General features: G+C 45.3%; 3 protein-coding genes, 1 long non-coding RNA gene and 1 pseudogene across 7 annotated transcripts in view; 2 read left to right on the top strand and 3 right to left on the bottom strand.

The window, feature by feature from the left end:
- Positions 1-618, top strand: part of LOC140581624 (uncharacterized) — a 1,172-nt gene extending 554 nt beyond the window's left edge. Inside the window, exons 1-2 of the long non-coding RNA XR_011984727.1 lie at positions 1-101; positions 410-618. The exon at positions 1-101 is cut by the window's left edge and continues 554 nt beyond it. This is a non-coding gene — a long non-coding RNA (uncharacterized lncRNA). The remainder of the gene's footprint in view (positions 102-409) is intronic.
- An 8,209-nt stretch (positions 619-8,827) lies between these two features.
- LOC111855916 (SH3 and cysteine-rich domain-containing protein 2) lies at positions 8,828-26,565 on the top strand. Of its 4 annotated transcripts, XR_011984761.1 has the most exons (12): positions 8,828-8,956; positions 16,226-16,583; positions 18,146-18,240; positions 19,891-19,975; positions 20,502-20,617; positions 20,752-20,854; positions 21,300-21,355; positions 21,457-21,536; positions 22,991-23,042; positions 23,323-23,460; positions 23,764-24,801; positions 24,941-26,565. XR_011984761.1 is itself a non-coding variant. In XM_072705018.1 (11 exons), the coding sequence occupies exons 1-11, from the start codon at positions 8,864-8,866 to the stop codon at positions 23,860-23,862; spliced, it is 1,275 nt and encodes a 424-aa protein (XP_072561119.1). In that variant the 5' UTR covers positions 8,828-8,863; the 3' UTR covers positions 23,863-26,565. The 4 variants fall into 4 exon arrangements, 3 of the variants coding, with proteins under 3 accessions (XP_072561119.1, XP_072561118.1, XP_072561117.1); XM_072705018.1 differs by having other exon boundaries at positions 23,764-26,565; XM_072705017.1 differs by lacking the exons at positions 23,764-24,801; positions 24,941-26,565 and having other exon boundaries at positions 20,752-20,830; positions 23,323-23,748.
- Positions 26,566-36,504: 9,939 nt separating this feature from the next.
- On the bottom strand, positions 36,505-41,019 carry 42sp43 (P43 5S RNA-binding protein). The gene is made up of 9 exons (XM_023835667.2): positions 40,796-41,019; positions 40,590-40,690; positions 40,419-40,515; positions 40,077-40,165; positions 38,619-38,692; positions 38,388-38,468; positions 37,729-37,958; positions 37,162-37,215; positions 36,505-36,951 (listed from the first exon to the last, which is right to left on the bottom strand). The coding sequence occupies exons 1-9, from the start codon at positions 40,928-40,930 to the stop codon at positions 36,706-36,708; spliced, it is 1,107 nt and encodes a 368-aa protein (XP_023691435.1). The 5' UTR covers positions 40,931-41,019; the 3' UTR covers positions 36,505-36,705.
- A 4,250-nt stretch (positions 41,020-45,269) lies between these two features.
- On the bottom strand, positions 45,270-47,254 carry LOC111856017 (alpha-2,8-sialyltransferase 8E-like; annotated as a pseudogene).
- A 301-nt stretch (positions 47,255-47,555) lies between these two features.
- On the bottom strand, positions 47,556-54,188 carry LOC111855951 (alpha-2,8-sialyltransferase 8E-like). The gene is made up of 7 exons (XM_023835483.2): positions 54,070-54,188; positions 52,408-52,482; positions 51,531-51,608; positions 50,370-50,511; positions 50,158-50,270; positions 48,973-49,065; positions 47,556-48,622 (listed from the first exon to the last, which is right to left on the bottom strand). Exons 1-7 carry the CDS (start codon positions 54,165-54,167, stop codon positions 48,118-48,120), a joined length of 1,104 nt encoding a protein of 367 aa, XP_023691251.2. The 5' UTR covers positions 54,168-54,188; the 3' UTR covers positions 47,556-48,117.
- Between the last annotated feature and the right edge of the window lie 460 nt (positions 54,189-54,648).

Below are 54,648 nucleotides of genomic sequence, written 5' to 3'. Positions count from 1 at the left end.
TGACGGTCCCAGACAATTGCGCATGCGCGAAGTGGGTCTGCGTCTTCATCTTCAGGCTAGAAGATTCTCTGACAGTGGACCGTTTTGGACGGAATCTGGCGGTAACTAGAACTTTCCTAAATACATTTTGAGTGTGCCTGACTCTGGCCCACATATTAATACGTATTGTGTGTATGGTCAGACGTTTAACCGCCAACCGAACGTTCTGTGTGTGCGCGCGTGCATGTGGGCAGAAGTTAATTTAACCGCGAAGCGCTGTGTCCGTGTGTGTGACTTAACTATATTTTGTGGACAAATTTGTACCCAAAAGTGAGATAAACCTGTCAAAAACTCCCTTTGGGGACGTCCTCATTTGTAAAACAGGTTTAAAAATAAACTAAACAAAGTTTTTGTTTTTTTTGTTTTCCAGACGTGGTGTTCAGCTCATTTGATACTACAACAACAAAAATAAATGAACACATGGCCAAATATTTAAAATATGCACCAGAGAGGATGGGTGGCGGTGGCAGAAAAATGGAAAAATAACTAGCCATGTTCAATGTGGCCCAGTGTTTGGGCTGTTCTAGTTCAACAAGTGTTTGTGTAAAATGTTTTACGTAATAAAGCATGTTTCTTTAATCAGTGAAATGTCTTTATTAATCTTCTTCCTGGTCTTTCTTTTACCAATTGGCTTTGTCCTAGCTGACTCTGCATGTCCACTAACTCGTTTATGTATCCATTTCAAGGTGTTTGTTCTGTTGAAAACATCAGTACTTTAGTGAAAACAGTTTAACAAAATAAACTGTTGAAAAGCAGGACTTTAGTGACGTTGAAATTTTAACGTTGATTGGATTTGCAAAATCTAAACTAAAATCAATATTGATTCAATGTTGGCAAATTCACCTATGTTGACAAACGTGACGTTGGAATGACGTTGCTATTTCAACGTTGATTAGATTTGCAAAATCTAAACAAAATCCAACGGTTATCCAACACTGACACCTGACGTTGATTCAACGCTGACTCCACGTTAAAATGCCAGCTGGGTAGGCTAATGGACGGCGGCTTTTCGGCACTATACGGATGTTATTTTCGATACGTAAATTAGTAGCATGGCTAAAATATTAATGAGATGCGTATTAATTGTGATGCCCAGAAGGTAGAAATCTGTATAAATTTGACGTATCTTTATGCTTGTTAAATTCGGTTAGCTGAGCATCACGTTCTTGTTTTGGTAAATTATGGATCAATACGTACTAATGTCGCGGTGAAGAAAGGGACAGCTTAATTAGCATCTACACCATCTCTTAAAAGAGGAGACATTGTGGTTCAACTGGGTAAAAAGACGTCGGTGGTGAATCTTTTGCTTATTAATGTCCGACATGTTTGTTTTGGTAAATATAGTTTTCATTGTATTTCAGTTAATGATATTTTAAATTAGTTTGCATTTTCCTTTCAGTTTTATTTTACGATAAAAACCTTACCCTGGTCCCAACAAGCTCAACGCGCAGGAACAAACACATTGGTACGATCAATCAATAAACAATACGGCCAGATTCTAGCCTAAACATTTTCTCAAACACTTATTTCCCAAAAACTATCACCTGTATCACCAAGTTTACATTACGTCTACATCTCTAAACAACAGCTCACCCCATTCCTGCCCCAGTGTTGGCGGTGTTACGCGTTTAAACATTATAGTAATGCTGCCAAACACCTGAAGGCGGCGCTATAATGTATCAGCCAGCGAGATTGTGGCATTGAGCCATTTGGGATGTGAATGGTACAGGGAGTCGGCCTAATAGACTCAGAGATTCAAAGTCGAACAGGGTCCTCCCCAGTGAGAAAGCACTTAGCTTAACTTGACTTTCTCTAGTGCAAAACAGATGTGTAACTACAGGAGCTTGAATGAAGAGTGGCAGAAAAGTACTGGAAGGCCATTACTGCTGCCAAACCCCCCCACAACACACACACACACACACACACACACACACACACACACACACACCCTCTGGGTGAAATCTCATTCGGCTTCTCACATCAAATCAAAACCGTAACAGGATGACCTTTATCAATATGACACGACTAAAAACATGCCAAAAAACCCTTTTCGGAGGAAAGGCCTGGAAGACAAAATGTTAATAATGTGTGGGTATACATCTGACTGAATACTTATCAAGTGGAAGACAGTCGGCATGAGACAGGCCTCTTGCTATTCTCCCTTATCCCCGACTTTCCTGCAGTACGACTGACAGTCCTGACAGACCTCAGTTGACAGCGTCTGGCTCTCCCCGAACCACCGGCGCACAGGATTGTTGTAACTAGCTTGTGACAAGGAAGTGACGCGCTGGTGGTTTCCTAAGTCAGAAGATGCCGTCCTGGACAATTGCCCATCATGCCCTTGCTCATGCTGCCATGCTATTCGATTACGTTTCTGAAGCCTGCGTGCGGACGCAGGTTGTGATAGCACTGTCACCTCAGTGTCACGTGTGTGAAAATGTGCCCCGATGCTCCTACACGCCCCACACCAGGACATCTAGCCCAAACGGGGTTGGCTCGTCTGTCGTGGGTCCTCGTGCTCGCGATGCTCTGACTCGCTCGCCTTTCAGCACACCCAGAAGGTGCTGGGCGCGGTGGGGTTATGGCTTTGAGTGCACTGATCTCCTCTTGGGGATCATATGCTACTGTAGCGGGGGGGGGGGGGGGGGGGTGATGCTCAGCGGAAGGGTGCCGAATCCTTCATCTGGGCTGGAGTCCAGGCATCAGCAAGGAGGGAGGGAGAGAGAGAGAAAGACAGAGAAAGAGAACCTAAGATACAGAGAGAGAGAGACAGCAAGAGAGACAGATTGAGTGAGAGAGAAAGAAACAGAGAGAAGGACAGAGAGAGACAGAGAGAAAGAAACAGAGAGAGAGAGAAAGAGAGACACACACAAAAGGGGAGCGAGTGAGCGGGGTGCCGCCTACCCAGGGCTCCTTACCCTCCCGACAGACACATGCTCAGAACGCAACGTGCCCTTTGTCAACAGCGGCTGCCATGACATAAACACAAACAACACAACAATCAGGTAAAACGAAATGGCAGCAACATAAACGCAAACACAACAACAATCAGGTAAAATGAAATGGCAGCAACATAAACACAAACACAACAATCAGGTAAAACAAAATGGCAGCAACATAAACACAAACACAACAATCAGGTAAAACAAAATGGCAGCAACAAACGCAAACACAACAACAATCAGGTAAAACATAATGGCAGCAACATAAACACAAACAACAAAATCAGGTAAAACGAAATGGCAGCGGGCTTCCACCAGCCCAAGGGCAGACTAGAGGGGAGCAGCAGATTGAGGCTGTGCCCTATAAAGCTGGACCAGGGAGAAAGGCCACGCGAGCCTTTAGATCCTCACACACCTGGGTAACACCAGCACTTCGTCCTCAGCATTTAAGGTGCCCATAAGCCCCCCCCTATGTGGTCCCAGCTAAAACAAGCCGCAAACATTCTGTGGTTCCATTGCCATTCTCCAGTTTCTCATAAATATTTCGCAGTGACACACCTTCCAGAGCCCGTTACTTGCCCTGCCAGATGGGGGCGCTTACTTTCAGTGACATTTGGGTATGAAAAAGTGCCTACCTCTGCAACACCCTCTAAGAGCAGAGTGGCCTGGGTTGGGATTGGAGGCGAGGTCACAGCCCCTCCAGGTCTCACTCACACCCGTATGTGCGTACGCGTACATCACCACACAGGGAGAAAGTGGGCCAATGGATCCCACAAGGGGACTAAATCTGCAACAAAGTAGGAGAAAAAAGACCAAATAAGCCCTCCTCCCTCAAATTTAACTCAACTCTGGCCATCTGGGATAAATTTCCCCATAGCCATATGTGCGAATGAGTACAGACGTTATATCTGTGACATCCCTAACTTTCTGCTATGTTCAGCTCCCCATTCCTGGTGGGGGTTGTGGTGACACAAGGGCATAGCTTTGGGTATGGATGGTAGAAGGACAGGGGTCTGCAGTAGATTCAGTCCCTACAAATTATAAATCCTTTATTTGCCATTTGCACAAGTACAGGGACATTGGAATTTTTCTCTTTGCTTACCACATCTCGCTCTCCATAGCCTGGGGGGGGGGGGGCGGGGGGGTCACAGCCCAGGGTCAGCCGACGTGCAGCACCCCTGCAGCTGGGGGTTAAGGGCCCCACTCAAGGGCCCCCACTCAAGGGCCTTACGAACATGTGATCGCTCTGCCAAGGCCAGGGCTCAAACTGGTGACCTTCCGTTCATGGGCAGAGGCTGAACCACTCATGTTGAAACTGAACCTATGCCCTTGTGGTGTCACCATGCTGAACAGGTCACACCAGACCTGTCTTTCCATGCCCAAAGACACTGATCTGGAAAATTGGGACCGCCCCCCCAGGCTGACATACGGCCCGGTCTCAGGACCCTAATCCCCAGAAGACTGGAAACCGCCGGAGAGCCAGTGGGCTCAGGCCTATTGGGGATGGGAACTAGTGTTGTGCTGATGTGTCACCTGCTGCATGACAGCACTCGGGTCTTAATCTGAGGCGTGTGGAACCTGTCTCTCCGGCATTTGCCCTCGTTAAAAAAAATAAATAAAATCTGCCAAATGGACAATGAAGGCCGTCCGGCTCTGCTCCCGCAAACTGGGTCTGGCCACCATCTGTCACGCGCACTAGGCTGACAGCTGAGGGCAAGGGCAGCTAGACCCTTACAGGAGTAAAACACGGTTTGCAAGCTGTTTGCCGAGTTCAGGAGCCAGCAGAGAAACTTCTGCTGACGTGAGGGGTTTCATCGAAATGTCCCCGCTGTATTTCTGGGACTTTTTAGGGATGATCTGTGAGGTTAATCTAACAAATGACACCATAGCCCTTGACGAGTGGGGCGTGGCCCACGCATGGAGGCCAGACCCGCCAGATGCCACTGCAATAGACAGGGACACCCCCGCCCCCATTCACTTCAATGGCCGAGTCGCCGGCCAATCAGCACAGAGGCTCCAGGTCCCTCTTAATTCATGCGAAAGCCCACGAGGCGGACGTGTACGTAACGGGAGGGTTCAACCAGGAAACCAGGCGTGAAACAGAGCAGGGCCCAGACCAATTTGTACGGCCTCGTTTTATATATGTATAAATTAAGAAACACCCAGAGAAGTCACAGCGGAGCGATTGTGGTTCGGGGAAAAGAGAGGAAAGTGGGACTTAAGATAACGTAATGCGGAACGGATTTTCAGTGATCCAGCAGCCTATTTTCTGCTCTTGACTGCATAATTCCTGTTACGTATTTGATTGCAGCCTGACTGACAGGACACACATAACCTAATCTCGGCCTGCACACCAACCCATCGAACCACACGCTCCTAAACGGCTGACTTGCCTTGCATTTGCATGTTTCATGGCTTTTCATGGGGGGGGGGGGGGGGGAGGGAAGAATCCTTCTCTAGCCTGATGCCCCTTTGTTTCCAGAACGTTCTTATGTTGCACTTCTGCTCTTGCTTTGTTAGTAGCTCTTAAGCTCCTGCTTTGATTCTGCTTACATCTGTACCTGGCCATTCACTGGAAGCTCAGCATGGCATGCCCATCGGCTCCTTGACCGCATGTACGTCTGCAATGTGCCATTCGCCTCACTTGTACGTCGCTTTGCACAAAAGCGTCTACTATGCGTGTAAAATGTAAATGCGGATCATTGGAACGAGGGAGGAAAATGGCTGGCGGGTCACTGCATTTCAATTCAACAAATAACCAAAACGTTTCTGCGTCATCGTTCTTGATTTGAAAGAAATTTGGCATGTAAATTTCGCATGCTTCCCAGAAATTAATATGCTTAGTTTTTAAAAATAATTCCCTTTGAAATATTCCTTTGAGACAGTCCCCTTTCTTCACCACAAAAAAAGATAATTCAAAGTGTCGAATAATTTTTTATTTTACTATTATAGCTGCATGGGTCAGCTGTAGTCCTGAGAGTACTTCAGTAGAGTACTGTGGGGAGCATAAAAGACTCGCATCAGCATCAAATTCTGCCCCCCACCCCCCCAAACGGCCCCCCTTGGCAGCCCCGCCACCAGTGCACCTGGCGGCATACAACTGACAATGCAAAAAGACACCTCGCAGCAAAGCATTTAGACTGCTTTGCCATCCAAGTTCATGCACAACTTTCTGCTGAGTCGCATTTCGCTTTAGGCGTGGCTAATTCTGCATCGGTCGGCTGTTTTCAGGACTGTGTCCAGATGCCTCAAAAGCTTTGCACAATAGTGAAAACTACATCACTAGGCAGGGCAGCCAATCAACTTAGTGAGCGCACAATCCTGATTTTGACAAGTTCGATGTGTCCTTGGGTCAACAAGGGAAAGGCTTGCATTTCACTTCTTTAACCAAAGGTGGAAATTTCAGGTCCAGAAAGTAAAAATCCAGACCAAGATTTTGTTTCAACCAAGCAGTTCACTAAAAGGAGTCACGGGCACGGAGTACTCTATCGGTTGGTTGAAACAAAATCTTGGCCTGGATTTTTACTTTCTGGATCTGAAATTTCCACCTTTGTCTTTAACCAATCAATTTCTTCGTTGTGTGACATCACTGCATTCATCATGACCAGTGTTTTCTGTTGGGATGTGCACAGATTTCTGAAGTACCTGTTTTATTGTATATGTCTTTTGTTAGGGGACATGACATAGATGAACATAGAAACAAACATGGGAATGTGCTGACCTGCAAAGGCAGAGCAATTTAAGAGTGCATCTTTATTTCATGATGAAAATTACAACAGCAGCAGCAGCAACAGCAAAAATAGTAACAAAAAAAACAAAGGCATGAACCAACCACAAGCTGAGGCTTCACCCACTAAGCCACACAGCACTACTGACTGAACACCTGGAAGCCTTGAGTTTGAAAATGAGGGGAAAAAAAAACAGACCAATGTGATGACGTCATATGTTGAAGACTGTGATTGGTTAAAGAAGTGAAACACAAGTCCCTCCCTTGTGGACCCAGGAACACATCAAACTTGGCAAAATCAGGACGCCCCTCAGGGAACAGTGCCTGCAAGACAACCACACGGTCCTAAACAGTATGTTGGGGAGGCTGAATCCAGTATTGCCTTGTGATTAAAATCCTCCTACACGCTGTGCACCCATGCCAGTTACACTCTGCAGAACATCCAGTCACAATCAGCAATGCATTATTCCGCGCCGTTTGATACACACTACATGCGATTTCATACATTATTTCATGCTATTTGGCGCTTCGCCCCAGTGGCCGGCTGAGAGGCAATGCGCCATTTCGCTAACCGCTAACACCCAGGATCAACACTGGCAGTGAAGCGATTTCGCCATTTGAACTCCACACCCTACCAGCATGACTTGGGCCGGAGGGGGGGCCCAGCCCCGCAGCCAGGGGGGGGGGTCCACATCCCGCTTTGAGTCCCCTTTTGTCCACAGGTGTCACTGGGCTTTCATGCTTCCCCTTTGAACACTTCAAAGTGCTTTCACACATCAACTTAGGCCCATGTTGGTTAAATAGTGAGATGGGAGCTTTTTAACACTCGGCACCCTGGCGGATTCAGGGCCCCCAGCACTATATAAGGGCCACTGGAGATTTTGGCCCCCAACCCAGACCAATACAATTGTGTTCGTAATATTTTTAAGGCCCCTGTGTTCAGGGGCCCTTGGAATAATCCTAATTTCCCCCACCTCTACCTTTATGGCACCCCTGGGACTCCAAAATATTACATTGGGGGCCCATTCTGCAAAATCTACTGAGGACGACCAAGTAACTTGCTACCAAGTAACTATTCATCAACTATCCAGTATAGGCAGGGGCATAGGAACACGTGGCCCCCAATATTTAATTTGGCTTCATTTAGCGCCCCCCCCCCCCCCCTCCCCTTCCCTTTGAGTTTGCCTATAGACCTTCTCTGTACATATGGATACCAGAACTGTGACTGCTTAGAACTGTGAATACTTTACAGCATTTACATTTCTAGGGCATTATATCATACATAAGTGGTTGGAGGATGCAAGGCTGGTTGAGAATTCAGATCCAAATACTCATGACGGAAACACCCCGCACATTACATGGTATACACCACTCTTGCATGTAACCGCACAGTTTTACAAAATTAACCACATACTAAAAAAAAAAAACACTTAAACACGCGGAAGAGTGTAAGAATCCCAGGTATAACACGTGATGCAGAAGCAATACATTTACCTGTAACCGGTTTTCACCGTCCGCCACACTCGCACGGCTGAAGAGGAGGCGCTCCAATCAGGCACCGGTGACGCACGCAGAGACGCCGAGCCCCCCCGCCGGACGCGGGTATTTTGCTGCAGGTTCTTAGCACTGGCAGCGCTGCACCCTGGCAGACTATCTGTGAATGAAAAGACGGCGCATTTCTAACTAAGAAACAAAACTCCTGCAACTCATCGTGTCTGTTACCCAGACCGGAGCTCCTCTGAATGCGCCATCACCAGGATTCCAGCATTTTATTACATTTTGCTTTCCCAAACTTTGCTGTCATCGCTGTCCGGTTTACAGTAGCTTGCATGTGGTGCCAACGCTGAGCAGATTGGCAGCATAAAAGAGAGAGATGTAGTTAGAACTGGTTTTTAGTGGAACAGGCTTTTGCACTCATCACGCTGGTAAAATCTAAAACGAGCTTATTCGGTGCAACTGATGTAATATTACTAAAGAACATTTATTTCAATGCGCACAGTAAAAATAATGGAGATGATCGACTCGCTGTGCGAATTTCACTGACGTCTGCAGAAGAGTGGATATTTTTGCGAGTCGGGGAACGGATATAACCACAGCATCTTATCTGTCCGCTGGCCCTGATCTTACTCCAAAGTGCGGTCTTTCTGCTGAACCGATGATGACGGAAAATAGCGAGAAGGAGAATGAACCACAGAACCGGGTCCTTCAGCGGTCACCGAGCACAGCGTCCATGCAGCCGGTGTCCAAGGTAAGCGCAGTTCCACAACCATGAGCTTCAGGTTAGTTGAACATCGACCGAACCAGAAATGCGTATTTACTCATAACATTAAGCACCACATAACGGACTCAGCAATTGCTACAGCTGATTAATGCAGTCCACTACACAGGTACCATTTCTGCAAAAGGGAACACTAAATGTCTGCTTTTTAGAAGAAAAAAACAGCGAGAGCTCTATTTTAACAACCCTAATATATACCTATAACATCAAGTAGCCTACTTAGTGCCGTCTTTTTCCATTTTCATTTCTTAAAGGTAACTAATCGTATGAAGCTCTTGCCAGCCTAATGAATGAAACGAATTAAAGCGCTTAAAGAAAGGCTTATTGGTTTTTTTACAGTCTGATAATAATATTCTTTACATTATAATCAAGTGCTACCAAAAATCCCCCTATATTTTTTTTTCCGTGAAGTTAACAACCGTTACCATTTCTGTGGGTTTCAGGTAATAATCTCAGCGTCAGGTTCCTGCATTTAAATGTCAGAATTAAAATGAGCAAACAGTTTATTACTAGGCCATCAAATATTGTGTAAATTAGCAACCTAAGTCATGTGGGTCACTGTTTGTAATTGATTGTGGTAGTGAAGGGGACGTAACCCAACGTCACACAACCTTGTTGCGGGAAACTAATTACCGCAATTACTTCAACAAAAGGCTTTCGACATTCTGAAAGAGATGCACATTGACCTATCTGAGAAGGTCTGATGTAGCTGGGATTGCATTCGCACCTAAAACATTTGTCAGATGTGGAATTATCTTCTGCAAGAGAAGCAAAGAACTGTCACGACAGAGCAGTTATCTCCCTGAGTCATAATTAAACACACAGTTCCGCAGAAGAATTTAGTTTACATAACGTGACTCATTATGGTGCTTTTTTTTTTGGGAAAGTTAGCTGGTGCAATCAAGTGCTGCGCGCAGTGTTGACTTCTGAACAGCAGGGAGCAGGTGGAAAAGCGGCTTTATCTGCTTTCATGCCCGTGATCTTAACACGTCTACTACCTTTGCTCTGCAGACACAGGATGTTTTGCGCCGGCAATGTAATAAAGAGACGTAGTTAGCCATTGCAAAAGGCCCCCTTTGTAGTATTAGGAATTACAGTAGAATCTAGCTGATGATCTGTTCAGTACGTTGATAGCTGAGTAAAAGCACGTGATGCGTTTGGCTCGATTATTAAAATTTGGGCCTATAGGCTATTATTAATTGCTTTTCCTGACTTTTAAACATACAGTTGGAAGACTGAATACCGGCGTACACAATCTGACGTGTGTATAGCAATGGCGGAATGGCTTTTCAATAGGGAACCTTGACTCTATCCGTTTCTTACGTGGTACCTTTCTGCTTCAGTCATTAAATGGGTGATGAAAATTTCTCTGCGCACAATAGTGCTTTACTTTTAGGCAATTGAGAGCAACGAATGTGACACTATTGTGTTTCTTTGTGAAGGGGACAGCAGATCGAGCTCAAAAGTGAGCAATTTTGTTTTCAATTGGTGCCCTTCCGGGATCTGCTTAGTGTCAAGGTGAACCTTTTTTTCAGTGTTAATTAATGGAAATTGCGTTGTCTCTCCTTCCCGAAAGAAAAAAAAAACGCGTGAGGATCCACGATTAGCGCAAAAAAAAAGTATTTTAACCTTTTGGTTTAGCTCAACTCCTAATTCCCTCGCATAATGAAGAAATAAACGGACCATTTAAAACCCATTAAGCCCAGGTCCTGAGTCATTAAAATAATTCACCTAGATCAACCCAGTTAGAATCTGCCAAGGAACGCTGAGCTAATTTAACAGATGACCAGCATGTGCTCTGTCATATGGTTTGGAAGAATTTCGCTCTATTCCTGATTTATAAGTGAATGGGTCAGGTACCATTTGAACAAGACACAACTTCAGTGGTGCGCATCAGTTTCCAGCTGTGCGACCCTGAACCCTTTTTTAAAATCTGCCCTGGCTAAGCTGAGCCCTCTAAGTAAAACAGAAATAAATTAAACCGGCTTGCAGATGTGGCCTCCCAAGAGTAGGGCTGAGAGGATGAAACGGTTTATTTATAAGAGTATTTATGGTTGTCCTTGCTGGGTGTTGGAGATACCATTAGCATACAGCTTTGCTGGACTGGAAAACACAAAAGCTTCGGTTGCAATGCGAGATGGTCCCTGAACAGTCTGGAGCGAGTCGGTTCCGAGCTGAGGTGTCACCCTGTACCTGGGTTGCGTGAACTGAACTGCCACGTTTGGAGGATACGATGCCATCCCCAGTGTCTTCGTTTTTGTTATGTAAACAGCTGTTACCTAGTCATTTACAGCAGAAACCACACAGAGGTGCAGACTGCACAGAAAGACCAAGGGAGATGTATAAACATATACAAGACGTCCTAATGGACTTAAAGAGAAAGTACAAGAGCGGAGTGTGAGTATCTGCTCACAGACTCTCAGCGTTCCCCGGTCTTGGTGCATTAAGTGTCCCGGATCTTCACGGTCAGCTGTGACCGCTGGCCGCCATGATCACTCTGCTGGGATTACAGCAAATGCAGGTCTGCATGGTTAGTTTCTCTGTCTGTTCTGAATTCGTTCCAAATTTCTGAGTTTGGCCAAGTTAAGATAACTGTGAAGAATGTAGGATTCGAAAGGTTTTCTGTTATTAGTACTGGTACCAATAATATGCAAAATGAGACATTTTCTTGCATGTTTCCTGCAGTTAACATGCAAGAACAGCACAGGACACAGGACCTAGGTAAAATAAAAGTATTAATATGAATATGTAAATATAGATATCAATATATGATAAACACATATATGAATACAGACTGTGAGAATTGGGGATTCTATGGAGAAGACAGAATTCCAAAACAGTGGTGATGTTGGATGAAGAGTCACACTATGGTACTGCAATAGTAGTCTATAGGTTGTTGTAGGCCTATGAGATTTGTGATCAGTGATTGGTCAGTGACAGACAGCACGGCCAGCCAACCGCAAGTTACCATAACAGCAGAGAGGCGTGGCCAACAAGAGGCTACATTCATTTAAAGAGTGGTCGTCTTTCATTAGCAGTCAGCACTTTTTCGTCACTGTGCCCTTAAACAGGCCTCGTGCCATCCTTTGATATAAAGCAGTGCATCTTGACAGACCGAGCCGGCGACCCAAGATTAATCATCTCCTCCGTTTCATGAGCCTCATTTTTCCACCATTACAGACAGACCCTTCTCAACAGACGTCGACGGACGTAATTCACCTAACCGCAAAGTCATACTGGCATAAATCAGTCTCCCTACATATGCTGCTACTGTTACCATTGAGCCAGTCTAACCACCACTTTACTCAACATGCCATGGGTCACTTTGCAAAAGATAGATTCACGCCTTTTGGTAGATGTCACCCCTTCATTTGCTACATTTGTTTAAATACAAGTTCCTGGGCATGTTTAGACCGTAGACTGAGTCGGTAGTGGGGGGGGACACCTCATGACTTTATAATTCGGACGAATGAGGCCCTTTGAGAGCCAGGCTACGGTGTTGTCATCGGTCATGTTTATTACAGAGAGACGCACGCTTGTGGACATCACGGCAGTAATAATGGTCCTCGCGCAGAGGATGTGAGGAGCCGGAAAAGACGACTCCAGACGTCAACACGCACCGGTTCCGGAGAGCTTTCCGGAAGAAATTACCTTAATCCTGACCTGCTCGTCAACCCTAATCTGTCAACCTGTTGACAATGGAAGGGATGAGTATGGGGGGGGGGGGGGGCAGTGGCAGGAGACTGAAAGTGAGAATGAGACAGGAATTTGGGGGGGGGGGGCACTCATTGGTGACTAGATCAGAAATGCCAGCCCCTGGAGGATGGGCTCCCGCTTTGAGTCTGGATCCTCCCAAGGTTTCTTCCATCTAGGGAGTTTTTCCTTGCCACTATCGCCTCTGGATTGCTCACTGGGGGCTTTGCGCAGGGATAATGTTAAATGCGTTGAGACAATGTAATGTTGAGAAAAAGTGCTATACAAATAAAACTGATTGATTGATTTGAATGTGTGCATGTGTGCGTGACACACGAGACACCCTCCCCAAAGCAGATTTGGTAACACGTCCTGTGAAGCCCATGCATATAAGAATCTATGAACACATCCGTAACACATTGATACATGCATAAAGCATTATAAACATGGCTATCAGTAATTCTAAAAAGGCATACCACATTATAGCTTTGTTTTTTATGCATTATGACTGTTCTATGAAGCTCTCATCTATAATGCACTATAGATACCTTTATAATGCATTATAATGGTTGGTATAAGCATTATGGATGCTTTGTGCTGCCTTATGATGTTATCTATAGTGCATTATAGATGAGAGCTTCATAGGGCAGTCATAATGCATGGCTATAACGTTTTATGCCTTTTTATAAATAGTTATAGCCGTGTTTATAACACATTATGAATGCATTATAATGCACTACGAAGGTGTCCATCATGAAGTACAAGGACTGCTTTAAGTAAAGTGTCACCGCAGATCCCTCACTCCCACTAGAGATAAACCACATTGCTTATTTTGCTTCTTGGCCATCCTGAGTCAGGGAAATTGTCCCTCAGGCAGGCCCTAGAGCCTTCTCGTGAAATGCAGGCGGTGCAGATGGACACACACACCACAGCTGCTCGGGTTCTGGAGCAGCACACCCAGCTGGAACCCGTTTGGACTCACCAGCTCTCCTCAAACCGTCAGGCACCCACCGCTGCTTCGAATCACTAATTAACGTGCAGCAACATCTGCTTTTTTGACCCTCTTTTCGAACTGCCACTTCTCCCTTCTTCAGAGGAACCGTACCTGACTGGTCTCCAGTCCACCGCTCTGTGTCTGGGTCATAGACAATTTTACATAAGATGCAAATGCAACTTGAACATATTAAGGCCAACACAATTAAATTATATTGTAAAGTTATATTTGAAAATGTGACTTGTATTAGTCATATCAATTTGTAATAATCATACATTGCAAATATATTATTATTATTTTTTTAAATTTATTTATCTAGATGAATGACTGCTTAGGCTCTCTCAAATTGCACCCCCTGGGGAAAAAAAGCCCAGAGTTGCCTATGGCAAAGCAGACATCCTGTGTACCCAAGGACAAGGCAGTCATGAACATGTGACCTTCCACTGTCTCCCCTTATTACCCACGTCGCAGTGGGGGAGGGGTGTAGGGGCTTGAATTGCAAGCATGGCAGGTATATTTTGGTCCATGTTCCTTGGGGCCCAGGTGATCAACTCAGGTGCTGACATCCTACAGAATTAAGACTGTTTTCCAGAACAGGCACCTGTGCATGCAGCACCTTGGGAACGATTGCGATGGTTGGGACTGGCAGGCTCCGGGGCCGTCAGCAGTACATAGTGGGTCACTGTATTGGGTCGCTGCTGGACTCTCTGGCTCAGGAAATTGGGAAGAGTTAATGAGGCTTAGCCTCACTGGCCTTCTCACAAATGGTTACAGTGTAATTTAATTTGTCCTGATGACGGTGTACATTCCGGTTGTGCAAACAAAGTCCTTACTGCGATTTCCTCTGACTAAGACTTCACGGTGCCGCCCTCCAATTTCACTGATGAATGAACGAGACCATTGAGTTCTCGGAGATCTCAGGTCGTTAATGCTCACTAAGCACTTACTGTACAATTGGAGCATGAAGATAAGTAATTAGTTACATTTACCATCTGAGTAAATATACAACAGGCAACAAGCCCAAGTGAATCAATGAAACAGAATCGTAAACAAAACAATAGTATCTATCCATCAATCTGTCTTCTGTACTGCTTATCAGACGTAGACTGTATACCCAGAAGCACAGAGCACAAGGCAGGGCGCATTCTGGATGAAACGTAATATAACAATATAACAAATACGTTGAGAGTGTGGTAAGAATTTCTTAAGCATCTTCAGTGGCAAAGAAACGCAGATTAAGCCTCCTGGGGACTTTATTTCAAGCCGCCTTCCAGGTTCACGTCAGACCCTGGTAATTCATTCGCTTGTTGTTTATTCACAGAAAATGCTTTTAAAATTTCTGTTTAGAATAGCAAGGGAGTGTTTGGTTGTCCTAGGATGCAGGAAGCTCAAGTTTTAAACCAAGCAAAATAATAAAAATAAACCTTCTGAAAATAATGTATTCCTCTCCCTTCCGCCAAGCAGAGTGCAGTGATCTGTTACCAGAATTCCCATTGGTTAGTAAAACGGGACTTTCCAACAGTGATGGGATCCTCCCACCTCCACAGAGCAAGAGTCACAAAGACTGCTTATTTCGCTAAGACCCCATGCCTAAAGGTTTTTGGGCTTTCTGGGTTGCCACCAGGACTAGACTCCATTGCCAGGAGCCAAGGTCACCTCTACTCACAGAGACGTCGGCAAACAGCACGAGCACCATTTAAGTTCTTGTGCGAAAAGGGCTTATCAGATTGAATCAGGTTTAGTAAAAGCAGAGGGTTAAATGTCTATTTCCATCCTCATTTCGCTTTTCATATGTTATGTCCTGTTTCTATATCTAGGCTGTCTAGCTGGAAACTGATTTGGTTTATATCTGCAAGCTTTTCATTTTAGTGCTTAAAGCTCAGTAAATTTACATCTATTCACTGATGTCCAGCGACTTCACAGGTCCGCATGGCAGACTGCAGCGTTACCCAGGATGCACAGGGCACGTGGTGGGGGGGGGGACATGCCAGCCCTTCACAGGGCACCCACTTTGGGAATTTACAGGTCGCATTTCACGCCCTTAATGCTGGGGGTGTGACACAGTAGCGATCGTCTCTATGCCGCCCCACTAAATCTGCTTACTGACATAAAATTCTCTTATGTGTTAGCATTTAACGAAAGGCCATTAATAAGTCTAATTTAAGTCCTCAGGTAGTTGAAGGAAAAAACTTTTGTCTGAAGTAATTTTGATAGCATGGCTTACGGCTGTCCCCATTTATACAACTGGATATTTTGATGGGAATATTAAGGTTATGGATCTTAGGAGAACAGAAACAAGTCCACTCTTGGGGCTTGGATACTATACAGCTTCCTGCCCTAATTAATACAGTACCTGACTCAGCCATTGTTTAAACAAGTTATAGGCAATATATGCCGCACAAATGCTACGGTCAAATGCTTCATTCTCTGGGGCAAAGACTGATCTATTATTCTCCAAACTGCAGTTATTGCTGGCTGCCAGCAGGGGGCACCATCTTTTTTTCTAATGCACTTTAACTCACCATGCTTCTGTGGTTCTGTCTCCTTGGCAGCTCCAGCGTCTGAAGCGCTCGCTGTCCTTCAAGTCCATCATGCGCAGCAAGAGCGTCGAGAACTTCTTCCAGCGGTCCAACAGCGATGCTCGGATGCCGCCCGATTTCTTCACCGATCCCCCGCCCCCGTCCCCGCCACTTCTGTCGGGATCCCCACTGGCCAGCGATGGCTCGCCGTCCATGTCCCCATCCCTCAGCCCCAACCCTTCCCTGTCCTCTCAATCCCCGTCTTTAAGCCACTCCCCCTCCGGGTCCTCCAGGCCCCCAGACCCGGCCCGACCGCCGCTGGTGCACTGCTTCCTGGAGCACGTGTTCCGACGGCCCACTTACTGCCAGCTCTGCAACAACATGATCGTGGGTAGGTCGTACCAATCCTCAGGAGGGTGGGGCCGCTCCCTCTGTTCATGCATCGTGACTCAAAAGCAGACCACGTTTGGCAGCCATCTGTAAACACGGCACAGTTTTATCGCCGCTCGTAGAAGTATGCAAATGCATGCAAATAAGCCCGTTCTCCTACAGTCGACTGTTTGGAGAAGAGATCAAACCGCAGACCTGTCATTTTGGTATGAGCTGAAATTCAAGCTTGTCAGAGCTGATAATGGTATGAGAGCTCAAAACACATCATATTTGTACCCATGTATATATATTATACCACAGTATCAATGACAGAAAAGTATAAGCTAATCGAGTTTTTAATTAGCATTGGCAGCGTCTTTTAGCGTCTCTGGGTTGTTCCTGACACGCTGTTAGGTCTTTACTTCGCTTTTGAAGGATGCACATATACTCAAGCCATTCATCACACAATCCATTCACTCCCATCGATATTTATCGCTCATCACATCACTTAGCGGCCACACCTCGGACCCCTTTCCCACAATTCCCTCTGTCGCGTTTCCTCTCCTTCACCCCATTTCTGCTTTTTCGTTGACTCCATCTGTTCCGCCTCATTAGGTCATATTTCATTATTAGTTATTTCTCTCCCTCCTTTTCTTCAGCCGCTCTTACCGCTCCCTTCCTGCCCTTTTCGATCCGAGTCTGGGGTCCTTTGAAAACGAGTGTCGCCGGGCAACGCCGTCCCTGGCTGCGTGCACTTAAAATTCATAGTTTATTATTTATTGTCCGTTATCTTCATAGAAAAGCCTGAAGCAGGACACAGGCCAAGTCCCAGCCCCATTAAACCTTAATACATCCCTTACGGCCTCTGAATATAAACCCGCAAAATTGCGAAAACAAAAGGTTCATCTGATGGTTTATTAAGCTTGTTCCACTCCGTATACCGTCCATCGACTGATCAGATGCAGAGGTGTAGGACAGGACAGAGATAGACTGGCATCTTGGCCAAGGTGTATCACAGGACGCATACATGCTCAAACCCACAATGTGTGCAATTTAGAGATACCAGTTAGTCCGGCTGCATGTCTTTGGACTGATGGAGGAAGCCAGAGGACCTGAAGAAATCTCATGCAACATGCAGCAGAAACGGGATTCAAAACCCTAACCCTGCTGGTCTAAGGCAGGGGTGTCAAACGCCAGTCCTGGGGGGCCGGAGCCCTGCATATTTTTGGGTTTCCCCTCATTTAACACACCTGATTCAACTCATTTATGTTGGAACAGGGAAAGAACTAAGATACACAGGGCTCCGGCCCTCCAGGACTGGGGTTCGACACCCCTGGTCTAAGGCACAGTGAGCCACCATACCACCCAAATTACAAATGAATATTATTGGCACTTCTCAGAACAGATCAAGTGGAAGAAAAAAAAAAGTTTCTGACATTTGTTGAAAATTATATTTAGGGACTTAAAATAATTGCCATTAGGTACCTTTAGGCAGAAGTTATCTTTGTCTTGTAGGTCATGTCGTAACCAATCAATCCGTGTTTCCGCCTGCTTTCTGATGGGCTCCTTTTCTCCCCTGGGCAGGTAACTCGAAGCAGGGCCTCCGCTGTAAAGCTTGCAAAGTGGGCGCTCACCTGTGGTGCTCCTCTGAGCTCTCCCAGCAGCCCTGCAGCGGCAAGGTAAGGTCCAGCGGCGTCCAGCAGCGTCCCCCCCCCCGCGTCCTGCACAGGACGCAAAGCTGCCACTCCGACGATTAAAATTTGTGCCTTATAGAACCCTGTTACCATTAACGAAGTGGATGTAGAGGAGGGTGTTTTTGTGGGGTTTTCAGCAAGGGCAGGGTCGAAGAACTTTCTAGTAAAGTTAAAAAAAAAAAAGCAACACTGACTCCACATAAAGTGGATTGTTCTTGAGAAGTCATCCTACCCCAATGTGGTTCTGTCAATGGGGGCGGTGATCCCACTGTCACTGATCCCAGAACAGTGCCTGTGATGAGGAACAAGAATGCCTCTCCTCTTAGACAAAAGCCAACCATGTCCTGGAGAGACATCAGACCTGTCCATAAATAGACGGAGCGGAAGGTTGAGATGTAGAAGCGAGAGGGGTGGATTATCCAATACTGTACCTGAGGTGTTCCTGTTTATTTTTTGGGCCAGCGGGGATGTTCTGAGCCAACAAGATCCTTTCATCCTCCTCCAATCACAGTCGTTGGCCCATTACTGTGGCCAATTCACGGTGAGATTCAGCATACACCCTTGTACTTTTCATCACTTCAAAAAACGAACGAAGGTGCCACAAACACATTTAAGGAGGGCCTGTCGAATTTGGAACCGAGCCAGAACAGAGGGTCCTCCTGGGAATCTAGGATGAAGCATTGGCACCGGGAACGGAGGTAGTGACTCACTCGGATCACCAGGGCAGGGATTTTTTTCTGCCTGGAAGTCAAAGAGAACCAACAGAATCCCCACACTTCCTATTTGTGTACGTTGTAGCCAACCTCAGACACAGAGCGGGTCCTTGGTTTTGCAGAGGGGCAGCAAATGCCTCTCAGGTTTACCGCGGTCAAGATAATCGTCTTCCAAGCTTCCCCCTTTCCCTGGCAGACAGGTGGGAACTGTCCCAGAGCGGCAATGAAAACCAAGACGTTAATGACTCTGATGGCGGACGGTCCCGAGGTCTTGAGTAAGAATGAAATTAGAAGCCTTATTTATTTATTGATCGCCTTTGACTGTTCAGGAGACGATCCCCAGCGTCTCCCGTCATGCATAATAGAATAGGCGCGCCGACGACACTGAGCTGTCACTCCAGAAGCTTGAGTTCAGCCGGTGGAAGAGGAAGGATGCAGGTGCGTGATTATTTTTGCAAAAACACCCGCATTGCCTGAGGTGCTTGATGCGGGATTAGTGAGAATGAGGTTTTGCCCCAAGCACTGATTTGAACCCGGTCCCATGGCATTTCTGGCGGAGTACAGGCTCTAATACCATAATACTTCTTAAAGTCACATGGGCTAGCACGTCTCTCATCGCAGGAGGGCGATGGCTCTTCCTGAGCCACTGCAGCAGTCCGGTTCCAATGACAGGATGACTTGCCCCAGAAGAACCACAGTCTGCTTAGATAATGAGCAGCTTCTGGTTAACAGTTAAGGTTGAACAAAAGCAATGATCCACATCAGAGATATTTCTGTCTCCTCTGCAATAAATGTATCCCAGTGAAAACTTCCTCTACCTACAATCGGGGTTCAGCTGCTGGTTCTGTTCATTTTTTGGTTCTCTTACCCTGCCAGCTCCTCTTGGTTATCACTTTCTCTCCTATGTTGTTCTTTCTGTCAGACCGGGGCCTTCAAACGGAACTTCAGCTCACCGTTGCTCAACAATGACCAGCTACGCACCCTGAAGGAGGCCCCCTCTGCTCAGGGTAAGGCGCCACACCAAGGGTCCGCTACCGAGGACCGAAATCAGCAAGGAACAGAAAACAGGAGCGCGACGGCTGTAGCGCATGAAGCTCCCACCCCCGTCTAACTGTCCTTCTACCTTCACCCCATCAGTTAAAAAAGCGGTTCTCCTTACTTCCACATCCTTGTTTCAGCACCTCTATTGAACTTTCCTCAAATAGCACTTCTACCTTCAATTTCATCCCGAATGCTCAGAACTATTTGTAAGACCACTTACACTGAGAAAGTCAAGTGATGCATAACATCCAATCCAATCCATATATAACAATGATGTTTCCTATCCGTCACTGCTCAAGTTCTCAAACCCACCAATTATAAACGGATGTCCTCACCCAGTTCTATATCCCTGTCATTGTAAGTAGGTCGCTAGCCCAGTGACATGGCGACCGCTTGACACAGAGGTTTATTTCTCACACGACGGGTCAGCGGCTGAAGAGTGCAGCCTCTGCGGCTTGGCGGTAAGGGGTCTGTCTGCCTGTGTCTCCACAGAACAGGGGAAGGGCCGCGTAGACCCCGTGTACGAGACCCTGCGCTACGGGACCTCGCTGGCCCAGATGAGCCGCTCCAGCTTCGGCAGCATGTCCGAGTCGCCCACCTGCAGTATTGTATGTGGAGGGGCTTTGGGGGGGGGAGGGGTCCTGCTCATAACATCTGCTTTTGGTAGTTTTAGACTAGCTGACATCGTTGGGGGAAAAATGGAGGGTGTCTCACTGCTTATAACTGTGTGACATTTGCACAGGACGAGGGGGGGGAGGAACGGGAGGAACGGGAGGAAGGTCAGCCCCCCCCGGAGGAGGGGAGTTCTCTAGAGATGCCGGGTAAGACCCCACCTCTGGAATCAGGTCAGTTCAGTTCATTCCCAACTCAGCCCCCGCAGCTGTCTAAACAAAGACTTATCAACAGCGATCACAAGTAGATTTAAGTTAACTGAAGCACTCAGAAGCTGTATCTGTGAAGGAAGAGCTTTCAAAATCTTTTACTTTGCATGCAGATCCTTGGGATACTTGCTACAACAAGCAGTATGGGTCGTGTTAGCCTAGTGAACCTTAACTTAAATACCATGGACTGTGCTCTTTGGCTTACTAAACTTCAACTTTATCCTTGATCAGCTTTGTTGTTAGTTTAATCTCATGGTAACTCTGGCTTGGTCTAGAAGGCACCTGTGTTCTTGTGGCTAATGCGTTTGAGGGCACTTAACTGGGAATCCAATACAAACAAACACCTTCTTTGTTGAAAACGATGGGCCAGAACTCACTGTGACACCGTAATGCTCACTCTCTCTGCAAGAATCCTCCCCCCAGGAGAACGGGAAGGCAGATCCGGAGGATGGAGGTGGTCCAAAGGTAGGGTGGCTGGGACGTCGGTAAATCATCCATACTAAAAAATGCTCCCTCAAGCTCGCAATGCAGAGCAATGCTGGTAACTTTACTCTCCATCTCGTCAGGCTCCCAAGATTCACTCCATCCATACTTACGTAGCGCTCTACAAGTTTCTGCCGCAGGAAAAGAATGACTTGGAGCTCCAGTGAGTATATTTCTCTGTGTGTCCGTGTAGTCTGTTGCTGCATTAGTATGTCTGGTGTTCAGGGGGAACTGCTACCTCAAGCAGAAAAACTAACTATACACGTTCCAATAAGATTAGATTTTTGGCCATTTAGAGTTTATGCATCTACATGCGGATTTATGCAACATTTTCACATAAAAGGCAGGGATGCATCCAGATAGCATCTCGGCCAGGGATGTGGACCAAGCTGTAGTTCCCTCTGTCACGTGCTTCGCCTGATTTATTGCAGTTAGACAGAGCTATATAAACAAGCAACCAAAAAAATCTATTTGCATGAGCGTGTCGGCCGAAGAGCCAAACGTAACATAAACAAATGTGTCTGCATGGGAATTGCACAGAGAGGGTAAGGCAACAGCAAGCAAAGAGTGCAGGAATAGCAAAGGAAGGAGGAAGTGGAGACAGGTTGTGGTTAGGGATTTGGAGATGCTGTAATTGTGTTTGGAGGGAGGCGGTATGGGAGGACAGGGAGGTGCAGGGGAGTCGGGTAGCGGGAAAGAGAGGAGCAGGAGATGGAGGACGGAGAGGGGAGGGCAGCAGAATGAGCAGCAATGGGCAGGTAGCAGAGGTACATAGTGAATGGTCTCAACTGGGCCATCTGCCGTCTCGCTGGGGTGGGTCAGCATGGGTCCGCACGCCCCCGCGAGGATCAGGCATCTGTGCCCCGCAGTACAAGCAGGAGTCATCGGTCCCAGAGTCGGCCCAAAAACAGTGACCCCCCCCCCCCCCCCCAATATGGGTCACATGATATGCAACGGTGCCATACTGCACAGATCCCAAGTAGAGGTCAGTTACGCATCTGTGCGAAATGCTGTATTAAATTCACACGGTCCCTGGAGGAACCCCCCCTGAATATGAACTCAAAACGATTTCGGATATAACATGCAAATTTTGAACATGATGGCCCGTGACCCTAAGCAGGTTAAATGGGTGAAGATTGATAGAAGGTTATGGTGGGCTAATAAAGACGTTTGCAATATTTATATGACAAATTGATTACATGAACCATGACAGCAGCATTGCCTAATTTACTCTGTAGTGGGGTTTTTCCACCAGGGACCACCAACCCCAACAGTAATGGTCGGGCCTCCCTTCATACTTATCTCTGGGATCTCAAATCTCAAAGACAGGATTTAAAGAAATTGATTAAAAACAGGAGTGATACTTGGGTTTTTGGCAGGTTGGGAGCATAAGAGGGGACATAATTCATACAGAGGGGGTCAACCTTATTAGCCAATGATATGTCTTGAAACAGTGAGTGACAGGGGAGGGGGCACTCTGGGGGCCAATCAGCTTTCAGCAGGGGACAGTGCCCCTCTGGTCCTGCCCTTTATCTATGGGGGAGAGACAGGACCTTCAGCAGATCTCTGTAGTCCCGCTTCTTCATTTCACGTCCCACATTTCTCGTTTGCCTCCAGCCCTGGCGATCGAGTTCTGGTCATGGACGACTCTAACGAAGAGTGGTGGAAGGTGGGTAAGGATCTGCTGCCGAACATCCTGTAGATATCTGCCAGCCTCACGACGGGGCAGGACACGTTCCAACGTCTAAATAGGGGTTTCTCCTTGCTTTTGGGTGCTGTTGTCCTTTGTAGTTTATGACAGACACATGCATACAAGATCCTTTCCACATATATACAGATTTGATCTATGTTAAGAAAAAGCTCAAAAGAGTCATAGCACTCCGGCGGTAACATACCAGGCTATGTTCAGGAACTTATCACCATGGAAACGTTGTCTCCACACTGCGCAGGGCAAGAGTGGAGACAGGGTGGGCTTCTTCCCAGCCAACTTTGTGCAGAGGGTCCGGCCGGGAGAGCGAGTGTTTAGGGTCACCCAGGGCATCCATGGAAACCGAGAAATGGGCCAAATGACCGTAAAGGAGTCTCAGGTAAGAGGAGACGCTGGCGGCAGTCAGCCAATCAGAGGAGGCCTCTTCCGGGAACGCCTCAACCTCTCCGGCTCCCCACACCGCATTGGACGAAAGCATCCGCCACATGAATGTAAATGCAAAATAGCACTTGCTTCAGTGGCGTGTGACTTCCTCTAAACCCACCCTGTGTTCTTCCCCTCAATGTTACACCCTTTAACATTCCGATCCTCTCACTGCCATCTTAGACTTTCCTCCATGACCATATTTGTTCATCTCTGTATTCCTTACTTACGTTTCTCCTCATTCCATCTATGGCTTCAGATCTGTGTGGGGAAGATGGAGGACAACGATGGCTTCCTGAAACTGAGCAGCGGGAAAAAGAGGGGCCTGGTGCCTTGCGATTCCCTGGAGGAGATATGAGACGCGTGGGTCTTTCATCTCCGGCACAGTCTACTTTATCCAGCCTGTCCCCCTGTAACGCAAAAGCAAAACACGGGGCTGGGTCAGGACCGCAGGACAAAGGATATCGCTTCAAAACTCCTAATAACCCAACACCCATCAGGGGAAAACAGGAAAGAGGAGGAGGAGATCCTCAAGGAAACTGACCAGGAAGTTAAATTTCAGAATGATGTTCCTATCTAACCCCCTCGGCCTGGCAAAAAGGAACAACAGAAATCCATTAACGTTACAAGACTGGCTCCAGGGAGAGACAGCACCAAGGCGGCTCGTGGAGCATATTGCCACATCTTTCTTGTGGAATCACAACGAGGCTGACCCAACAGATTGCAGCTTCCGAGCTATAACTGAATCTTCAGTGGTCATCTGAACCAATTGGGGAATCAAAGGGATCAACCGCTTGGTCCCCACGCCAAAACTCTTACATTCTGGAGAGCGCTGGTGCGCAGATGTCTTCATGCCAGATCCCTTCTGTGGTAGAATCACTTCTCTCCTGGATGTCCATGAGGTTGGGGCTAAATCAGGGAGAAGGGAATCACATGACGGGACGCCTCTTGTGACCGTATATGGGGATCTAGCTGGACATTATATTTCAGAGGTCTTGCTTTGTGTATAGCTTTCGTTATTACAGGATGTTCTGCTGGTCTAAGGTACACAGACACTCCTAGCAGAGTAACATCTCAGGTCCGCTGTGGGAAGATCTATTAAGAGTAACGTTAAGGTGCCAGTGAAGGCTGTTCTTTTTTGTACATTTAGCCACTTGAGTTTAAACTGGGTCCCTGAGCGGAGACCATTTCCAGTCTATTTTGGACCTGTAGCACCAGTTGCTATTTCTGTTAATCCGTTTTCTTCCGTTTTCCGCAAGAACAAGGCCTGGATCTTCACAGGACACAGTAATTACAGGTGCACGCTGTTTTACTTACCCATGTTTAATTGACTACACACCATTCTCAGAAACGTCCACACCTTTCAATATTACACAATGCAATTAAAAGCCTAAAGTCTCAGTTTCTGTTGGGAAAATAACATTTTTCTTTTTCAGGAGACTGGTAGCAGTCACGATGCTATCACCAGATACGGACAGCAAAAAGAAACATGACTAAGTTATTTGCTGGAATTTTCCTATAATGTTTTGCAGTGAACTGATTCTGTATAAACGATTTCACTCATAGGTCCCCCCATAAGTGAAAATCCTGATATTTTCTTGTCGATGCTGCGCTACAAGAACAACAAACAAAAGCAACTGGGGAAGACGAATGAAGTCCTTGATCCCAGTCCAACTGGCAGGCGTGCAAACCGATAAATGCCAAAAGTCTGTTATCTGATTAGAGGGGAATAAAAATTAGAGGAACGATATACAGATCATGTTGTTTTTGTGCAGGATAGAGGTACCGATCAACGTAGGCGAGCAGAAATGACTTTTGAGCTGTGTAATGGGTAGACCCATTTCCAGGGCATGGACATTTTGACCTGTGTATTTTTTTCCTCTCCCTCTGCTTTAGGTGTCAGTGTCTTTGAGGATGAGGTCAGGTCCCCTGCTTGTTTCAAAGTCAGAGTGGGGCAGGGGCCCTGATATTCCACAAGCTACCCTTTCATTTGTAGCTCCTTGTGCCACCTTCCGATCTACCCGACCTCATTTTGTTGAGGTCAGGCTGCAAGTTAAGTCTCAGTCCCTTGTTGCTCCGCAATGGCACCTCATTCCGACCTTTTCTAGTTTCAAGCTCCCTGAAACGCTCCAGCTACCCTACATGAACTATCTTCTTTCCTGTTACTTCTTTCCAAAATAAAATTGTATACCTTAGACTTTTTACATTAGTAGTTGGATTCTAACCGAAGCGATTGATAAGCACATTCTTCATGGTACACCAACGGCGCCGATCTGGATATTAAATACGCAGACATACGCGGACATACGCAGAATTTTCCAGTTAACCAGCTGCTGTCTTTTGTGTAAAGTAACAGCTCGAGGGCTTCAGGATCAGTGAGACGTTGGCCTTCACTGCACTGTACTGGCCTTGAAAACAATTACTGATTCTTATTTATGGAGGTGTGCATTTAAGGAAATACATTCTAGCCACAGAAGGAAGATCGCGATAATGTAGATCTTCGAGGTACTTCATTAGACACCTACCCATCTACACTCCCATCATAAAAATGTAGAATATTTAGATAAATTACTAAACTATTTAGGTACTTGTTCAGCTTCTGCTACAAGCTGTTTCACACTTCTCAATTATATCCTCACCATTTTTCAAGACATGACTTTGTCTCCATGTTTTGCTAATGTAAAATAAGATATAGTTTTACTTTCACCATGGTCGGCTAAGGGTTCATCGGCAGATATGTGAAATACAAGAGATGACCTTTAGATCAAGGGAAAAAAAAAATTGTCCATTAATTTTTTGCCTATATTAAAAATGAAATAACTTGACAATAAAGGAATCATGAGTCTAAATCTCCCTCAATCCTGGAATCACAGAGCATTAATCGGCTTAGCAAATGGCTACAGTCAAGCAGTGGGTGGTCACAGGCTACGTGTTCCCTCCTCGCTGCTGACTGTGAACTTAATTCATGTAGACGGTCTGTAATATCCACCATTGTCGGAGGTGTGTTCTACACAAGGAACCATTTTATGCATCACTCCAATAAAGTTTCAGAAGATTAACATTCAGCTGTCTGGTTGGCTCTTTTTCCACCCGGTCTGTTCTCTGCGCTTTGCCACTTGCATCACGGGTGACGAAAGAGACCGACTGTGCAGGAAAACGATTATGGGAGAAAAGAATCTCGAAGATCCTTGATCACTATTCAAAGGGGAAGGAACGTTTGTGCGTAATATAAACTGCACTATAAAGAGTGTGACTCAGCGCAGGCAGTTAACAGAAAGCTTTAGGGAGAAGGTCGGTGAAAAAGGCACCGGAGTGTGAGTTTGTGAATAAACCCGGCAGCCTGACCAGGCCTGGTAGAGATCATACTCTTCAGTGACGGTGAATGGGGAGCAGTCGACCCTCACTGCAGCTGATCACGGTCACACACTGCTGGAGTTTCGTGGCGTGATGGTCAGCACACTCAGCTTTGAAACCCAGTCATCCTGATGGGAAAAGCAAGGTCCAAACAGACCGGCTTCAGGGGTGGTCTGTGGCTCAGCAGGTCAGGGCACCATACTTGTAATCGGAAGGTTGCCAGTTCAAATCCTAGGGTTGGCAGAGAGGGATTTCACCATTTGGCTCTTGATAAAGACCAATAACGTTCAATTGCTGACCCTCCTTGCCCCCCAAAAAAAAAAAAAAAAAAAAAAAAAAAAAAAAAAAAAACAGTACAGTGCTTTGGATAAATTGTAATTATATTCACAATCGAGCTCCCAACAAGGAGGATACCAAAGCACAGCTCACAGAAGCTAATTTTCTTAACCCCTAACATCCCACTTAAGGAGTCTAACTCTAACTGTCAGGACCGGTGACAGTCACAGAGAGAGCAGAGCCATTCATCGCGCACAGGCTCCAAATGGGGCTCTCTGCTTCAGTTCCAGAAGCCCCTTATTATGAAAGAAAGCCCAGATCAGGGCAAAAAGCAGAGACACGTTGTCCCTGACGGCGTTCCATGCGATTTACCTCCCCGGAATTCCATCCGGCATGTCTGCGGGAATATACACACGACTGGTGTGAAGAACAGGGAGCCAGAAGTATTTACCGAACGTCCCACACCCCAAACCGCCATGTGATCACAAACGCACGGATATGCCAGTCACATGTGGCGGCGAGCGTTTGCCGTGCAAAATTTCATGCGCCACTCTCCCCTCTCAGTAAAGCCATAAGAGCAATTCGGATAATCAACAACAGAGGAGCACCTGGCGGGGAGCGACTGGTGCCTGACAAGAGGAGGTGACACGTGTGTATTCGAGCCTCTACCCTTATTGGCGCTCTGTGCTGCAAACGACGGCATAAACAATAAGGAAAATATTCTGCAGTGATGTACATTTTGCATCAATTCTCAATGAAAACACAGACAATATAGCCAAATATCTGGAGGGGTTGGCAAGGTGGTACGAATTCCTGTGAGGCCGCATTTAAACCCGGAACTGGTGAGCTCTCTGGAACCAGGTAACATAAACCAGGGTAATTCTCGCCTAAGTCTTAGTGGCATACAACGTCCTAAATTAAGAATCACTTCCAACAGAAGCCGCAGAGAATCCGCCAAGTCAAACAACACATTCAACGTCCATCAAAAGCCCAACAATTCTAACGGGAGTGACTGTGGTGAGCCAAATTAGCTACTATAATATATCCCATCTGCATAGGGGCTGTAAAGCCCATGAGGGATATTTTTAGGTATCCCACACAATTAAATGCACCACCCGTCGCATGTTGTGCCGTAGACGCGCATTATAGCATAAATATAACGCCCGAGACATCTGCTGCGATACAGCGCTCCACCGCATCACTCTATTATTCACCAGCGACCCCATTACATCAGAACAAATAATCCACTCTGCAAAAATATTACATCTGCAGGGTCAATGACGAGACACGTTCTGTCACTCGCTGCTTCGTCTTTGTCCTGCTTCATGCACATTTCTGCGAGACAATTCTTTCAGAAAAAAAATGATGGCAGTGCAGCATGCCAAAAGCAAGTTAATGCAGGGGACTGAAGCGCCTTTGATCTTAGAGCGACGCGTTTGCCTGGGCTGCCAGAGGGAGACCCACAGCCATTTGTAATTTCATTAACAATGGTCACAGTACAACTAATACATAAACCACATTACCACTGACAAAATCCATAAATAAACCAACATTCCCATTGACATTAAAGTAGTTTTACATTTAACTGAGCGTCGTGCAAGTTGACGACAAAAAAAAAAAAAAATCACTGAAGCCAACTTTCCTCCTCAAAGGTTCAACAGCAGCAGCCTGATCATTAACCGCTACAAATCCCATGACCTGAAATCGACACGTTGTCCTTGTTCCCTAGTAACCCCCTTTTGCCTGTAATCATTAATGCATCGAATGCATTTTCCTTGTCAGTTTTGGCATTTGTCACATTAATGGCAAAAAAAAAATAAAAAAAATACACCAGTGTTGACACAATTTCATATTCATGGGCGAGACACGAAAATAACCGACACAGAAAGGCATTGCTGACGCGCTGAGATCATCATTCCTGATGCAGCTGAACTCCTGGGACTCATCGCCTTCATCTTCTGGCTGGAAGATGAGGTTAGTCTGCATTACTTGTCTGTACAGCTGTATTAATAAAAATATATGTCATATCATTTTACAGAGGATATTCAGCTACTGTTAGGTAATTGAAGCACCCCATACTAATGTTGTAGTTTAGCTTCCACTCCCATACGTTCGTGTTACCTCTGTATACTCCCAAACATACTAACCCAATTTGACTTTACCTTTGGTGCAACCTGCCACCAAGCCCTGTTGTCACTCATCCCAACTTGCCCCTGACATTTTTTCCCCTCGTTCCCTTAATGTTCCCTCTCTCGCCCCAGTCAAACCACTTTCACCCCTCCCCCAACCTCCCACCAATTTCCATCACCGACCCTCCGGTCTTTGTCATTCCTCACGCTAGTTGTGACCTAAAGCAAATATTAGCTTCATGTAGTGACGGTCCTCACCGTGGGACATTTCACTGTGACGTCCTGCTAGCCCATTTCCAAGGCCAAGCTCTGGGGACTCTCCATATCGCACAAAAACGGCGTGTGTGCGCGCGCACACACACACACACACACACACACACACACACACACACACACACACACACACACACACACACACACACACACACACACACACACACACACACACACACACACACACACGTCCCTGTACGTGGCTGAAACTAGGAAATGGGGGCAGAGAGAAGAGAAATGCTATTAATGTCATTGATATTAATCACCCGGGTCACTGGTGACCCTTTCCGGATTCCATCCTGCTTCACGCAGATACCGTCCACATTAACTTCAGCATTGCTGCCCATAAACCCTCATCCTTTAATTAAAGCGTCACGCTACCCGTGCAAAAATCAGACAGTAGCAGCTGGTTTTCCTGTCCACCACATTTTGCTAATTTCTTTTTAAAGGCTGACAAAAACATAAGCAGCCCTGCTCCAAAATCTCCCCCCCCCCCCCCCAAGCAGGCAACTGCAAAGGGGAAGCCGGTCAATCAGTGGAAAGGGAATAAACGATGACATCATACATTCAATCCGGTCCTCAGGGACAGTCCATGTTTTTGCTCCCACCCAGAAAATGTGGACAGTCTGCCAGGGAGATAAATTGTGGACCATTTGGGGGGGGGGTGGTGGTCCCTGAGGACCGGGTTGAGAGACACTGCTATACATGGCTGTGTTGGGGTGTTAGAGCCAACATAAACCGAAGCTAAATTCACCTTTACAGATTACTCCAGTCTCTCCCCGATTCTACCACCGGTCTTATTCACTGGCCTCGTGGTCCCTTCCAGGGGCAGGCAAGGGTTACGTAATCAGCGGAATGCAAAGGAACGGAAGTTCTGCCAACTCATTCTGGAGGATACATCTTCATTTACAGCCCTTGGCCCCCCCACGGTCTTCCAGACCACTATTTGGGGGGGGGGGTCCATCCTCCCCTAACTGTTGACAACCTTTGCTCAAGATAAGTGGCAAATTGAGTGCCTCTCCATTAGAGGGTCCTCTATAGGGAAAGTGCAGCCCCACTAGTTTAAGGGGGGGGGGGGGGGGGGACTGCTGGAAATTTCCCAGTGGATCACAAAAACAGGCGGAAAGACCTTTTGTGGTCCATGTCCTCTGCCTTTTATTTGTGACACACTGGCTTTAAACAGCAGCGAATGGGAAAGAAATTACATGAAAAATAAGGCTTTGCACGAAAAAAGAAAGTAATCCCCAGCTGTGAGGAACAGGGATATTCTGCATAACACAGGGACTCATGGGGCCCAAAAAGCAGAGTAATGCTCACGGAACTCCAGCGTAATAAAGGGCAGAGCGTGAAGGAGGCGTCGTTTGGGCTTTAAGCCATCGCCCATTACCATGGTGATTGATGATGGGCCCCATGGCCAGAGACGCCTCAGGTAATGAAATCCAGCTGGCCGTGACTGGACTGATTACATCGTTAGGGATAAAGAGAGTGAACCGTGTTGACAGAGGAGTGAGTTTGAGGCACTGGCTTATTGGCCGGTCTATTGTAGATTTCCCCATTTGTGACACAGGTCTCTAATGCGTTTCCATACCCCAGCTGAGGCTGTTGCTGGAAGGAGACGTGTTTTGCCAGTCGTGCCGTTTTTGGCCTGACGCATATGGCCAGCGTCCCCATTGGATGTTGCGTAAAGAGCACATTTACGGCTAATGCTTTTATTCGTAAATGCAGCTACGGACATTTATGACAACAATTTAGAGGGTGTGTTACAGGGGAGTGGGGGCCGTTACCTCACTTCTTTCCTGGTTTTGGGACCGTTTTCAAGCATTTTAACCACAAGTTTTCATTTGCTTCTTTACTGTATTTGAGATCACAGTCAAACGCTGTACCTTTTGACACTATTACAGGGAAGATTTATTCTGTTTAGTGTAACACAGGACGTTGCCAGTCCTAGTCCTGATCCACACCAGGCATTCAGGGCCGCAGTCTGAGGCACGACCCCCCACCCTAACCCCCAGAGTCTGACAGACTAACACCAGGCCAGTGTTACCATTTGCACATAAAGCTAGATCTTTCAAGCAGAACCCCCCCACCCCCAAACTCATGAGTCGCGTGTGTTATACTTGATCCTTGAGGCACAAGTTTGTGTTATGAAGACCTGCTTCTCTTTGGAGATGAAAGGTACCACCGACTAGCCCCCCACTTCCTGATTCGCAACAAACCAGCCAAGCAGTGCGTGTGGACCATGTCATCACATAAACCCCTATTTCCTGGTCTGATAAGTAAACAAAGATACTGTAGGTGTAAAAATGGAAACCAAAATGAAGGAGGAGATGAAGTACAACCACCAGACCAGCTGATTTTCCCCAAAGCTGGGTTTGGTCCCCATCAACAGGCAGCAGTTGTACTCAACAGGGCACCCAGGACCCTACAAGGTAGTACTTTTAACAAAAACAGGAAAATCCTAAGTCAAAATGCTCCATCATGGTACATGGAGCTGGTTGGGCTGACTGTCCACTCCAATCAGCTAAAGCAGGGCAACAGGTGAAGGTTTTAAAAGCTGGAAACTCAGGAAGGACCACAAACCATGCCAACAATTCACCACAAGGGGGCAGCATTGCAACCTGACAGGAGGAGAGCTCAAGGGCCACCATAGTAGGATGGTGGATGATGGTTAAGGGGGGTCCAGGCTTCAGCCCTCAACAGCTTCTTATTGGGGGGGGGGGGGGGGGGGAGCGCCAGTAGGCAGAGGCTACACCCAGTCAATGGAATGGTTCTAAATTGTATGGGGTCAGTTCAAATATTGAGACCTGCCACAGTGTGTGGACCCATTCAGAGGATGTACTTTGCAGCAAGAGCAGATTCAAAAACGGTTTGTTGCAGAAGGGGCGTAAAGGGGATGAGGAACCACAGCTGACCAGCGTGGAACCACCACAGACCCTTTCCAGCATTTACAAAATTACCACAGTAAATTTACCAGCTCAGATAAAGCAGAAGGAAAAAAACAGGCAGGTAAAAAAAAGCAGAGCAGTAAATCGATGGCAGTTTGAGGACAGAGAAGATCTATAACATCTCACTCCATCTCACGGCCTCCAACCTGCACAGCAACCATCTGTGCTTCCAGGTCCAGTTCCCAGCATGCCTCACTGTTGCATGTAACTCACTAATGGAGACACGCTTGCTTAGGAGGACCCCCTCCATGCCACATGTCCTTTGGCTTGGCCACTTGCCCCCCTCCTACCGGCTCTCCGTGCTCCCGGGGCACCGTCTCCCACCCCTTCAGACACCCTGCCGGGGAAATCCAATCACGCCGCCTGGATGAGAGCCCTGACCTCCAACGTGACTCCCGCCTCATCTTTCGGCACGCGGTTCTCCTTTTGCAGAGCTTGTGGCCGGGCGACAGCGATTAAGGACATTCCAATGGCCGTCTGAGGCTCAGCGAGCTTAAAAGGCAAGATTGGCGATTAAAAGCACATCCTGCTGTTTTTGGGCATCGCCTGGCCCTACACCGGGACCTCAGATTGGGTGATCAGACAGGAAGGGCTGAATGAAAACCTAAGAGACCTGGTCGACCATCAAAGGCCTAAATAATCAAACCCAATCAACACAACCCCCTGGACCACCTTAAGTGGGTGGAGACCTCAACCTCCACCCCCGATGCTCAACCCAATGGTATACCCTTAAGGACCACTCCCTTTACAACAGTTAAGAACCTTTATGAATTGGGGGGGACCAGGTGAGTGGGCAAGTATTTACAGCAGCATAGAGAGCTAGTCAGACTACCCCACCCCTCCATAGGAAGGGGAGCTATTCCCGAACCAGGGCGGACAGTTATGCCGTGTGGCCGGCTCCGGATTCTAGGTCAGCTATTCAAGAAGGGGGAGCTGGAGGACTATCGGGCCCAGGAATCTGGCGGCTGACCCACTTCAGCAGGTTCTCTAGATTCCCCGAAACGAAACAGCACTTCGTCTCCACGCCGGAGCTCACTCACACCCCTCAGCGATCATCTTCTATTTGAGGAACGGAGAGATGTGGCAGATAAGGGTCACTAGCGTTCTGGGTGCTTTAATGCGTCGCTTTAACTCGAAGTTGCTTTTCCTGGCAGAGCCGACGGCAGACAGGGGCACCGCTAACCCTCTGCATGACAGAGATGGAAATGAATGATTGAAAAGCTGAGGGCTGCCACTTACACCCCCTCCCAACAGTAAATCATAGGCCCCCCTGGTCTCCCCCACAGGCTCCCTGCAACAGAACCCAGGTCCTCATTCAAATAGTAAAACTGACAAAAGAACCAGTACTGAAACCAGGGCTTCCCAGATTAAAGTAACACAGAAGCATCAACGGGGTCCTTGGAGGGATTTATATTTAAAAAGGGCAACTTAATGCATACCTCCTTAAAACTCATTGGAGGCCCACATGGGAGAGAAAGGTACCCGATTTTGGATGCTGTACACCTCATTCAGCTAGCCAGCGAAGTTTAGAATCACCGTTAAGGATGCAGACAAAGGCGATCCACACATTACTGCCAAAGTTTAGTTTGATTAGTGTGATCGCTCTGCTGTGCCCAGGCCCGCTGGAAGCTGGATCCGGGAATGGTTCAGCTGGACTCGGGCACTGTACCAAGCCGGGAGTATCGTGTTCAGGTACAGTACAGGGCAACTGGGCCAACTGAGTACAGCCTAAAAGTACAACATGGTCAAGTTGTCTTATACCCATGACATGGTACTGGTCAGGTGACCCTTTCCACACCCCCAAAAGCACAGTACATCAGGTGACCCAGTCAATACTGCCCATAGCACTGGAGTCTCATCTACAGGACCGTTCCACCTCTACACCACCCGCTTCCTGGGAATGAGCTTTAGGTGCCATGATCTCACCTAGATGTTATTTCTGAAAACTAAGCCACAGGCTGTACAGCACAAGTCACTTCAGTGAGCGGATGTGTTAATAGAAGCGAGGACAGAAAGAGGGGCTACTGAGCTCGAAGGGCATTGCAAACGGGTCCTGCAGGGTCAGGGGTTTGAAAGCCAGACTAACCTGTAGAGAAAGGAATCCTGATCCTCTATTCTGTATGATATTAAAGAAAAACCGCTAAAAATGTCACCAGTAGTTTGGTCACAAAATTCGTCACCTCTGCCTGTTGATTAGCCGATACATTACACCAGTATATATAATCAGGGATTGAGTAATTGTACGTCTTGTACTTCAAATCTTATAAGACTTCACACAAAAGCATAAGTGACAAAGGCCACCTTAGCTAGCTGTCACAGCGGAACGTTACGCAGGCAGAAATCAGCGGCCTGAACTGATTAAGCACTGCTGTCAAGCGTAATGACCATCCCTTCAAGCAGCACCTCAGGAAGTACCTGCCGATTTGCGGGGTCCCAGCCGGCATTAACGCAGGGACTCACTGGGCATACTGCCCACTCTGGAAATCCTTGCTTGGGACTTCAATACAAATGCGTGACGGTCGCGAAACGCTGCGCAAGCCAGGCAGACTTCAGAAGCGAAAATTCAGGACTCCCAACAAATTACAAGAGCCGGCCCCTTTTCGAGCAAAGGTAAACACGCATGATGAAATGTTGGGGCAGAAATGAATAAAGCAATCCTACATTCCCCATTGTCTTCTGAAATTCATATTACCATGGAAACCAGTCTCCACTGCCCCTACCCAAACCCCCTGAATTGTACATACGGTCATGAGACATCCCCAATCTCCCATTACAATAACTTATCCATTACCCAAAAGTCTCACAGCAGCCCAGATCCTAGGTATTGGATTTCGCAAGATCGCCTAATGTGTTTACACAGACAGGAACAAATTCAAGACTGACATCCAGCCCCATGCACCACAGCAAATGTTTGAAAGTCATCGTCTGTTTAAAAGGCAAAGTAACTTGCTACTTTGGAAAGCACTTTCCCCACTGAGAGCTCAGGTCAAGTATGAACAGGGACCCGGGGCCAAAGCCTCACCCTCTACATGCCGACGGTAAACCTAGGAGGGATGGTGCCTATTAAAGAGCCAACAGAAGGGCAACGGATATCAAGGACAGGAGATCACATCTAAAACGTGCAACATTGCCCAGGCTGGTGAGATGAACAGGCCAGTCAGCTTCAGGGACTGCAACAGCAGAGCCTGATAATCCGAAGGAGGCCTGTGCACATATACCAAACACGGGAGCAGGTATTACAAATGCATCCATAACACAGGGGGTTCAAACAAGTCGATATGCTGAATTTCAGCAGATTAACCTAAGAGTCAGTTTCTATTTACAGACACAGCCTGAAGGCACATGTATCAGAGGTCATTTCAGACAAACCAGCTGGATCCAGATTGCAGTAAACTAAAACTGGGTAATGTTTACTGTTAAAGGTAGGAAGGTATAGAAGTTTAATACTATGCCAGCTTCTGCAAAGCGGCAGGAATTAGGGTCCATCAACTTCAGAGATAAAATGATACCCATTTTGTGCATCTTCATTTAATGCACGCTATGTTGGAGAATAAATTAAAGTAGTTTAATACTACAAGGCTTGCATCCAATGGGATAGTTAAACCATTCTTGGTGACTGAAAACCTTTCAGTGTAGTAAAGAATTACACTACAATGGGGATGTTAATACTGAGCATGGGATGGCAGATTACACACACACACACACACACACACACACACACACACACACACACACACACACACACACACACACACACACACACACACACACACACACACACACACGTTAAGCCTCCAACCAAACCCATGAAGTCTCAAACTTGCCCTCAGCTTGTTTCTAAATAGAGCAGCGTTACTCCAATTTGACACGAAGCAACACAGGATGGCACTGATGTCATTGCAGCTGCAGTACATGCCCACTGGCCTGTAACACCCTCACACCAAGCAAAATCAAGTTAATGGGGCCAGGAATGGTTACTGGGAGGGGAATTAAACTAAACCATCAGTTCAGTGGTCAGACAGCTTAAGGCAGTGGGTCTCTGGGCAGTTTATTTGGTCAATTAACCAATTTTGATGCATACAGAACACAACGTACAAAAGAAAAACTGAGAATCCAAAATGTGTTAAATTCATGCCATTGAAAGGCAACTAAATACCTCACATTTAAACAAACTATAGTACTTTAAGGGTTACTACCCAACCCAAAAATCCTTTCCCGCAAGGTTTAACCAGTAGGTGGAGAGACGGGCTTCAGGCTGAAGAAATCACGCAAGTTGACCTCTTGCGCCACAGGCCGTGGGATCTTGCGCTCGTTGAAGAGATTGGAGAGGTTGGCCTCCATCGTGAGGCGCCGTCGGAGTCGCATGCGCAGGGCAAACAGCCGACTCAGGTCATCCTCCACTAGGGGGCGCTGGCCGTAACCCACAAGGCGCTTCTGCCAACTCTTGCTGGACCGCTGCCGTTGCTTCTGCTGCAAAAGTCATGGCACCTAGTCCCTCACCCATCACTACAAGCCTCTGCCAGCAGGGGGAGCCCTACCAGCAGCTTTCACTCCTTGCTGTACCATGTACACTATATACGCAACAGAAATGTACCAAGACTGATGGATCATTCAAAGTTTAAAAGCCTAAGTCTCAACTGCGAGCCCCATTGCCTCCAAGAGGTAGAACATCCACGGTACCTTCAGCCTGGAAGCATAAGGGTCATGGTGAACCTGGTGTCTGTTCAGGCTTTCCTGTGGATCAAGCAGCCAAAAGCAAAAATAATCATGCACAAGTTAAGAGAACACCTGGGGATTACCATCCTCTGTACTTCTAGAACAGGCTTCTTCAACTCTGGACCTCAATTCCAAATCCAGGCCGTGTTTTCAGTTCCCCCAGGTAGTTGTTTAATAATCACTGATTCTGATTGGTCAGAGGCTTCACACCTGACTGACAGGTAAAGGAAGGCTGGAAAGCCAGCAGTGCTCGGACCTAGAGGACCGTGAGTTGAATAACCCTGTTCTAGAATATTGGAACCGGTGAGTCTACTGGAATGGAAGACGACGTAGAACGGACACAGAACAGTGTAGTACTGTCAAGTATGCATTCTGATAAATACCCCAAAACTGATTCAAAGTATGTAATCTATGTTGACTTAAAGCTATCCTAGCAACTAGGCTGTATTTCTGGTGAGCATATTAAAATGGATCATGAACCCAGAAGCAGGCAACCTTGAAGCTGGGGCAGACGGCAGAGGTGACACTCACACGCATGGCAAAGGCGCGCTGGCAACCTGGCTGGCTGCAGTGGTACTTGAGCAGCTGCAGGTGCACCTTGCGGATGTGGTGCTGCAGGTTGAACGTGGTGGAGAATTGGGCGGGGCAGCCGAGTCGGGGGCAGTGCAGGGCAGGTTTCTGCTGGACGTGGCAGCGCTTGTGGCGGCGCAGCGCCTTCCGTCTGTCAAAGGCCTTCTGGCACTGCTTGCAGGTGTACGTGGCTAAAGGGGAGGGGGCAGATTAGATATTGCACATCTGGCCACTAGGTGGCAGCAAAACAGACAGAAACTGACCACTGAACAGATCTGCATACAATACCACCAGCAGAAGGCGCACTGCCATTCACCACTTAGTTTCAGCCAATCCTAAGACCCACGCTTTCAGAAGCTTCCGGGTGTATTAGGACTGACTTCAGTTCTTCGATTTTCATCTTTTGCCAAACAAAACCAGCTGCAGGAAGTTACTTGGGAGACGCAGCAGAACTTGGGTATGTAGATCGGCTACGTTTGCCAAACAGTACAGCGGGCTCCAGCTGCCGCTCCCAGAAGGCTGGTCCCCCCCCTCCCAATCTGTACTCCTGCCATTTTCCAATCACACCAGCAGGCATAAAACAAGCAGCACACCAGCTACGGGAACATTGAGGCGGGTACCTGGGTGCTGGCGTGCGTGCTTGACCATCTTATCCCAGGTGGGCGCCACCACCTGACAGCCAGGGTTAGGGCAAGCGTACCCTGGGGAGAGAAAGACCTTCAGGCAGATGACAGGAAGTACTGACGTGAATTTCAAGTTTAGAATTCTGATCAAGTACAATCGATGAATGCTTCAAGCTCTATCGCCGATCGACCCGAAGATACAGCTGCGGCTTACGCCAGGTCCCTCACCCGAGTGTCTCCTTTCGTGGGCCCTGCGTGAAATGCGGGTCTCAAACGTGGCCACGCAGCCCTTGACCGTGCACCTGGAAACACGAGCAGAAGCCAGGGACAGTTTGGCTTAAGCCCAGCCAACAACACAGCTTTTCACCAAGATCCCAGCAGGTTGTCATCAACAAAACATCCAAAGGGAACATTTACACAAAACAGCAATCGCATGTCCCCATTGTTAACCACAGGAACGCCGCCATTTCAATGCTAATGGAGTGCACAGCAAGGACAGTGCAAGCCCTTAACATGGACAATTAACAGCATTTCAACAGTACAATTACCATTTGGCAGTCAAAACAGCATCCATTTCTAAAGCCAGGATGGACCATTCTGGGCCACTGCACATGCCCCTGTGCCCCTTCAGCCACCTCCCTTTGACATCCAATTAACACATTATGTACAATCATGAAGAACCTTTGACCATTTCGGATTCAGAATTTTGATGCCTTTTCAGCACTTAATCTATATTTAACCTATCTCTGAACACTTTTGCCGTAATATTTGACTAGGAGTATGAAAATCAAGCCTAAATATCTAGGGGTTGCAACCATGGTTAACTGATGGACATTTTGATCACAACATTTACCCATAGACATGCTATTTTTAAAAAGGTTATAGTCTCAATCATTTTGACATTTGCCTGGAGAGGTCAGTGATCCTTGTTATTGTGATTAAAAAAAAAATCCATAACCCAACAACACCAGGAACGGACCTCCATTTGAATTCCTGCTGTAATATAAAAGTTCAGTGATGAACATTAATATTTCATGCAGGCAAGAAGCTGCACATTGAGCCCTTCCTGGAAAGGGAAGGGGAGCCGAACTTAATATCCTACTCTGCAGAAGGCTGACCGCAAATCAACGCGGCTGGAAGCGGGAGGTAGAAGCAGACCTCTGCAGACGCGTCCTTATCTCCAAGTCTCATGCGACTGCCTCACACGCTAAAGCTTCAGGCAGCTGCTCTAGAAGCTGGGCAGGAACTCAGGACAGCTGGACACCTCCAGCAACATAAATACGGAGGAGTTTTGGAGAAAGACTAACTGATTGTATAAAACGCTGTAATGTTTCTCCATTTCGTTAAAGACAATGAACTCATGGATTTTCACTTAAAACTATCCCATAGATCCCAGAACCAGTGGCCTGTACTACGAAGCGGGGTTACTGGCATATCGGGGTAACGTCGAATTTAAGGTACCACAGTTTAAATGGACTTCATATTCGTTCACTTACATTTTGCCCAGACTACCTTAAATCCGACAAGTTACCCCAATAAGCAAGTAACCCCGCTTCGTAGTATAGGCCTCAAGGCTCCTAAACCAGTTTAATAACCAAGTGTCATACTTTACTAAAACTGACATCCCACATTGCTGAATTTCCTAGAACATTCAGCTGAAATGCACAGGCAGCAGTCCGCACTCACTTGAAAACTGGGGTAACGCCATGGACCTTCAGGTGCATCTTGTAAGCCTTGCGTTTCCTGAACGTCAGGGTGCAGGCTGGGTAATGGCACTGTACACAGCACAACAGTCATTTAAACCCACACACTCCCAAGAACGGCAGCATTACAAAGGTAGTATCTTAAACCTTAGCTTTAACTTGTCCATGAACTGCTTCAATTTAGATTTATGTGCTTTAGATTTTCATTTACCGAAGACCGTAGATCAATAGAATCACCTACGGGACATTCGCAATTGTCAGAGAATGAGCAAGTGCGTTTTGAGCACCAAACTTGTGGGAATATGGCTCCACCTAATGGACAAACCTTGAAGTACGCGTCCTTGTTACCGTGGCTGTATTGCGCATGTCTCTGCACGGACCTCGAGCTGAGAAAGCGCTTTCCGCAGTTCCCGTAGGTGCACCTGTAAAAGCGTCAGCATCGTTTCTAGTCGATAAATACGCACACAATATGCTATATGCGCGGGATATTTTAAACCTGAAAGGCTTCTCTCCTGTATGTCCAAGTTTATGGCGATTGAGGTGCTTTTTCCTGGAGAAGCTGCGTTCACAGCCCGGCGCGGGGCACCGTAGGGGTCGCTGGTAGGGAGACAATACGACTTAAAGGAAGATTGAAAGCAACCAGTTTAACGCCACAATGAAATGAAAACCCCGACTTCCCCGGTTGTTCATGGACAAACATACCTCACCAGTGTGCACGCTTTCATGCTCCTTACAGCGCCACTCCCTCGAAAACGCCGCAGCGCAGCCCTCATGACCGCAAACAAAGCGCTTCAAGCGAGGAATCGCGTCTAGTTTCTCCTCGTTTAAACCATTCATTTTCAACCATTAAACAAAGTAACTAAACCTCCTATTTCTCACGTCGTCTTAAAGAAAGCGGCACGCCTCGTTTGACAAATATATAGGCTTCCTTCCTACTCGTCAGCATGAAGTTTAACCACCTGTATGACATTTAATCTAATTCCCAGATGAGATCAGGATTAAGTAAATGGTTTGAATAATTATCGGTTGATTCTGATTATCTTACTCAGACACGTAAATCTGTTTATTTAAATTATACAAAAATTACTATATGTAGGCTACACTAACAAAAAAAATGCCAATCTGTTTTAATGTGATCAGGGTTGCCAACTTTGATCAGTTGGCTGGCTGGAGATTTTGGAGATTTTCAATTAGAGACGAGTCTGCACACACATGCACACGCATTTGCATGTATGTAACAGTTTTAGGGTTTGCAAACTGCCCCAACACTTTTGATGTAACCAATCTTAGGTTTATAATGGAACAATATAGGTTTGCCGAAAGATTTCTTGCGTCAGTATGAAAGCGCCAGAGTCATGCCAGATGAGTTGGCAACCCAGACTACGTAGTTAGCATTTTTTAAATGCCATGTCCTTTGTAACAATTGCATTGATAAAAAATATCAGCCAAAATTCCTCATAATGGTGGCATCTGAGACAAAAAGGTGTTAAATGCAATTATCTCAGAAACGTCACCTTGAGTGATAAAACCCTTACTTTTATTGCTTATGAACAGAGGTGGAAAGTTCAGGTCCAGAAAGTACAAATCCAGACCAAGGTAAAATTTTGTTTCAACCAACCAGTTGAGTATAAACAGACATAGTCACAGAGTACTCAACCGGTTGGTTGAAACAAAATCTTGGACTGTATTTGTACTTTCTGGACCTGACCTTCCCACCTTTGCTTATGAAGCATATCTATCTTTAGTCTTGTATTACTAAAATGAAAATAGGTATGATAGAAATTAAAACTAGGCCTAAATAATACTAATAAAAGCAACTACAATGGCAAACCTAAAACGAAACAGTATACCCCTAGCGATAATAGTGTTTACAAATTTAGAGATACTTATTCTTGCCAGACAAGCTAGGTCATATTTATTTTAAATTCAAGTTAATGAGAATGAGATCGATGAGTTCTTTCTAGGCGACTGAAGACACCATTTTCAGCTGCTAGCTGTAATTTTTCCAGCAGGTCTTTGGTACCCAAGCTGCAGAAAATGCCTGAAAAGATAATCTGGCTTCAGGATGCTTAGGGCACCTCAGCCAACTTCTCAAAATACAGGATTTGCTACATTACTGAACTCATTCCCGTTCCAGAATGCGCAACAACCCTGAGAAATTTATTTTTTTTAGCAATGCTGTTGTTTAAGTCACGTTTCACATCTATGATTATGAATGAGGAACACGAATCACATGTTTAATTGTCTCTTGCTCTTGCTTCAGTATGATCAGGCGATTCAGAATCGGAATCAGAATTGGCTTTATTGGCCAAGTATATTTACGCATATAAGGGGTTTGGGTAACACTTTACTTTAAGAGCACCTTCATAATGCATTCATAATGCATTCATAAGCAGCATGCAAGTACACCTTAACATCCTAACATCCCTTAACAGCTTTAATATACATTAATAATTTGTCTCTGGTTTTTCAACGCATTCAGTATACTTACACAGGACAGACATACAGCAAACATGAGACAACAAAATAAACAAACAATGAAGTACAATATGTACAGAAGAGACTTAAGCAAGAGGGCCATAGTGCAATGGTGCAGAGTGCAAAGATGCTGGATATTTTATATACAAGAGGTGCAGTGGATTTTTGGTGATGACAGGTTTATTGCACAAATATTTTCTTGACACTGTGTTACCACTTTAAGTGTTCATCAGAGTGATGACCTGTGGAAATGAACTATGCGTCTGTCTGGTTGTTTGGCTTATAATACTCTGTAGCGCTTGCCAGAGGGGAGGAGTTGGCACGGCAACGTCTTTGGTGTCTAATGCTATTTCTGAACATCATGATGCCAAATATATGGACAGGGCTTTCATCCCATGGATGATGTAATCGTATAGCTCAGTGATTCGCAAACGTTTTGGACCAAGTATCACTTGGGATCAGACAAAGCAAAGTCAAAGGCAAAGTGCCACATGGCTGAAAAAATTTCAGTGACTTGAATGCACATCTGTGTAAAAGAAAAACAAAACAGCATTTACCGTTTCAGTGAGCCTACTTGGCATGACAAAGATTTGAAATGTCAGGGATGAGTGCAGTAAGCTTTAATTGAACAGTGATCCTTCATTAATCCTTGTGGGGAAATTCTCTATTTGCATGCCTACCCCATCTTGCTTGCGGCACCCCTGGAGATGGGGGGGGGGGGTTAATGGCTTCACTTAAGGGTTCACACTAGGGTTATCGCCTAATCCATGTTAGGGGGGAGACTGTGAGCCAGGAATCTTTACAGAATCTGTAAACTACCATTTCAATTAAAAAGACCTGGATCTGACTTAAGATAAGATAAGATAAGATAAGATAAGAACTTTATTTATCCCGAGGGAAATTCTTTTGTCTTAAAACATGCTTAGTGCAACAAGAGGAATAAAGATGAGACAGTAAAAAGCTTAAAAAGAAATTAAGCACTGAGTTCTTGCTGTGTGCTGATTGGCTAGTTTCCTATAATCATACGTGTGCTGTTAATGGGAACAAACTGGATGAGTCATTCGGTCAAGGAAACAAGCCAAGCACAAGAGGAATTGTACTATTTAGCCAAATAGGAGCCTTTCAGTTTTAAAGTAGCTTGTAAAACCTGAAGTAGTTCAAAGTGTCTTTCATGTGGCAGTGCTGAGGTCAAGGTAACTCAGTCTTGATATTTTCATCTGAGGCTAGCTTAGTCTCGTGGGTGTCATGACGACCAGGTATGTACCAAATGACACAATCCTCGGCTTCAAACCTACGTATTTGGATGTCACAGAGGACCCTTTGGACAACAGAGAGCTTTATCTTTTAAGGTCACAGAGAAATGCTGAGTCTTTAGCAAAATGTCCAAAGGGATGACAAAGATTTTTTTTGTTTGTTTTGCTTTTGATCTTGAATACTTTAATAGGTTATAAAATCACAGTTTTAATTCAGACATTTATTACAGTGTCACACAGTTAAATCAAAGATATGTATAAGTTAGTTTAGAATCTTTGGATATTTTTAGACATTTTTCTAAAGTACTGCTGGAAAGAACTGAGTTTCATTTTGACACTAATACCAAATGATCTGAGTTATATCACCATTGCAGTATTTTGTGAAGATGTCACATGATTTTTGTCCACACATGTACACATGTACATTCACTCACATGTAATCCAAAATTAAGGACAATAGAGGTTTCATATCTTGGTGGAGTATGAGGTTAAGAGGTTGAAGACCCTGGGGATCAAATTTTTCAATGATACCTTTCAGCTGTTCGGATTAGGAAGGAATTGATAGGTAAGACGCCCCAACAATTCAAGTTCTGGGAACCCTTACAAACAAAAGTGGAATAACAGGTGTGAAAGCTGGACAGAACACTTCACAGATGGTAAATAAGGGTAATTATTTTGCTGACAGGACCTGGGAGGCTGACAGGCCGGGGTAACCTCAAGGATAGGCTGACCTATTTGAAGGTAATAGGAACCAACAAGGCAAATTAAACAAACTCACAAAATCATCCAAATGGGGTAAATCATCATCGCCATCCATACCCACTTCTCCTGTGGTGAGTTGTGGGGCTCTGGAACGTATCCCAGAATCCACAGGCACAAAAGGCTGCAAGCCCATTGCAGAGCACATGCAGAATTCTGGCAACTTCAGTTCACCTTACAGTTAGCAACAGTGCTAATCACTGTGCCACCTCTATATACTAATATAGCAAAACAATTCACATATACCAGGCAACTGCTAAAACAGCAGCGGTAAATGCTTCATCTTGGACAGAGATCCAAAGGTAGCCAAGATCCCTGACATTACAAACCTTCAACTTTATCTAAGCAAGTAAAAAAAGAACATATGAGACATTATTCACTATGATCCAGCACACAAAATAAATTATACAGAATCTCACTATTTGATAAAGAGGGAAATATTCTCGCCTCTCATGAGGTTTATGGAGTGCAATGGGATCTATGGATGGATGGATGGATGACCATTTGCAAAAAATGTCTGCTGCACTTTCTATTTCCCAGTATACCGGATTTTACTGGTATGCATATAACACCATGATTCTGTGCTTGATAAGCGGTATGGGGGGGGTTGGCCTGCAAGGCTGCAGTTGTACATCAATTAATAAAGCTGCTTATTTGTTAGGTGTTTTCTGGAATGTAGTCAAACCCTATTCCCTTCCTGGTATACATCTTCCCAGGTGCAGTTTGAGCACGCCCATGTTATGGAGGCGCAGCAGTTGGTGAAACTCATCGGGCATAACGTGGAATTTCCTCTTCCATGGCCTGTTGTCATAGTAGCGGTTGGTGATTGGCCGGCAGTCGTTTGGGTGCACGGGAAAGGGCCAGAACCCGTAAACCTGGACGTCGTCGCACATCTCCACCCCCAGGCTGACCATCATGATCCCTGTGCTCAGCCGTGTCATCTTCTAGCCCCGCCCCCGCCAGAACTCTGCCAGATTCCGCAGGTACTCCGGATTGTACAAGACGGCCCGAATCGAGCTGTCAAAGTCATTCAGGGTGTAATAGGCACACAGGGAGACGGCTGTGTCTCGCTGGTAGGGGAAGGTAGGCAACAGCAACAGAGCGTCTTTGTAGAGGTCTAGCCTGTTCACAAACGGGCGCCGATAGTCTATCAGGGCTCCATAACTGCCGTGTTTATGGAGCGAGGTGAGGGGAGCAAGAGAGGAAGGAGAAAGAGAATGTGTGAGCATATTTACTACAAAGCATTACTCAGCATGAAAATTGCCGATTCATTGTAAGCAGACAGACCCTGATTATTGAGTCTTGTTTATAGCATAAATATCAACGTCATTAGACTCGTCAGGAACTGGATGGTCTGGCGGTGTCATCCTGTGTAAGCCAATATGAGGAAGTACAGTATGAAGGAACTGGGCACATGACTCACTGCTCAGTGAGGATGCTGGGATTGAATGAAATGAGGTTAGTCTTCTTGCCAACGTGTTTGTCATAGCCATTGTTCAGAGTACCGAGGTTACACCTAGACCCAAGAATGACAATAAAAGGTTTCTTAGTAAAAGATTATGCATTAATAATAACCACAAAATTGACACAGTATCAATATGCCGTAAGGGGTACGCTAGGAATATACGAGGAACATGGTGGAAAGTCAGCCTTACCTGAGACTTTTAGCCTTACCTGATGACAAACTGGGCCAAATCGATGTTTTTTCCACAGCTGCTGTTTCCCAGGACACCACCGTTTCCCACCACGGAACACGTCTTGAACGTCTTATTTAAAAATGGTGAATCCTACAGGGTACATAGTGTGAAGGTCTCTTGAGATATTAACACATATAAATACCCTTGCAAAACTAATGGTCTTGTATCTTTTATTCGCAAATGGTGAGTCCTACAGGATACACACCGTTACATTTTTCTGAATGTACATAAACTGAACTATGTGTCGATTGTTTATTTAGCACTGGGTCATACCTTTACAAAGGTGCTGAACAGCTTAGAGGTCACCTTGGTAGAACTCTTTCGGTCGCCATCATATATAATCTTTGAACCCAGTTGTGTATTGGCCTGCGTGACAATAGCCTTGAAGGTTCCATTGCACTTCTTGTTCAACAGAGACCTAGGACAGAAAGGCCATTTGATTACTTGCAGTTCCTTCACGCTTTTGAGAATTTATCATGCAGTCACTTTGAAGAACAGAGGGCATTATGGATTTCAGTGGATCAATAATTAAACAAGCATCACTGGTTTTTATGCTGAGGCTTTGGCTCTCTGTACCTGAATTAGGATAAATTATCCACTTGCTTCTTCCACTTCTGACTATAGAGCTTCAATAACTTGCTAATGGATTTCGCCCTTTAAAGACAGAAAAGAGACGCGCATGAGACAGATATACTAAGAGTTCTGAGATATCGGAGCTTGACTCAAATTGCCATTAGTCATTACCAACCCAGGTTCCGAATTACATTTGTGAACTGATTGCTACGGTGCTCTCCTGTAGGTGTTTCCAAGCTTCACTACTTTTCTTGTGAAACAGACGCAAGCTTAACATCCTGATACCCTGTGATACTGAATTCATTTGTTCACTTTCAAGCCACCAAGAGCTAGTGTTCTTTCAGAAGGCATTCAGTGCATGTGTATGACAGCACTTGCAGTTTGTACCTTACCTTTACCATTCTGCACCATCAAGCACACGCACGCAGCACGACTGACACAAACTGCAGGAGTCCCCACAAACCCTGAGCATGGTAAGCTCGCCCACACCTGCAATATTTGATTGGTTCAAGATGTTGTGGCTTCTGCTTATGTGGCTTCAAGGTGCCTTCAAGTCTGGAGACGCTGTGGAGACAGATTTCCAAGTTGAGTCACTCAACATTGTCACTCTTGATTGTGAACAAGGCAGCCAAGCGGGGGAGAGAAATAGAGGCTGGGTGTAGTGATTTGGCCAATCTGGTCAATGATGATTCTTGGTGCGGGTTACGAGACTGAAGGAAGTTTATTACAAACGGAGCTCAGGAAAAAAAAACAGGAGAAATGGACCATGAAGGGTCTAAATGAAGGTAGGTAGATAAACAAATCTAAAGCGCTAACACATAAAGAAATACATGAGCTACAAACAGGGTATACAGTGAGAAACTACTAACAACAAACAAATTTGCATCTATAGCACAGTCTATAGTGACTGACAGAACACCTGAGCAAAGGCAGAGACATATATACACAGTTAACAAGGCTAGACGAGGGACAGGTGTGGGCTATTGCTGATTGCACAGTAGGGACAATAGTTTAGTTTCAGACATCCCATTGAACTGGTATGGTTAGTGTGCCCAGAATGTTTTAGCAGCCTGTTGGTCTTTCACAACCAGAGGTTATTTTCCCTACTAGAATATCTCAATGCTTCAGTTGAGTGACTAGCAAAGAAAATAGACTGTGTCTGTGCAAGAAAGTCAACTTTGATTCCTGAATAAGATATTAACATCTACAGCCTTCAAATTGAAGCAAAAGTAATAGTTAAGCTCTGGATTCACATGTCTGATGTTCACCGCAACTGCAGAAGGAATGAGAGATGAGTCTGTTTGGGTCTTGGTGAACAATCCTCCAGATGAAGCCTGATCACACCCAAGCTGTGGAGCTGCAGGAGGCGGTTAAACTCAACAGGCATGGCGTGTATGCTTTTCGCCTTCACGTCATCATAGTAGTGGTTGGTGAGGGACCGGCAGTCTCGTGGGTGCTGGGGGTAGGGCCAGAAGCCGTAGAGATGCACTTCATCACACAGCTCCAGTGCCAGGCTGGCCATCATCATCCCGGTGCTGAGGCGCTTCTCCAGGCCCCTGGGCACCCAGAACCGGGCCAGGCTCCGTATGTATTCTGGGTTCATGAAGACGGGCCGGGCCGGGCTTTCAAAGTCATGCACCGTGTAGAGGACACGCAACGTGACAGCCGTGTTTCTCATATAAGTGAAGGTGGGCATCAGGACCAGAGAGTCTCCAAAGGTGTCCAGCCTTTCCATGAATGAGCGACGGTGCTCCATCAAGGATCCAAATCTGTTGGGTTGAGGTGAGGTGGAAATGGGCAGGTAGAAGGAGACAAAGAATCAGAGTGAACCTACAGCGAAAACCGGGCACCGGCTGCACAAAACACTGTAACTTTTCTCCTTAAGTGTTACACTTAAGGTTTAATTTCTCCTTAAGATGAGAGATTAAATGTCTCTCTGACTTTTAAAAAATCCTGGAGGACTGACTGACTTCCTAATCATCAGCACCAGGGTTGTTTTCTAAATTAATTCTAAAAATATTGATCTGAAGTTCATTCAAGACAAAGCTGGAGTGTCTCGTCTGTTGTATCTTTGACACTAGGAACCTCGGTTTTCTTCACCAAGATCAACATGACTCACTTATCCACGAGGATGCTGGGATTGGATGTTACCAAGTTCGTCTTAGTGCCAACGTCCCTTCGGTAGCCACTGCCCACAGGAGCGAGGTTACACCTGAGTCAGAGAAGGAAGAGCTTTTAAAACTGGCTTCTGTCAAAGGGGACCTGCGTGTATTTTAGCTCCCCCTTGCTGATAGAGAGAGTAATACACGAGGCCTCTGTTAGGGCAGGAAACACGGGGGACACATTTAATAACGAGAACTGCCTGTCATCAGTATCTCTCTACAGTCTCTTGTCAATCGAGGGGACGCTTGTGCCTCCAGGGTAAGAAAATAAGAAAACAGATTAAATTTTCTTCAGACACTTTTTTCCATTGTTGGTTTCCACTGTAGTCTCGCACCTCCAGGGTTGGTGACTATAATCCTACCTCTGGCTCAGTTTGTGGGATTTGAATGTTCTTCCTTCATTTGTACATCTTATAAACAAGCTGTTGGATGAACTAGTGTCTCTAAAATCCCCATAGTGTATAATTAGTATCCTTTTAAAGTTGTGTCCCATCTTATGCATGTGTCTCTTAGAATAGGCTCTGAAACCCCCCCCCCCCCTCCCCGACACACTTTGCATTGCATAAGCAGTGACAGACGATGCATGGTTACAAATGGAATCTCAGAAATGGAGTCAGACAGAGAGACAGGTCACTATTATTTGCCGACAACTGCATTTAGTAGCAGTTAAACCTTTAGCATCCAATAATAGGAATTTGTCCTGAAGCCTTCATTAAAACTGATTTATGATTTTCAGAAATACATGCCATTTCCACTCCACGCTAATTACAGACTGAAAATGAAAGTCCTGCAATTCTTTAAATATTTGTTGCAATACTAATCCACATACAATGAAAACAGAAGCAGTAAAGATTTCTTCACAGTTCTATTACATTTTTTCTGGCTGTAATGTATTGTAGTGGACATTATAATTTTTTATTGTCATTTTTTCTTTTTTTTTTTTGCAAGCTGTCATGTCAGTTAATACGAATATATTTTCCTTAACAATAATAACACTACTGGTGACCTTGTATGCCATCATCAAGGTTTTTTTTCTTATGAAGAACAATGAAATGTTTTGTTTACCAGAAAGTGTTTAATTCCCAGACATTTTACAATTCATCTGTATCGCATTATGTTGCGTCCTGGGAATCCCAACATACCTGATGACAAACTGGGCCGAGTCTATCTCTTCTCCACAGCTGCTGTTGGCCAGGATTCCACCGTTTCCCACCACGGAACACGTCTTGAATGTCTTATTTACAAACGGTGAATCCTACAAGGTACATAATGTGAAACTCTCTTGAGATATTAGCACATATAAATACACACACAAAACTAACGGTTTATGGGTTTTTCCGGTGCCAAGTCGTACCTTCACGAAGGTGTCAAACAGCTTAGGGGTCACCTTAGTAATTCTTTCCTCACTATCGTACGTGATGTTCGACCCCAATGGTGAGTTGGTCTGTGTGACAATAGCGTTGAAGACTCCTTTGCACTTGTTGTTCAGCTCAGACCTAAGACAGAAATCCCCACTTTTTTTCTTTTTCCTGTGTGCTTTTCAACGTTCCAAATGTCTTCCTGAATGTGGCGTCACATTTATTTATGCTGTCATCGTCACACGGTATTATAGACTCACAGCCATTAAGGACATGGTCCAATCACATTATGCTACCATTCAAAAGTTTTTGCACACCACGGGTTTTTATGACTTGTCAATTTATTTCATAAACTGCAGATTTTATTCTTGTCAAGCACTGGAAAGTTGAGTGAACAACTATAAATGAAAATACAAGTCAAATAAAACAAATTTCCTTTATAACATGGAAAGAGTATGTAACAGTGCACGTCTGACATCCTATTTACTGGTTGTGTGGTGATGATAGTCACCAGTGATAGTCATAGTCACATTCTAGGCCGTCCTTTAACTTTAAATGCACTAGTTAACTGTTTCATCCAATGACACAGAGCAGCATTTAATGTCCCTTATAGAAAGAATGCCTCGAATTTTCTCTGCTGTTATAACTGCTAGAGGAGGTTACTTTGATGAATCAAAGATATGACATTTTCTTGCTAATAAAGGTACTCAAATGGTGAACACACTGTAAGTGTATTCGTTAGCAAAGAATATTGTGTGTATTTTTAATAAATGTTAAGTGAGTAACATGCAAATGTAGGAATTCCCAGTGTGTGCAAAAACTTTTGACTGCTAGTGTACATGTAGTACCTTTCAAAGATAAAACCAAATTATAATTGATCAATAGAAACATCCTGTTGTTACCAATGACAATTAAATCAGAGGATGTTGCTTGGTAACCAGGGGAAGCAGCCTTCATGTGTGGCAAAACAACCCTGCAACACCCCCATGTCAACCGTCATCCCAGCTGATCCTACACTGCTACATTGTTGCCAGAATATATCACTGTCTAACTCATAAACACTTGTAGTCACTGTACATCTGCCTGCAGTCCACAGGTAACAAACCACAGCAAATTACACTCAGGATTCCTATTCTCACAGCTAAGGCTCTCCATACCTCAGTAGGGTGATGTAATCTTCTTGCTTTATCCAGTCCCGGGAATAAACCTTCATAATAGTTTCAATTTTCTTCTCCCTGTAATGATAACATTTGATTTTAACACAGGACCAGGTATGAGGTTAGTATGGATACAGATACAGCAGAGAGATACCAACAAGCAGGGATTAACTGCAGCCTTGCAGTCTGGGTTTCTGCTATTTTTGTAGTCATTGAATCAGAATCAAGCAGCAATTTAACCTGCCTTAAAATCAATTGCTTTTATGGGATTTTCCTAATATTTGGCACTGTCTTTCCTGATACATATCCTCGTCAGTACTAAGCTCACTATTGTCATCCATATGTTATCCGTAAATAGGGTGACCACCTAATCCATGTCAGAAGGGACACTATGAGCTACGACGGGGTTTGTGAACTTCCATTGCAACCATTTCAGTTAAAAGGACCTGGATTTCACTTTAGCACTGAGTTCTTGCTGCGTGCTGATTGGTCAGTCTCCTATAATCATGCACGTGGCACTAATGTTAACGTGAAGAAATCAAGGAAACAAACAAGTATAAATACAAGATGAACCAAACAATTTAGCCGAGCATGGGAGCCTTTCAGGTTTAAAGCAGTTTGTAAAACCTGAAGTAGCTTATAGTGTCCCTCCTGACATGGCTCATGTGGTCACTCTATCCGTAAATGCTTTTCTGGTACAGTCAGACTTTGAAGTAAAAATTCCTAGTAAATGCAGTTACAGTAACACACTTAAAACTCAGAATATAAGTGCTGACACACTTAACAACAAGAAGAACAACAAAAAACACATGTCATAGACAGCCATTTATGCGACGTCCACTGAAATAAGACTTGACTCCACCACGATGGTTCACACCTGCAGATCTGGGGCATCAGAAGAGGGGCAGTCTTCTCCAGATGTGCCTGGGAGTTTCCTTCTGTTCCAGAATTACTGGAGAGGCATGGGTCAAAGATCATGACACTTGCAGAAAAACTTGTCCAGAATATTTTTCTGTTTCTTGGTGTATATGGTGTAAGAGGGTTTGGAACAAGCTAGAATCTTATGTATTCTCCGCATTCTAGAAATCCCAATGTTAATCTTGATCAATGAATGTAACTAATGAACTATAAGTCAAAATGCAACCTCAGCTAAATGAACATACACTTCAGAAAATGCATCAGTATGTTTGTTTTGTCCATCAGAATAAATCAGAAAAATAGTAAGTCTTTTCCCTTTAAGTACAACATCTTTTATAGATAATTTCTACCTTGGAACCCTAAATATAACATCATAAAACACTATATTACATCACAAAACTGAAAATGTGCCAGTTAATCAATCCTACCAGTGAATCTTATCCGTTATGAAGTACATTTATTGATTCTCCTCTTGCAAACACGGATATAAAATTTGCATAATTTCTGTTGTTGGCATTCTAACAGCTTCTTCCAAGAAATTAAAATCTGTCATCATTTTATCTGTTTGCTGTGCAAATATCCTCAAGACATATGGTTTCCCTGTGTCTTATTGATCTTTTCTGATAGATTGGCAGTATCAAAACATTACATACTGAAGTAACTGTTAAGAGACACCACACTCCAATATTTATGGCTAGCTTGTTTCCCATATAGTAAAACCATCTTTTCTACTTCCACTTACGGGGTTGGGTTGTATGTAGTTATAGAGATGTAAGTTAAGGTATAAAATAAAAATCTGTTCTATGTTGTACATGCATACAGTACTTTGCAAAAGTCTTAGGTAGCCAAAGAAAATGTTTAGAGCTGTTTATCTCGGTAATTAATGTTTGTTTGCTCAGAAAAAACAAAAAACGTCCAATTTAACAGTAACACAATAAAAACTAACAAGGATTTCTCTAAAAAGTTATTGATGTCTTGTAGGTTGGCTAGAAGAACACAGCTTCAGCTCCCAAACCTCTCCTCAGGGGCACCAGCAGCTCGATTAATTAAATAACTTAATTAGTTAAATAATTTGATGAGGTTTTGATTCAATAGTCATAAGTTCGGGACAGTCTGTATAATTGTTTAGTTACACAGGTACGTATTTCTGTGCTCAGTGAAATTTTAAGGATTTCTACAAAATTCTGATAATTTCATTTTAAAAGAATTTCTAAGGATTTTAATTTATTTGACATGTATTTTTCCGATAAAACTGGAAAAACTTGACCAGGATAAGTGGTTGGGAAGAGCGTCATAAACTGGAAATTACCGGCAATTACATTTCTAATATAGTCATGTTTTGTCATTGATCAATTAAGTAATGTTGATTCAAAGGTCTTATCAGGTACCTCCCCAGTTTGTACAAAGGATTGCAAATTCTCCAGGGACAGTGGATGAATAACACACTCTTTTGTGTGTGCGTGTGTGTGTGTCTAAGGCTCTGAGGAGAGCAAGGTGGCGTTTGTGTAAGGAAGCAATCAAGATCTATACCTGTACTTGTGCACAAGGCAAACACAGCTTTAATTCACTGCCTTTTGGATGTTATTTGTGGCGTGTTAATTCTCACGGTGCACCGGCTTACCTGTAAAATACCAAGGAAAACCAGAAGAACCCGCCAGCAGCCGAACCCAGTACCAGCAATCTGAATACCCAAAAGCTTCTCAGGCAGCGCCCCCTCATGGCTCCCCCAGGCCAGAGTCCTTCTGCTCCTTTCTTACCCCCTGTGTCTGTGATAGGTTAATTTTATTAGGAAACTGTGACACAGTAGTTTTGGAAAAAAGTTATTTTAATAAATAATAAATTCATAATTATAAACATATAATGTCTGATAAAAACAAAGGTTTACTTAAAAAATGTTAATATGCCAAAGCTCTGTAAAAAGCTTACAAGAAGAAAACGATTTCATCTATATTTAATTTGCGATCTACCTGTTGAGCCTTTCCGCTCATAACGGATTGATTGATTAGGTCTGCGGAAGGCGGAAAGGGGAAACTTTCGGCGCGTAAGGGGAAACTTTTCTCAGTAATGCTACCACAGAAGAAGCATCGTGTTTGAGTGTTCATTTATATTTCCCCTTTATTCAGGGTGTTACATGTCTCTTTGGACTGACGGTGCTCCTTGCCTCTACCTGCTAAATGGTTAATTATCTGAATGAATTTGT

Source organism: Paramormyrops kingsleyae, chromosome 22, assembly GCF_048594095.1.
Source record: "Paramormyrops kingsleyae isolate MSU_618 chromosome 22, PKINGS_0.4, whole genome shotgun sequence".
In the NCBI taxonomy this organism is placed as follows: domain Eukaryota; kingdom Metazoa; phylum Chordata; class Actinopteri; order Osteoglossiformes; family Mormyridae; genus Paramormyrops; species Paramormyrops kingsleyae.
Note: the sequence above shows the minus strand (reverse complement) of the source record. Positions and strands in the feature narration are given on the sequence as shown.

Bases quoted from the DNA above. Each gene is read 5' to 3' on its own strand.
- LOC111855951 (XM_023835483.2), bottom strand. From the start codon at position 54,167: ATGAGGGGGCGCTGCCTGAGAAGCTTTTGGGTATTCAGATTGCTGGTA. The intron at 52,483-54,069 runs GTAAGCCGGTGC...ATGCCTCTCCAG, and splicing joins TTTTCCTTGGTATTTTACAG to TAATTCTGGAACAGAAGGAA. The intron at 49,066-50,157 runs GTATGTTGGGAT...TCTCTGACTCAG, and splicing joins TCGGCCCAGTTTGTCATCAG to GTGTAACCTCGCTCCTGTGG.
- LOC111855916 (XM_072705016.1), top strand. From the start codon at position 8,864: ATGATGACGGAAAATAGCGAGAAGGAGAATGAACCACAGAACCGGGTC. The intron at 8,957-16,225 runs GTAAGCGCAGTT...TCTCCTTGGCAG, and splicing joins CCATGCAGCCGGTGTCCAAG to CTCCAGCGTCTGAAGCGCTC. The intron at 16,584-18,145 runs GTAGGTCGTACC...TCCCCTGGGCAG, and splicing joins CTGCAACAACATGATCGTGG to GTAACTCGAAGCAGGGCCTC.
- 42sp43 (XM_023835667.2), bottom strand. From the start codon at position 40,930: ATGAATGGTTTAAACGAGGAGAAACTAGACGCGATTCCTCGCTTGAAG. The intron at 38,469-38,618 runs GTGAGGGACCTG...TTCTCTCCCCAG, and splicing joins CCACGAAAGGAGACACTCGG to GGTACGCTTGCCCTAACCCT. The intron at 37,959-38,387 runs GTACCCGCCTCA...CCTCCCCTTTAG, and splicing joins GCACGCACGCCAGCACCCAG to CCACGTACACCTGCAAGCAG.